This window comes from Varroa destructor, unplaced genomic scaffold (assembly GCF_002443255.2).
Source record: "Varroa destructor unplaced genomic scaffold, Vdes_3.0 BEIS01000005.1, whole genome shotgun sequence".
Lineage (NCBI taxonomy): Eukaryota > Metazoa > Arthropoda > Arachnida > Mesostigmata > Varroidae > Varroa > Varroa destructor.
In genome coordinates this window covers 8,706,709-8,778,797 of record NW_019211458.1, presented here as the reverse complement: position 1 = coordinate 8,778,797, position 72,089 = coordinate 8,706,709, and the positions used below count along the sequence as shown (strand labels likewise).

General features: G+C 40.2%; 5 protein-coding genes and 1 long non-coding RNA gene across 12 annotated transcripts in view; 3 read left to right on the top strand and 3 right to left on the bottom strand.

Annotated features, from left to right (window-relative positions):
• The window catches only part of LOC111251442 (uncharacterized), a 62,360-nt gene extending 56,593 nt beyond the window's left edge, over positions 1-5,767 (bottom strand). The window contains exon 1 of the mRNA XM_086989827.1: positions 5,750-5,767. The gene's annotated coding sequence lies outside the window, so the exon portion shown is untranslated. The remainder of the gene's footprint in view (positions 1-5,749) is intronic.
• On the top strand, positions 3,007-10,232 carry LOC147755244 (uncharacterized). Of its 2 annotated transcripts, XR_015328120.1 has the most exons (4): positions 3,007-3,193; positions 3,455-3,514; positions 8,352-8,406; positions 8,876-10,232. It is a non-coding gene; the product is annotated as an uncharacterized LOC147755244 (long non-coding RNA). The 2 variants fall into 2 exon arrangements; XR_015328121.1 differs by lacking the exons at positions 3,007-3,193; positions 3,455-3,514 and adding an exon at positions 5,760-5,899 and having other exon boundaries at positions 8,876-9,807.
• Positions 10,233-16,910: 6,678 nt separating this feature from the next.
• On the top strand, positions 16,911-20,256 carry LOC111251375 (uncharacterized). 3 transcript variants are annotated; one of them, XM_022807886.2, is made up of 4 exons: positions 16,911-17,153; positions 17,849-17,944; positions 18,296-19,470; positions 19,965-20,256. In XM_022807886.2, the coding sequence occupies exons 1-4, from the start codon at positions 17,139-17,141 to the stop codon at positions 20,059-20,061; spliced, it is 1,383 nt and encodes a 460-aa protein (XP_022663621.1). In that variant the 5' UTR covers positions 16,911-17,138; the 3' UTR covers positions 20,062-20,256. The 3 variants fall into 3 exon arrangements, with proteins under 3 accessions (XP_022663621.1, XP_022663619.1, XP_022663620.1); XM_022807884.2 differs by having other exon boundaries at positions 16,912-17,153; positions 17,762-17,944; XM_022807885.2 differs by having other exon boundaries at positions 16,916-17,153; positions 17,777-17,944.
• Positions 20,257-23,233: 2,977 nt separating this feature from the next.
• Positions 23,234-30,589, bottom strand: LOC111251676 (acetylcholinesterase-1). The gene is made up of 4 exons (XM_022808504.2): positions 28,590-30,589; positions 25,682-25,831; positions 24,732-24,931; positions 23,234-24,444 (listed from the first exon to the last, which is right to left on the bottom strand). The coding sequence occupies exons 1-4, from the start codon at positions 30,230-30,232 to the stop codon at positions 24,416-24,418; spliced, it is 2,022 nt and encodes a 673-aa protein (XP_022664239.1). The 5' UTR covers positions 30,233-30,589; the 3' UTR covers positions 23,234-24,415.
• A 27,670-nt stretch (positions 30,590-58,259) lies between these two features.
• LOC111251056 (phenoloxidase-activating factor 1-like) lies at positions 58,260-63,076 on the top strand. The gene is made up of 3 exons (XM_022807258.2): positions 58,260-58,687; positions 58,882-60,566; positions 62,575-63,076. The coding sequence occupies exons 2-3, from the start codon at positions 59,136-59,138 to the stop codon at positions 62,782-62,784; spliced, it is 1,641 nt and encodes a 546-aa protein (XP_022662993.1). The 5' UTR covers positions 58,260-58,687; positions 58,882-59,135; the 3' UTR covers positions 62,785-63,076.
• Positions 63,077-65,569: 2,493 nt separating this feature from the next.
• Positions 65,570-72,089, bottom strand: part of LOC111251054 (furin-like protease kpc-1) — a 106,516-nt gene continuing 99,996 nt past the window's right edge. For 2 of the 4 annotated variants that reach the window (XM_022807250.2, XM_086990533.1), the window contains exon 11: positions 71,508-72,089. This exon is cut by the window's right edge. Coding sequence is in view for 2 of the 4 variants with exons in the window: in XM_086990531.1 (XP_086846657.1) it covers positions 68,958-69,321; positions 69,708-69,900 (557 nt within the window). In the remaining 2 variants the exon portion in view is untranslated. Of the gene's footprint in view, positions 69,396-69,707; positions 69,901-71,507 lie in introns of those variants that run through there. The other 2 variants (XM_086990531.1, XM_022807246.2) reach the window with 2 other exon arrangements.

Genomic DNA, 72,089 nt, shown 5'->3' with positions numbered 1-72,089 from the left:
AAATACCAGGTATTCAAGGGTCGAGTATCTGGGGGTTTAGACGGCTAAACCCCTCGCTGGTTCAACGGTATACCTTACACGACAAACCCAGTGAACAAAGAAACAAACGACAATTACTGGATATCGTGGTCGTATTTTATTTTAATGGTCCATTAATCGAGCTAAATATTTTTCAAGTTATGACGACTCGTTGACGATATGTTCAATGCATTGGAGGTTCAAAAATTGAAGTAAAACTTATTCAATTAACACGTATTTGTAGCGCAGCAGACTTTACGCAAATACTTAGACCTACACGACTGTCCAAAGGCCGCACCCGCGTGTAACAATACAAATTTTTGGTGGTTGAATTATATGTGCCTAAGGTGCATACAAAGCCCGGACGAGATTTAGCTGTCTGTTACTTGCAAAAGCTTATAGTTTATTTAAAGGTTCATGCAGATACGAATGTAATCACGTAAATTATTAACAGATACGTTGAAATGGTTGAGAGAAACGCTAGTCCAACGGCCACTTCGATCGAGGTACTAGCTATAGTCATGGCAAGCGTCCTAACGCTTGACTTGCATGCATCGTTACTTCTGTTCTAATTCGAGCAAACGTTTGCTTGCTATTACTGTGGCTTTAACAATGACACTATTAAGGACCAAACAGGCTCCCAGTCACAGTAGCAAGCGACGAGCCATCAGTCCCCGTCCAATAAGCTCAATAACTAGGCCCCCACCAAAGGCAGGTGGAATAAGACGAATGAGCAGCAGCAGCAGACGGACAGATACATTCAACAGAGAGTGAAACCCATCTATGTGTAGGTGTCTGTATGTAACCAGGTCCTAGTTTGTATGGGCGACTATCTATAGATCGAGATAGTATCTCAACGCTATATTTAACAATTTCTATTCGTTCTCGGAATGGGTGATTTTAGCATTACAATGTTCCAGTCTAGTTAAAGTGATTGCGGTCTACATGTGCGTATGGAATCCCTGAACGAATCTGAAGAATCAGCTCAATCAACCTTAGCTATTTGTTTATATATCTCGTCCAGATAATCGTTGCAAATTTCTTTTTAATTGTTATTAACTAATAAATGCCGAGAGGTGCATTGCCAATTATCCCGTATGCACACGTTATTCGATTCTAAGTGTATGCCGATTTATATTGGACAATATTTAGAAAAGGGGACTATGGGTAGCATTCATTGTAACGCAGTAAGGTCGAACGTCAGTGTACCACAGCCAGCAGGGAAACGAGAAGTTTCCCTGCTGGCTGAGCTACGGGTCAGCTAGGCACTTTCTTCAGAGCGCCCTTTGGCCCTCCACATAAACTTGTGAGCAATGGAGTTTCGGCTGTTGTGTCTAACGGCGCGGCCCGTCGTGTGACATGTTGGACCCGTCATCACCCCGCTCGCGTTAGCGCGGATTACTGAACTAGCTAAGACAGAACAGCTAACATACAGGAAGCGAAAACAGTCGTAGCGACAGAATGGAGGCTGCTGGCAAAGTAAACGAGACAAGCGGACCAAACGTTTACCGCTGTTACGACTATTATCAGACCTACCTGACCGTATTTGAGCAAGCCTCTTTCTCTAAAGACTAAGGCCGCACCACCTATCGCTTGGCGACTCTAACAAAGGCACACGCACGCAGGCAGGCAGGCAGGCGCCAGCAGACAGCTACAGGTACATACGAGGCGCTCCTTCGAAGAGGACGCAGTACGCACAACAGGTATAAGTATGTATATAGTCAGTCAGTTACTTATTCCTAACTGGTTGTCATCTGTCTAGCCGCGCTGGGGAAAACCGACGACGACGATAATTTCGATTCAAAAGAAAGCGGCAGACAAAAAAAACAGTACCGTCACTATCCGTCCATCGCTCTCGGTTGCGACGCGTTTCGATCAGTGCTCTTTGTACAATATACATGCACACGTAAGGCTATCATATAGAAAAAAAACGCTTTCGCAATCCATTCTGCTTAATGACAAGTTGGAAAGTTGACTGCATCGCTGGAAGATCCCATTCTAGAACATACAATTTCAGATATTGCCGACAATTGCGAAGCAGGACACAGTCGTGCGGGTAAAACGTCGCCGCATCTTAACGCTCTGGTTTTATTGCGCTTTTACCACCATTCGGTGTCCTTGTAAGGTCAAAAATTTTGCCGAAAAACAGTGCTGCATTTTCAAACCGGTTTTTACTTTTCAGAGAAAGTCAATAAATTTTAGTCCTTTAATAAGGAAATGCTAAACACTAATTGCTGTGTTTTAATTCAAGTCGATCATGGATGCGTGTAAGTCTGCGTCGCGAGATACCGACGATCAAAATACCAGGTACATAAGGACCTGTTAAATTAAATCTGTAAGGCTGGATTGCTTCGCTTTATCGGGCTTCGTCGTATTTTGTATACGATGCTATCGTTGAATGACAATTTGATAACCACATGCAGAGGCCGTTAAGATTTTTTTTTTTTGCTTATTTCTAAGCGAGAACCTAGAGGAAAAATCTAGATAACTTAATGAAGTATGTTCTTTCTCTTCAGTGTTGTTTCATAGAGTACATGGACATAGGATCGTGTGTCATTCAGTCATGGACTCGCTTAATAACATGCTTCAGGCTGATAAGGGTCACTAAGGGCCAAACAAACTAATTAGTAGAGAAAATGCCTGTCGCAGTGTCACCCGATAGACTGGGTCACATGTGTTCCAGCTGTCGCCACTTTTCGGACAGCACATCAATGTCTTCGGCATATCATAGGTATCTACAACACCCACACTTTCGAATATCTGTAACTTACCGGAGGAAATAGCATGCTTTTGTCGAACGCCAGAGGTGGTAAAGACCTGGGCATAGCAATAACCATATGCTTTGCTTTAACTGGCGTTATTTTCTCATCTTCTCTATTTCTATGGCAACTATTCCAGCCAAGCAACTTGTGGCTAGAGATCTTAAGAGAAATCGTTCTTAACTCGTTTGTTTATCATCTTCTTCATGCGTGTCATAGTCATCAGAACCAAGCCTGCCCTTGTGCAAGGTCGATGGTAACGGCGCTCGTGTCACCTACGATACCGGGATGAGTCGATGACGCCATCGAATGAACAAGACCAGACGGCTAAGCTGGTTAGCGACCCTGGCCCCTGTGTGACCCGTCGCTTTTTCTGTATGAATGTGTATATTACTTTTGTACGCCTGATGATCCACGTAAGTGTTGTAAAGTCTCAACACAGCTTCGATCAAGGTAATAATGAATAGAGTGATACGAGAAAGCACTCAGTGAATTTCTATATTACTGAGCCACTGGCCTGTGTCAGGGTTCGGGTGAATCATGTATATATGCATTCTGTAGCCCTCTACCGCAACTCAGCTGCTGCGAGGCCATGAAGCAAGCCATTGGTTGTCATATACAAACATATGGGTATATACAGCTTATATCTACTTTTCTTCTTCTATTTTTCCTTGCAGAAGTATTACTTAGTGTCCAGTATGGCGCGGTGGGAAAGCCTACGACGCAGATACGCAGTGGTAAGAAGTTCTGATTCATTTAGTGATGTTTGTATATAGGCCGCAGTGGGTTTCTGAACAGCTTCTTACATAGACTGCTATTGAGGCATCTAAGCGTAAGGGGTCCACTCCAGAGAAGGTGTGACTGTATGTAGTGATACACATATGGAAACAACTTTGAGTGAGCAGAAAGCTCTATACTTCTTCTTCGCTATTGAACGGCTAGGAATAATGCTTAGAGAAGCGGCCCTTTGTTTCGACAACGTTGTGTCAACAACCACGAATACGCCGGTGGTACGGAAACCATAATGTTGTTGAAGATTCTATGGGCATGCCACCCTCACTTCTCTATAGTGGGTGTGATAAATATTGTTGAAACTCACAAAGAGATGCTATCGAGCGAAACATGCTAACGAATGGCAGCAGTACGACTGAATACGCGCTCGACGACGTGTAGCTTATTGCCGTCGGAAATCACGTAAATTTTGCCGTCTGGGAAGGAAAGAGTTGACGCTTTATAATGATGCTTTGTTACTCAAAAGCATCTAAAGAAAGATATCAAATAAGCTACCATATCTTGTAGGATTCCTTTCACACTGATGAAAACAATGAGATGTTACAAATCGCGTAATCCAGGTACTAAGCGATACGAGAGACATTACGTGAAGACTTGTTAATAAAGGGTAAGATGTACGGTAGCTTGCAAGAAACGATAAAGCCGCTAAAAGTAATCTCATTAACTAGAGAGTAAGTATAAAATAAATGATCGAATTATCATAAAACGTAATTCTTTTGACTTTGCCTTCCTTAGGAAAATACAAAAACGTACCTGGAGTAGGTTTTTCTTCTTCATATATCAGATAGAACATGCTCTGCTTTCAAATGAACATTTATATTATTTACGAACATTTAGATTGATAGATAAATCGTTCTCGGATACGAGAAGCCCTGCTTTTGACGTTGTCAGAAATCTTTCTTACTCGACGGATAGGCTCGATGCCTGCAAGTGATGTTCAGAACATTTCGAAAATTAGATAAAACAATCTATTATAGCATCAAGACGTTCTATCAATAGATAACATCGAGAACCAAATTATAATACTGTGTTGCAGTCAAGTGTTCCGAGGGAAAAATCAACGTGGAAATGTCTGTTGTTCAAGATAGCTTCTCGCTTTTCGATCGTGAAGTATGAAGCCTGATCAAGCTGAGGCATAAAATGTCATCTTGATCCAAGCTCAACTTTTGAAACTAACTTGCGAAAATAAGTTAGAGCCGAAGGCAAAAATTGGCACTCTAGGGATTGCCATTTTATTCCGTGCAAAAATTGAAAAGTCTGAAACCTTTATTTCAGACTGAATGTTTGACGTTGCCCTTTATGGAAAAAAGGTGAACGAATCAAACACGTCCAGGAAATAGCCGAGATTACTGCCAACCTGTTGAAACTAGGATCTTAGGAGAAGACTATTAGAAACCTGTGTCGAGCCGTTCCGTAATAGATACTGCTAGATATGAAGTCTGAATCTTAAAGTTTAACTTGTGAAAGGTGTAACATGTCGAAAAAGCAGCGCTGGAATTAGGAAGTATGATCAAGTGAAATGGGTGAATAGGTTGTTTCTATACAGCACTTCGATGTGCCTAGGTATGTGCAAAATTCATGTAGCAATTAACTTGTTCTGACGAGTTAGCATGATTACCTCCAAGTTCATAGTTACTAGGTGTTGGTACATTTCGGCATGTACCCGCATCATGGTTCGCTAATGAATAATTCCATGATTCCCACTCCGGAAGTTAGAACCGTTAGGCAGCAGAACGACAAAAAATGGGGCAGTCTCTAAGATGGCCAAATATTCTTTGCCTGCTTCTTAAGGTATTTCAGTTTAACCATAATGGCCTGCGTTTCGCCCATTTACCCAAACAATGATGGTCCGTCTCGACCAGCAAACTCCATAGTAGTCCTATGACTTTTTTTATGCAGCATCTTACTCAAGGTAATTTATTTGGTAACTCAAGGTACTTTTAAAGAATTGATGAATTTGTGTGGCAGGAAAGCACTTGAGCAGTCGAATATTGCATATCTATTGTTTTTATCATGTACGCAATTCATTTACAGAGATGGCCACGGACACACATTAATGAGTCCTTGAAACGTACGAATAGATGGTCGTACGAATTGGCGCTGGGGAGAATTTGGAAACTGTAATATACTGTTTTTATAATGAATAATCGCGCATGCAAATCCGCCGTCACTTCACTTACCTACTTCAAAGATGGGGCTAAAGTAGCACTCAAGATGGATGTTACACTGAAACTGGTCTTCAGTTAAATGCCTGAAACATTTTGGGTGACACAGAGGAAGTGTTTACTCTCTGAAGGTGACTACTAGACCGTTTATAAATCCGTGTCCATGTAAGTCTCAAGGATTTTCTTTACTTGAACAAGTTTGTTATGGCGTGATTCAAGTGAGCTATCATCCATCTATCTTACCATTGGCTAGAGTTTACTGTAGAACAGAATGATAGTGCCGATGTGGCTTCCGTCTTAGTTAGAATTACGGTGCGATACGGTATAATAGAAGATGTCTGGCAAGATCACACTGTGAGACGGACGTTTACGTACAGCTTGCCTGTTTAAACAGCAAGTGAACAGGGATATGTGTTATGTAGACCGATGTAGTGGCACCGTCATAAAAATTCAGCAGGCCATCATAGCGTTGGTTAACAGAGAGCTCGTGCTAGGTCGTTTGAAATTACCATTTTGAATTTTGTTCAACACACGGCCGCTAGTTATTGCGTATGCGGATATTTAATGGCATAGAATCTTTCATCATTTGAATGTAGACGCTGATAATGTACTTTTAATCAGGGAGCGCATGATTTGAAGAGCAATTCGCACATATTTAACCATTTCTATGCAAATTGCTCTTTTTGTAGCGGTATCGTTCGAATCATTTGGCGAAAATCTGGTCTTTCTCAGCTTCGATTAACGTATGAAGATTACAGCTTGAAGAAAATCGGGAACGATGTTAAGATCAGCCTTTAGATACAAGATTCCAAATACTCCTGTTCGTCTGTAAAGGTTAAGCAAAGGAAATATGAGTACTCGACTTTCTTGAAACTTACGACATTTACTTTTAGATGACCACTAGTGCATCCAGCGTTTCGGCTCGTAATACAACATAGGGATACCTACATACATGGTACAGTGAGCTGATATACCGATGCGCTTTTGTGTCATGTTAATGAGCGTACGAGTAAAAAAGGGGGAATTGAACGACTGCAGCGACGGCGAGGGGAGGAGAATGTCTACGAGCCGGTGAACAGACAGTTTCCAGGAAACGAGCTGCTGAAAGCACCCAGTTTGAGCGTTTCTTTTCCTCTCGTTATCGTCCCGCTTCATGCTTCCAACCGAGATCTCTGTCTGTGTCGCTTTTTAGCCCTGTGTCTTGATTCCAGGCGCTGCTGTTTACCAGCTGATCATGCTTAACGCAGTGCATAATCTACATCTTGGGATATCAGTTTGTTCCAGGCGCTGCTGTTTAGCGTTAGACAAGTACTCCCCCTCGGCTAGAGGCTTAAGTAGTCGAACGAGGTTGAATTCAATCTTAGCGCCCGTGTGCGTTCTGCGCACCCCTGGAGGTAGCTCACAGAGGGGGCTCGTTCAGATACTGTTTCTGGTCACTACGATCATCAGTGGCGACAAGGGAGAGCCAGTCGCGACAAGTCGCGTTCCCAGCGGCGACGGTCGAAGCAGCGTCAGCAACAGCTCCGGCGCGAACCATTCTGCGGCTGAGACTAGCGACTTGTCGCGGTGTAGACTTTCGGCGCCCTCGATATCACTTTCGAGCGTTTGTAAGCTCTAAAAGTGTCCCTACAGGAAACAAAACAACAGTCAAGAGTTGAATAACAGCCCGAATTAAGCGCAGATAAATATAAATGCAGATGATATTACTCTAAACGGCTATTATATTTGAAAAAAAAAAGAAGGAGAAATAATACTCGGCTTTATGTGTGATAAAAACTTGTCGTTCAGTATTAAGGCTATTATTTCCGGAACTCTCTGCTCTCACACTTGTTCATTACCGAAGTGGCTATAAGGAAATTCTCTTCGGGCAGAACATCATCTCAATACGTCCTTTCGCAGGGATGCTTGTTAGTCTGGGGGTTGGTGAACGATATGGGTCACATGTGGCTTGAATCGGGGCAGAGAACGCATTACGTTATGAGACCACAATAACCAGCGACCTAGCCGCTTATTATATATATTCGCATACATGTATATGTATATTAAATATTTAAGTAAGTGTACGTAGGCCTCTCAGTGTATGAGCAGGCGATATAATCTCGATACCGTGAAACCTATCTTGCATCAGCAATGGCGCTAGAGACCAATTGTTCTAAGCTGATTATCTAGGCCTACTAAATGTAGGAAAATTATTTCAAACAACATAGGCAAAGATGATCTTCGGAATGTTATTACTCGCGTCTCTGTTGTATGCACATGTAGCATCGCTAGAGATCTAATTACTGGATGAACATGGATATACACAAGATCCGAAATAGAGGGATGTTACGGTGCCATCATGATGTTGCAGCCAAATGAGTTTTTTTAAGCGCGTGGCACTGGCCGCCGTCCATTCAGACAATTCCTATTCGAACGAGTGTAGTACTGGTATTAAATCTATGTATCGGTATCTTTCTGAGGGTGTTTGAAGCGTGGCCTGAATGTTACACTTATTTATTTATTTATTAGTAAATATACACTTATTTCACTTTGACGGAAAACCTAGTCCATATCATTCTATGGTTCAACGTAAATTAACATTTACGTTTTTTTTTGACAATAGTTTATTTTGTTCCAGGTCTGTCAGAACTGTAATTTGGAGTAAAGGGAGGCCGGGGTGCGATTATATAAAGGTGAAGTAAATCCACAATTGATAAAATTGACATTAAAGTAGTTCTTCTTTTCAGTTCGTAAGTATTTATTAAGTATTAATTATTATTATTATTTTAGAACGTATAAATTGTGATCTCATTATAAAATCGCGGCCAGGTTTCCATTTGTCTTGTAACAGTGAGAGCATCAGAGAAGTCAGGCGCAACACCTCTATTTTGACACAACATGAGTGCATCCAAAGACGTGAAATTTCGCGACGTAATAATTCGCCGTTTATCCTTCAATCCTATTACAAACACATGTTGAACAAATTCAATATGTTGGCGCAATTTTAATTTAGATACATAAAGCGTTCGCTCTGTGGCCAAACTTCCTCAGAAAAATTGTTGGCGTAATACATTGCATTACAAAATTACAAGAAAAATACAAAATTGCAACGTAATATCTTGAATTAACTTGTAGTGTAAGCATATTTCTATTCTATTTTAGGCGTCTGTTTGTTTTCTATACATCATAGATGTTACGACAACGACGCTGTGGTCGTAGGTATGAGCTGCGAAGAGCGATCGTCCGATTTCGGCGAGGCGAAGAGCTATCTTGCAGGGGCTGATCGCGTTTTTCAGCTGTTACACGATTCCAAAGTACCGGAAGAGTGGTATTCGCTACCTCGCCAGCTTGTGCTCCGAAATCAGGTACTCAACGAAGTTCGTAGGCAAATCCGTCTTCTCGATGAGGCACTTCAGACTCGACACTCACCAGCAGACGCATTCGCTGAGTTTCGAACGACTATTGACTTCGTGGTCTTTCACAGCATGAACCATCTTTCTGACGATCTGCACGAATTGTTTGCGACTGTCGAAAAGTCACTCCGGAAACAAAATCGGAAACAAAAAAGTCTAACCAGGGTATCCACGTAATATTTGCGAAGGTATAGGGCGTTCGCGCGTCTACCGCATACTGAGTCACTGAGATATTTGCATTATATATGCTAGATTTAATAGCCCTTTAACGTGTCTTCACGTTTGGGTTAGGATTTCGCGAAGATTTTTCAGATCGCTTAACTCAGCTCGTTATTGTGAGAAAATACCATGAGTATAAAAGGATAAGTCTAGCAGACTGATGTGAAGTCATTGTTTGATTAATGCGACTTATATATCCATTACTAAAAAATTGGGGATTCGCAAATGTAAAAAAAAAAATGTAAATTTGTATGCTACTATATATCATGTAATAATCAGGGGACCTGACTAAACTCTTAGGAACATCGCATGTTGATGTATTTCATCTATTTGCTCCATTAAATGTACACTATTTTGGGCTTATCTGATAAACAGGCGTTCTTTCTATAGCTCAGATGTCTTTCGAGTTAGCGTATTTTCTAGATTATTTTAGCGAGAACTAACATTATTACACGGAAACGATTCAGTTGCGACTTCGATTGCCAAACTTTTCTATCTGTCATTTTTTTAGGGATATTAATATAAAATGAATATTACTTTGTAAGTTTTCTTGTTGTTTTATTATTTTGGCAGAAAATAATCTGTAAGTAAGGATCCTAGAACTTTCAAATTTTTGTTGCTTTCTAAATTTTTCGAATAACTGAACAGGACTACAATACACTTGTTAAAAAGCATTACAGTATATTATTACTAGTCTTGTTCGAACGGAGAAGAGGGGAAACAGCCTACCATATTTGTTGAGAAAAAACTTCGAATTAGCTGTATGCCTTCTTTTTCTCTTTTTTTGAAGTTTTACATTTGCAAAGTTATAGAAACCAGTGCGTGAGCTACCGCTTCTGGATGCATGCACGCACGGGGGCAAGCAAAGTGCTGCACCTGTACGATAATGGTACTAAAAATCTAAATAAATCATGATAACATCAAATATAAGTGATGATTAATCAATTAATATGATGATGTATTTAGTAAGTCACCATAAAAACAGCATACTTGGTTGATATAGATACAAAATTATTAGAAACGTAGAAATACTTATACTCATAGGACGTTCTCGTACTAAGTGTAAAATTCGTCCTGGTCAAAGCTGTCCTTACTTTCCCCGTCGTATAGCTTAAGGATACTTGAAAGAGAGCCGGATCGCTCATAGCACCGGTAACTGACTTCCTTGTATTTCTTAGCTGGGCTATACGCTACAGAGGGTCCCGCTGCTAAGCTGCCGTAGCATAAAGTATCAGTTAACTTTAAAACGTATTTTACCTGTTTCCTTGCCCCCTGCTGTGCGTTAGATTAGACTGCCTTGACCGACGGTATCTTCGGTCAATTTTCGTGACTAAATGAAGTCATAAATTGGTCAAAATTCTGATGTGAATAGTGATCAGTTTTGTAATAGTGCTACCTATGTATATCTGATAAATGTCTCATTGCAAATGTGGTTTACCATTGTAGGTACTACCTAATATAAGTGAATATACGCTTGACAAAGGTCTCGACACGATTTTTGTATACTGCCCATCGGGTGGGAAAATGCAAAGAAGGAAGGAGAGAGAGGAACCCAGCTGAATCATGAACTTTCGAAGAATCGAGGTGCTATAAAAGTGAACAATACATTATCCTGTGGTAGAGTAGAAAAAGATGTCACACATTCTATGTAATCGCTCAGACACGGTCCAAAGTAGACTTAGAAATATAAACTTCTTCTAACACTGTCTTGCCTTTTTTTTTTTAAGTAGGTTGTCGCGTGCAGCGGTAACGTTTATATTTTAAAATGGTTAGCAATTACTCGGCTTTACATAATGCTCGTTTCCAGTCAAAACAAACATTAGTCCTTACATTCAAGCCAGTCCAATTATTTACTTTTCATATCTTTAATGTTTTCGAGCGCCTAGATATGCACAACACATACGTAACCGTAGACGCCTTGATGTGCGAAAAAGGCCGTTTAGTGTGTGCAGCTCAACGGCACAGTCTTCTGTTACGGAAATAGCTATAGTGATCTATTTAATCATCATTTATTTACTTTAAATAGGTGGTCATGAAGGAAACGAACGCATACAGAGCAACAAAATATATAAAGAACAAATGGTCATCTAAAATCCTCTGGAAAGATTAGTGCGTCAACAAAGAGGTACAAGAGTTGGCTAGGTCGCCGGCGGTGCACCCGCATTGCTCGTTCGAAAGATGAAACGTTCACCAGATTCAACTCTTCCGAGTTCCTCACAGTTCATGCGTGATGATCACGTGTGTCTGACTCTAGTTCAACTTTGGAGTGTTATCGAGTTGTAGGTCTAAGACGAGCAATTGTTAGCTCTGTAATATTTTTTTTGTAAACTGATGTATCTAGCTGTATCTTAGCGTGTCGTGTTTGTAAGTATTGAAACTAAAAATCAACTATGGATCTATATGGGGCCGACAAAGTTTTAAGTAGCCACATGAAATATGGAAGCTTCAGCAAGCTAGGCCTCAAGAGACATTGCGAGACCCCGATGCGAACCCAGCGACTGCCATAGACATGGGTTATGATGAAGGGCAACGGAAACACCCGGCATTGACGGTCATAAGGGACTGGTTACTGGAGAAACAATTTTTTTACAACAATCTGACCAAACCCGGCAGGGAAATTAGATTTCTCCTTAAAGACAAGGAACGTAATTTACTAGCAAATTGTCCACTAGGAAATCAGGAGTAAGGATTTCGCTTAATTAGGATTAACATAGGGATTTCGGCCTGTAGAGGGTACCTATTTAATGTCGTTCCTCTGAAAAATGGCCCGATAGTATCTATAGCCGCTCTACATGGCCTGGAATCAGTATAGTTAAAAAAAAAAAAGTCCGGTCACAATCGTTACAACTGGAAAGAACGACCCATATGACGAATTTTTTTTTGAGAAGCATACCTAACACGTTCCAGGGTCCAAAGGACAAGGATACGAAGTAGCTGTTAAGTTTGTCATCGAATTAATTATCGGATCTGGAGAAGAATCGGTGAAGGCGATGCGTCTTTTTGAAACTGTCGATGCAGAACAAGCGAGCATTAAACTATACGCATCTCTAATAGAGACCATGTTTCATTCGGTTAGCCAATGTGTTACGGACTGAATAAGCGGTGAGATGATTTCAGGCTATCTTGTTTGCAGCTCTGGCCGGTAACAAAAGTTCTCGGAACCTATCGTGAAAAGTGTACCGGTGAAAGTAGCCATTATCGATAACAAGCGAGGTTCAAATTTGGAATACTACACAACACGCAAAGACTCACAGTGCAGCACAATAATCCTGAGAAAGGCGGAGATAGGAGTTAAGGGGCGCCGACGATTTCAAAAAGTTTCTGCTAGACGTCGATCCGGCTCTGCGTATTATCGCTCTTGTGGGTTAAAAGGACGCATAAAAATGCTGCGGAGAAAACGCTAGGAAAAGATAGGTTACTCATCAGCAGGGTGTCTTGCCCAGACCTCTTTTCTGCCTTAAATATGGGTCAGCGAATGGGAAGAAGGTGTGAAAAGAAAGAGGGGTTATAGGTACGGTACCCTGGACTATTTTGCCAAGGGCTGCAACGACGAACTACTTGCTATAATTGTGAGAGAGCTGGCCATACCGCAAACGTAGTGACCTGCCCAGCGTAAAAAGCAAGACAGCTGGGGGCAGTAAGGCTAAGAACTCATGTATAATGGAATAGGCTTTAGGGGATTATAAAAACGGTTTACATAATTCGATGTAGATAAGAGCCCGCCGAGGCTGAGAATACCAATAGACTTTAGCAAGGGACGACGGCGGCGGAGAAACAAAATCTGATGCGGCGCTGCTTCCCAAAGGACAATTAGCAACAAGCAAAGAGGACCTTGGTACTTTTAATGTCTAAAATAAATCAAGTAAACTGCAGTTTTACCAGGCAGCTATACATCTTCCTCAGAGATATATATGACAAAAAGATGTGACAGCTGGTTTTGCTGTGCCAACGAAAATAAAAGGATGGTCCCTGCATGCAACGGGCATAGTATATAGGGGCAATGCGTTCACCAGCAGCCCAAACGGCAAAAGCTTCTTATGAATATACATTAGGCGGATGAAGCGCTTCTACTCACGCTACAATAGTTTGAGCGAGTCCCTGCAAGAGCTGATCTCCTGGATAGCGTAGCGGAATCGCTCACATATCTAGCGGAGAAAGTCCTCGTGGTCTCGATGGATCTTAATAGCGCTTTAAAGGAATAAAGGTCTTTCCGAACCGGTTGCAAGAACAGAGCTATAGCGAAGTAGATGGCGACAAACGACAGGTCGCAATCAACCTTTGTTATCGCTGGAGAAGTCCCCTAACGTTCCATACTTGTTTCCGTCTTGTGGAATCTTCCTTACAACGACATCCTTCATATACAAAACTTGCTTTCGAGATTTGAGTTTTTGACGTATGTCGATGATCTATCGCTGTACAGGCGACATCTGAACAGCTTGGAGCGCAAGGCAAGCCCGGCTTTACTCAGGTTATTCTTATGGATAAAGGAGAGCAGATTCAGGCAAGCCCCGGCTAAGTTAGAAGCTGTGAATAGAAGTTAAGCTTCACCCGAATATTCCTCTAATGCAGAATGGCGAAATAAGCCAGGTATCTAGAAGTTTACATGTACTAAGCAATGAAACGAATCCTTCATATTAGGTAAGCAGTCGCTAAAGCAATGAAAGCATCGTTCGAAATCGGATCGATGCTAAACCTTCACCGACCCATGGCAGGAAAACGGAGGCTGCTGATGTCGGTAAACGAGGCCGTTGCCTCTTTTGCAGTGAAACTTTGGACTATCCCACCAACTTCTGCGCAGATTGCTAAAATTCGTGGTGTTTCAGACTCTACGGTTAAAGAAAGCGTTCCTGCGTGATCTGGACTGGACGAGAGATGAACCCATCTGCCACCCCACTCTGCTCCACATAAAGAAAGAGGACTTCTACTAGTCCATGCATCAAATAGCAAGTCATGCCTTGCCCCAAGGACCTGTTTCGTCTGGCGCGGTGGAAGCCTAGCTACCCTGCATCGGTGGCATCTGCAACTCATTGCTTCTAAACGGTACTTCTATTAAAAGTAGATTTGGGCTAGTGTAAAGGAAAGCATAAGGGAAGAACTAAGTATCAGTGAGTCGTAGTCTTGGCCAAATCAGGTCTAGGTTTGGCAGTCGGGGCCCTCATTCGGCTTACATAAAATTAGTTTAGTCCTAATCACATCCAGTCGTGCATGAATGACGATATATAAACCCTTCCAATAGAAGGGCTGGATTTTCTCAAAGAACACTAAGGGAGGTGGCTTTGTAGCACGTGTTGTGCACCGCATCAACTTAATGCTAGCGTGAGATTAATTCGCAGTGTAGGGGCTAACACTCTGCAGTGTCAGCCTGCTTTTCACGGGTTTTGGCGGAAGACTGAAATGCGCCTAGTTATGCCGTAGGCCTCCTCCCGGATGACCACTGCGGCCATACGTGAAGGTTCAGTGCTCAGGGGTCATCGTACTCTGTACAATGAAATTAGTAACTAAAAGTCAACTGCGAGTTACAAACTTTAAATTATGTCATGTCTTATATGCGGCCAAGGGGTGACCTTTAAGCCAAATAGACGCACAGTGATCTAAAGATAAAAGCGCTGGGGGTCCCTGATTGACGACATTGTCATCAGCTCTTGCCTGCCTGTGTTCTTCGTGTCTGTGCGATCAGAAATTGTGGCTTCTGTACGAAACAAATTATGAATAGTTCTTTTTAAACTCGTGTCATTTTTAGGGAATCGCCATACTATTTTTCAAAAACTCGCTTAAAAATAAGAAAGAAGACTATAGTAAAGGACTTTTTTTTAAATACCCTCTCAGAAGGTGGGCTGGGTTGGGTCGCCGTTGCCTGTAGCATAAATTAGAAGAGTTGCTCTACTCCACTGAGGAGAAAGAGTGCTTGATTACCAAACTTTAATGTTTTTTTTTAAGCTTTCGTCTTGTGTTTTGTTCGAGCGTAAGCCTTGAATAACCTGCAGTAGATGAAGCTACGACAAAGACCTGTTCTATAAGATCGCGCTCTCTTGTTTGTGTTTATCCTCTTTAAGCACAGTCCCTCTAGCAGTGCAGCGCAGTTTGTGGAATATAGCTTAGCAAAGTGGCCATCCAGCATTGATGAGCTGATAAGACAGCAATGCTGTATGTTCGTCGTATCGTATAGGATGATGATCAGTTATATAAATGGTTATCTCTCAGGCGAACTATTTATATTGTTGACGCTCGACATCCAATAGAAAAATAGCTTTCGTCACTTACTATATATCCCAAGATATACTGTGCCCTTCAACATATAATTTAACGCTACGAAGCTGAAAGCCTCCTGAGGAAGTTATGCGACTTCGCAATGGTCAAAGCACCTGCCTTGTGTGCCGATACGATCCATATGAATTACGTTTACTACTACTGGCCACACAGTTGCTTACTGTCTCTGAGAATTATTTATTTGTAAAAGACCTAGTGCTGATGTGGTTATAAGCTGAACTTCTTAGAAGTTCAGCGAAAGTTCTGCGCCATGATGCTCAGCGCAACCCCGAATAAGTGATTCTAGCACTGCGTATCCGCAAAATCAGTGAGCCCAAATTACAAGCTTGAGAGTTCGAATACGTAGCTAGTTCATACGTGTGTGTATTATTATATGAAATAGTCGAATTAGGACATTTTTTCAAGCAGGCGCAATTAATTAGTATACGTCTTCAACGATGGGTCAGTGACGATAACTAGCAAAGTTTTTAACTACAGTCTTATTTTCAATTTATTTACTATTATGGATGTTAGTGGTTATTACGAACGTTTGTATACAGCTGAAGTATTCCATATTAAAAGACGATTCGGTTCTGTTCCTGGCATGATCGTGGTTTTTTAGCCTCTTCCAAGCCTGACATAAATATTATTGTGTTTTTATGGCATTTAGGATATGACTTACTGTGAATACAACCGACTGGTTAATTTCTGCTTCTCATTAGTGGCGTGTCTGAGATAGGCTCGATGTAAAAATCGGCTTAAGGACTTTCGTCCTTCCAGGTCAGTGAGAAAAACAGAATAGTAGTTACTTACGCACAATGGAATTTTCCTTTTCAATGATATTGAAAAGAACCAGATACAGAAGTGACCGAACCGACCCTATCCTTTGGTCCTATCCAAACTAGTGCGTCCTTAAAAACGACTACAAAAAGAATTTATTGTATTGTTAATTAGACGCCTAGCTCGGGAGCGGGAAATAATGATCGTAACAGTACGTTATACTATTAATTAGAGATCAGTAACTATTTAACAGTAACCTACGGCATTGACGTTCGTATCTATCTGTCATTTACGAGATATCTATGGAGGCCTCCTGGATGTTTACGAAGGCATAAAAGCCATCGGGCAATGACCCTCCATATGTAGTACGTTCATATAGGGCATGTTCTATATGCATACAATCTGGCTGTTGACACTGAGTGGGTCACCGCATAAGCCGGTCTGAACGGTAACGTGATGAATGAACGTATACTTTGCAGCTTTCGTTACATCCTCGTGTTCGAAACGAGCTAATCTCTATTAGGACCTGTAGATGAACGTGTGACGGCAAGTGCACAGGGTATACAACTATTTCTGACGATGTCGTAGCAGATCAGAGTCACATCGACTGCCGAAACTGTGTACGGGCGTTATTGCGTGCAGCCCTCTAAGGGGCGCTTCAGACAGTGGTTCGACGTTAAGCTGGATGAACATTTGTGAATCGCGAAGATCTTTGGTAACTCGATTACTACATTTTCTTAGCAAAGCACGAAAGGAAGTTTAACAGGATGACAACAGTTTCAGTAAGTTCTGAGCTATTCCCATTTTTCACATGTCGAAAGAAAAAAGCATTCGAATGACTGCTCTGCGTGCTATAGGGTTTATATACGCCGTGTATTTGAAACAATTCGACCAGTCTGCTGTCATAGGTAACGTTGTAGCGCTGGTATCGTATTGAATGGACAACAAGTGTTCTGGTACAATTCCAACCCTTTTTTTTTTTTTTTTTTTTTTTTTTTTTAGAAAAACCAATGTTCGGCTCACATTATTCTAGTCTTTCGCACGCCCAGAAACATGCGACTTTAGATAAAGTTTTAGCTGACCTTCACCATGCGTCTAACTGGTGTTAGTTTTTGGTTTAAGCTTTATTAGCTAGTTTAGTTTACTGAAACTGTCATATTGAAGCACTAAAAAGACGTCCTTCCTACTTGAATGGCTCTCTGTAACATTCTTCAAGTATTATGCATTGTGGTATGCCAAACCATGGTACAGATCATCGATGTTCACCAATTGAATTTTGATAAGTAGAGAATAAAATAATCTACTAGGACATCTAGGAGTCATATGAATGCTAGATACACAGACTAAATATGTCGTCTTAGTCGCTTATCCAGTATGAGCTCTCCCATAGTCTGCATGTTGTCAGGAAATTTCCGATGAGACGTCGAAGTCAACGAACGACGCTATACAAATCGACAGCCTTCTCTCGTCTTCACAGTTTATACCACGCGTTATCAACATTAGTGTTGTTAAGCGCTTCGTGACTAGGACTTCGAGTTCGTACAGCCGCGCGAAGCAAGCCACACCACCTATGGTAAAATTATTTTTCCGCTTTTAATCAAAATCTCTCCCTAACTATTGAGAATCACCGGCCGAAGACATCTTTAGGTTTTTTGATAGGATGTTTTTTTTTATCCCCGCTACGACAGTCTAACTTTTGCTCAGAACCAATGTCACTTACATCTTCGACTCATACGCTGAATAGGAGTAGAACTAGAATAGCCAAGTTAGGTAGGTAGATAGAACTGTGTCAGATACGTCGTACAGTCAAGAATCCTTAAGTTTAAAACCGCAATTTTCGCGAACGACCTTAAGATTAGAGGCGGCTTCTATATACATATACAAGTCAAATGCAGGTGAGTTTGTGTTCCGTCTCTATATTAAGGTGCGACCGGTCGTAGATACGGCAGAAGTTACTGCACTTCATTTCGTTAGTCAGATGATGGCTATCGTGCTGTTATTGCCATTGCCCCTACAATTCGCCGACCAGTTGGCATGCGCAAGTTTAACCAAATTTGAGTGTCTGGCCGCTTATAAACAACTATTAGTTAATCGACTCTATCAGCTGCCGTCGGACAGACTTAAGACCACACCAGTTAGAGATAAAGGAAAATCGTTCTATTTCGAACTTCTTCGATTTAGCCCATCCACGAAGGATAAGGTTATCTGTTGGCTAAAGCACAATTTAAGTTTCTTCGTCGAAATCAAGCTGGCTCTACTCGAGCGCGTCGAGGGACTGCTAAAGAGTTTTCGTGTAAGGGAACTTGGATTGAGACTCGACTCAGGCTTTGAAGCAGACCTCGCGGGACGTATTCAGAAAGTCAAGCAGCTATGCGAAGACGCTATTGCACAGCAAGAAAAAATTTTGAACTGGGCATTAGCTGATGGAGTCATTTACAATCCTCTCGAGCCGGTGTTGAAGCATTTGCAGAGTGCGGCTCAAAAACTGACATCCAGTCCCGGTGGTATCGTGCTACTGCACGATAAGGTGGCGTTATTTGGGGATATTTTGAAACGAGTCATAAAACAGATCAAGCCAGCTGTAAAAGATACGGAGCGACTCTCTGCCGATGTCAAAGGAACGATTTATAAAAACGCTGCTGGTGTAGCCCAAGCGTTTCTGCCTCAGTTCGCCTTAAATAGCGTCCAGAGGCTCACGGACTTCTCGATCGATGTGCCGCCATTTACCGAAGTATCTATGGACGCGAAGAGCAGGACGAAGCTTGGCGATCGGACGAGCCCGGCGATAGCTGAAGTTCAGGGTAACCTGCTTAATGGTGTTGTCAAAAAAGGACGTTCAACTGTAAGGAAGTCTGTCACGATAGTTGAGCCAGCCGAGATAATAGGCAGCACCAGCCGAAAGACACACAGTAAGGCAAGCGATAATATTTGCCGATTACGATCGATGCGGAAGCGGTCAAATTCGTTCAACCTACGCTGCAGGCCAAAAGCGAACTTATCATCAAACCCAAAACTAAAGTTATCAAGGAGAATAAGGCGGAGGACGACGAAGAGGCAGAGGACAATAAGGATACGGAGAGAGAAGCTGATAGCACGAATGTAGGTAACAAACAATCCTTAGTACTATTAACGATTTAGCTGTGTTGAAGGTCAGTCATTATTGAAATAATATTGTTAGCAAGATTATTTCAATAATTTAGAAAATAGCACAACATGAATTAACATTGATGAGATGATCATAATTCTAATCTTAACAGGTACACTTGTTGGTCCTGACCCGAAAGCACCTATTTTATATATGAGCACTTAAAAATTGTATTACATAACTAAACAGAATTTTGTTTTTCTTGCTTCTTGATAACGATAACGATTGCATCGTCGAGCACTTGGTAACAAGTCTACATCAAAGCGTAACTTAGATATCGGATATACTGCTAGTTTAATAGGTAAATGGCTAATTTACTAAAACCAGTTGTTCCAGAATGCATTTTATTGAGCTAGTTTACTACTACTTTGAATACAATGGTTTGTCCTGCCTTGAAATAAATGCATTTATGTAATAAGAGTTAATAAATTACCTCACTCTATTTTAGGCACAGGCAACTGCAAAAAAGAAACCGGATCGTGACCACTGTGGGAGAATCGGTCAAGAACACCACCACCACCACCAGCACCAGCTATGAATCATAATTAGTCATTCTGAATGAAAATATTGTGTATTGTTCCCTTATAGTTGATTCTAGATCTAGTATAGTGGATACGTATATATTCATAACAATGTATATATAAATGTGTATATATATACGGCTTTTTTGTTAGCTCGTCTGGCTGACTGACGTGTGTCATCATAAAAAATTAAAATATAGCTTTTATATATTATAATAACCTTTGTTCATTGTCCACTATGATATAGCTACGCTGCTATCACGCTACGGATCACAGATCCGTTTATCAATGGGACAGGAGCTGTTAAAATTTACGGATTTCTCACCTATGGGTTGATGACTTAATTAAAGGAAAACGAACATGGCCAGTCATTCAGACCATATTAATCTGTGATTGTCAGCCTGTGGTGGAAGCTGCTACTTCTCGCCTGGTAAATTCATCCCCGAGACGTCAGACAGAGGCTGGTACACCGTAGGGCGGACCCAAATTCAGTCTTTGACAATGTGTGCCAAGGCCCGGTTAAAAACTACTGCAGCTAACTCGTTCTAATGTCGGTTGACGAGTCTGCGGCTACTGATGTTGAAAAGGCTGACGTCTTGACCTTTTCCCTTAGGGCTTACTCCCTTGGTACACGAGGACTGTTATAAAACCCAGCTTGAATTCTTTGAATGTCCAATTATATGATATTCTTAATTAAAGCTCCAAAGTAATACTAATATAATGGCATCTACCCGATATTTTCGAATACTCTATACCAAACCGCTGTTTATGCCGTTTCAATTTTTTTTTGCAATATCGATGCTGGCTCCTATCTATTGAAACTCTATATTATCAACCCTGTTCACAAAAGGGCCCTAAAACCAGATCTGTTTTACAGTGCTTTTAAAAAGAATTATAATGGCCTACATCCATTGCTATATATAATACAGGATAAAGTCATTTTAATGATCATGCGTTGCCAGTCAAGGTGTAACCTCGTGGACAATCAGATCCCGTCGATCATATTTACCTCGACATTTTCGTCATGCTAGAAGAGAAAATGCATTCGGTGTTTGTTCTCTGCTCTGTCTGCATTTTTTCAGGCGAGGGGTGCGCGTTCGTTTTGCTGTTTGTCGTTCCCATGATTCGACTGACATCACCTTTGTAAAGAAAATGCTGACGTCTCTAAGGTTTATTGCAGTACGACCACTCCTTAACAATTGAATGTCGTCGGTTTATACACCTAGTGCTTAATCTTGTCGTGACCACTGCTTCTTATGATCGTTTTACCATCACGTAAGGGTCGGCTGCGCCCCATCTTTTTCTAGCCTAAGACAGTATAAGAGTTAATTTAGTTGGTGTTGTTGTAATAACGCTTAGGTTCATGCAAAAAGCTCAAAATCAATACAATCTCATTCCTCAAAACAATTTCACACCATTTTATTAGAACATTAATAATGGCAGATAAACATGTGTACACCTTATTATCCAATGTACACGTTGTTTACATGCTTCAGAATCTCATTTTTTGTCTGAGCTGTATGAACGACTTCACAAGTGTGAACGGTAAGCGGCAAGCGAGACCATGCCCACTGGATCCGTTACCAACACAGGGAACTTAAAACAGGCTGCACGATGAATAGATCGGCTGGCGTCGTAGGTAAACGGGAAAGAAATGCGGAATGACACCTTTTGACATCTGGAGCACAGGCAGGATATAGACCGTCCGTTCGGGATCGAAAACGATCCACAGAGACTCCTCGCGTACTGCCAAACGTTGTCCGCAGAGTACCATTCTGGGTGATTTGAGTAATACGGAATACTCTTAAATTGCCACCTTCCTGCACGAGAAGTACATAATACTTGGAACACTCTTTTCTTTCAATGTTTTTTTTTTTTTTTTGTCATTATAATAGCACGCAAACGGATGATTGATCAAAAATACTGAGAGCGTCTGAGTGTTTGAGTGAACTTGGCGTTTGATCGGCTCGTAATGTATGGCCAAACATTTAAAAGCTTGAAACAATAGAAACGGAGTCGTCACCAAGTCTAACGTCTTGTATGTCGATCACCGTTTGCGGTAAATGAAACGGTTACAGCTCTGCTTGATTAAGACATCCTTAAAAGCAGCCCGTGTATGACCGGCAACCTTGACAGGCTGAATACGAAAAGGTATGACGGCATCGTTTTCGTACTGAGAGACTTTAAACACATTCAGTCTATACAGACGATAATCATGTATGGCCATATCTCATAGACGCACGTCGATCGACCGACACATTGACAAACCGAGCACGCAAGAAGGATCCAGCAGTTTTGAGATATCTGTCAAATCTGTTAGTGATTTCTTTTTCGGAAACCGATAATAGGTAGTCTGACAGAGATACTGGACGGTAGTTAGCAGTTAGGGGTCAACTTTTTTTTAGGCTTCAATGAAGGAACAATTGCCGTGCCTTTCAATCTAGTCCAAAAGAAGTCCGTGTCAACGAACATTGGCTAAAGAGCGAGCGAATGCTGACACGCTATCAGTTCACAGCTCGTTCAGGACATTAGCGGTTTCGCATTCAAATCCTACTTTCGTTCATTCTGTCTGGACTATTTATAGTTCAAGTGCACCAACTTAATTTAGCTTTTGGTACTTCTGCCATATCGATTTTATACTTTGGAAGTGTGGTTCTCTAGCACCGTCAATCGGCGCTGATAAAGCGTACCCTCAACAAGCGGCAAAGCCGTGCTGTGCCTCTAGGGAGTACGATGATAACAAGTTGTCTTGGATTGGAATATGTTTCTAGACAAATCCCGTAGATTTTATTTCGGATTTTGCTGCCCTATCTTGCGAATTACACTTCGGCGGACCACGTGTTCTCACCCGTCATTGGAATCAGGCTTGCTGCAAAAATGTACTTAGACTCAGCGGTTGATTAAAGGTGGCTACACAGACTGCAGTTGCCAGTATCCGATTTAGAATCAGATCATGTACAAGTTTACTGAATTTTCCCATATTTTGTCATAGGCTTTATGTGTACGGGTTTAATTCTCAGCGATATTCGTAGCTTCGTAATGATGGTCTCACAAACTGAAAAATCTGTCATGAAGTATTTCACCGAAACATTATGCCATCGGCAATTTTAAGTACCGAGACAATGCGCGTTGTGAAACTTCGATTGGTGAAGCTTTTTTGGAAGTTTCTCATTCTGCAAAACAATACTCGGAAGCGTTATTTTTTTTTTTGACATCCTTTATTTAAATGCCATATGTACATCGGTGTCGAATAACACATAGTTCGTTTCGTTTTTTTATTTAATTAAAAATTTAATAAACTACTTGTTCAATTCATTGTTTCCAACAACAAGTACCTCATTAAATTTTTAATATACAGCTCTTTTTTTTTTTTTTTTTTTTTATCTCCCTACAGAAGTTCGGTCACGCATAAGTCCGACTCAAATGCCAAACAGACAGAGATCAAAAAATTAAATATACATTAATAATCAGTTAAGACAACTTTTGCTGGGATTCGCAAAATTCACCAACAATAAAATAGATGGTTTTGTACTACTATTAGTATTCAGTGATACAGGATATTTTCCTATAAGCTTGTTATACAATTTTGTTCATACGTAACGTCTCACTAAAAATCAGACCCGTCGGGCGCGCTCTTTCGGCCATTGGGAAAGGATTGTTTTGTCTAATAAATACAACTCCATGTACTTCGTAATTTAATTTTGTCGCTTTAGTAACCGCATAAATACACAGAGTATTGCTATAGACATCATAGAAACGTCTTGATCAAGTGCCTCTGACTACTGAGCTTACACCCTAAGTAATTATAAGATAAAAAAAAAAAAAAAAAAAGTCAACCTTTATCTAGGTTGCGAGCCAACGAGGTTTCAGCTCCTTAGGAACCTGGTCGAGTGCATAAAACGTTTGCTTACTTATATTAGCAAAGAAGATAAATTCGAAAAGAGCTAATTAGAATCATCTCGTACCCCAGTCTAAACCCCGCTCCGAATTGCGAACAAAAAGGACTCGTGCCTTATTGCACACGGTAACTGTGACACCAACAATATTAGCTATCAATCTATCACTAACAGCATCAGCAGCCTAACTATTTTGTTTCTGTTTAAATTAGTCTTATTATATCTGCTCGTTTTTATAAGAATGTCCTCTGCAGGGGCCTTCTCACGATTCTCGGCCTGTCAAATCCAGCCTCACATTATCTGTGATCTGCCATTCGTAAGTATAGCTAGTAGTAGGTTTACTGCTGTTGGTCCAGTAGGTCGATAAGCTAAGGTTATCTTTGAAGCTGTTGTTCTACCCTTGATCTTAATCTACCTCTAATTGGCCTATTTAGAGATTCACGAGGAATACATACGTGGATGTTTTTACTGCTGCGCTCTCATCAAAATGCCGCGACTGTGTGAACCGGAACTGAGCAGAGAAAACAAATAATGGAACGAACAAGAAGGGCAACAATAGATTTGTTTGACATTCGATTAATAGCGGACGTTTTGAGCAGTCTTACGGATCTGCATAAATTAAGACGAATTGACATAAATTATAAAGTCTTAGGAAAAATGAATAGGAAATTTGAACGTCTGCAGTGTTTTCGATCTTTGTCCTTGAGTCGGCTATAGTTTCCACTCGCCTCATAGGCGGACACTCATAAGTGTGCGTACCAAAACTCCTGAAATATAACGAGCAAGATAATTAATAACCTCGAAGGAGCAGTGTCGTCAGGAGTAGCAGATGTAGCAAGGACGAACTAACGAGGACGGACGCGGCGGACTGGTTTCGCTTGTGCATCCGGTGGCCGACCTTGTCACGCCTGGACGCGTGCGATTCATCAGCTTCAATCGAAGGGACTTCTTCGGCAGTGGTTTTCGGTAGTGTCGTCTTGCTGTGCCCTTCCTTAGATCTGCATATGGAAACAACACTTATAGATGTATTTAGTATAATTTGATTTGGATTTCGAGTGCTGCTCGGTTAAACTTTAGCTTGGCTGTTCCAGGCTAGTCGGATCGGTATCAGCGAGCTACAGTGGAACTGTATAAGAGGTTCACAGTCTATTGTTCATCGACGCATCGGCAAGCTGGCCTACGATACAGTAAAGAAGCCATTTTTTTGATATTTCTAGTTAACACAATTAAAACACTTTTGACGATAATGCAAATTTGTTAGTGCAGATGGCCGCGCTTGTTGCAACAGCTCAGCCGACACTCTTCGGTACACGTATTGTCCAACACGAAATGCTTTTAAGGTCAGTATTGAACACGCTATAGATTAAGTATTAGGCATTATTATATAGTTGGCTCGGACAATATACCGAATCATTACTAGAAAATAACCGTAACTTCTGTCGACGGTACGAATCTTTGCCTATGATCAGAGTTTGCATCAACAGAACATAAGTACTAATAGAAATCAGCATTGCTTCGCAATCTTTAGGCTTGTTGCTAGAACAGGTATAGCCGGGCTGATTCAGTCCAAATGATACGATATTTTGCCCTACAATTGCTTTTCGTGAACAATAGTGCTAAGGCAAAAAAAAAATCTGAAATAAACACCTTCAGGTTCAGTCTCTGTAAAATGCATTCCTAAGCGGAATCACCCTAAAGAGTTCATGCGCAATAGTAACAGAAGCTGAATCCCAACTTTGAAAACATACTTAACGAGGATGTACGGTTCCCAGAGGCTGCACTTGTCAGTCTTTGGTTCGCGAACAATGGTAAAGTTGTTAGGTGCTATATAGACGATCTGTGGATCTTCAGCACTATACAATGGCCACTCCTTCTGTGAGTCGGGAATACGTGGTTTGCTGAAATGTAACAAATCGTTCCCAAAAGCTCTGATTGAAACTATGAAAATTGTTGAGAAAAATTATCCCGACCAATAATGTCATAAAATCCAATTTGGCTTTGTTGAATTCGATCATATGTTTAAGTTAACTAAGATAGGTAAAAAAATGGTTTCGAAGGAGCAGTCCTTCCTGTGACAAACATTAACTAATACCTCACTTAAAATGTTTTCCGTTGAAACCTTAATTAGGTTTCTTCTTCATTTATTTTTGAAAAGTTGTGGTAGTTTTTAACTAAGCAAAGAGAACCTCTTCGCTTCGTAGCAGAAACCTTCAATAGGTAGTGGGCAACTTTTATTGCAGTAACATACTTTATTAGAAGACATAATGAGATTTGCAATCAAAAAGCAAAGGCTGATGACACGATGAACTAGTAAGTAGTAGCTGCTGAGAAGCAGACGTTCTGCGCAAGGTTGTAAAAAATTTAATTTAGAAAAACCTGACCGTTAATTTAGAAAAACCGAAACGTTAATTAACGCACGATCATAACGTCAACAATCACTGCAGAACATAGAACTGAAACTTACGAACTAGAGGCCATCACTAACATCAACGAAATCGATAATCTTACGTATAGTAGTAGTGCGGCTAGAGAATATTTGGAAGTATACGCCAAGTATAATTATATTATTGGAAGAATTGAAACCGTTACCTGTTGTTGTGTCTGTATCTAGTAATAACGTGAGACGTTCTTTCTGTTCTATGCGTCAGTGATCAATTGGTTCTTAATATACACAAAGTACCCAATGATTAGTTGATTTCAATTTGGCCATGTTACTATTTTTGCCGCATTTTCAGTGCCGTACTTCGATCCGTTGACTATCAATAGACGGGGTCGCACGTTTCAAACCATATCGCTGATATCAATAGAGCTACGAAATACTGTTATGTGTATCTAAATCAGCTAGCTAAACTTTAGAATCACAGGTTGTGGAACTAGGTAATACAGGCAGAACTTGATTTGTACTTCTTGAAGTGCCCCTAGAAATAATTATTATTATTATACCGAGCAGGTTAATAGTAATTAAGCAAAACTAATTAGTAAACTATAACCATTTGTATAATTTCTGGAGACACATAATTACTTACAGAAGAGTTTTTTTGAATAGAGCTAATGTGACTTGCTTGGTTTGAGTGTCTGAGGTACCGTTAATCGACGGAACCCATTGAAAATAATGTTGTTCCTAAAAAAAAAGCCGAAAAATTTCACGAGCAAAAAATAACACGATACTCAGATCATTGCTGCAATCATATGACATATGAACAAATGATAGCGGACCGTTTGAGGTAATCATTCAATATAAACCGTCGCCATCATAACTTGACATACAGCGCGGAAGTAGATACCGAGAATTAAAAACCAAATTATACCAAAGTAGATGAGTTCCACATCTACGAGACAGACGTCAAAAAATGTGTGCGACATTTTTGCTCTGTGCTCTATTATTTTAGGCGACACTAGCAGATGTCTGTCATAAGCCGTAAGTCAGTCCACGATGATACCCCCAAAATGGTGTACCTCCCTTAAAGACTTTACCAGCAAAAGCTGGATCCATTTTAGCGTTACATGCTTTAGCAATTACCGAAACGACTCACCAGAAAAGAAAAACCTCTAGTATCAACACACTAAAGCATTTGGAAGTAGACGCACATTTGTTCCTGGCTGACCTTTTGAGTTTTAGGAAATTACAAATCTGCTCAAAGCTTTTAGTCAGTACCATTCTACAAGTCACTCATGAGACAACATCCTATTGCGTCACAGAGTAATACTTTGATTAATCTACTGAAATAAACTCTATCGATATTTTTATACAGGAAAGGACTAAAAAATCGTTACTATAATCCTAAGCCTATCACACGGCAACGAGCTCAGAATCTAGGCCTGTAAAATAATCCATTAACTAGATATTAGTTTGCGAACCCGGTGAGCCTAGTTCCTTTTTTCATGAGTATACCTATAAATATTTACGTCTGTCAAAGATTCGTAAGTTGTGCGATTCTATTTGGATATATCTGCGTTAGTATGTTTTGTTATATAAGCTAGTCGTGCAACAGCATCGGTGGCCAAACACGGTTTTCGTGTGGGCTGAAGTCACATATGAGGAGTTCTTAGCTCAGCAGCACTTAGTTGTTTTAAATAGTCCTAATTAAAGCGTCGACTGTTCTCTTCCTAACGAAGCATAAGTTCACAAGTGACAGATATGGGTCGCTTGGGATACTTGGGTCTACACACGTCTGAATTCAAATGTCTTACGTAGGGTTATGTTTGCCTGAACAAATCCATTGAATATCATTTTGCCGGAACCCATTTGTGGCCATTTTTCTACTATTGTCGGACGAACACATAGTTGCTGTAGGGCTTATTATAAACGTGCGAAGTGTCATTAATAACAAAAAACATTATTAACAATAATAGTAACCCTTGCTATATTCGCAAGACAAAAACAAACAGCTATTAAAAACATGAAAAAAAAGCACCTCGAGCCATTATTAATTAAACGTAATGAAAATTAACCCGGTATTCCAACATGGCTGTGATCAAACCCACAGCGAAGTAGTTTTTCGCAGAACTGCACTCGATAGATCTTCTATATCTGGTAAAACTCTCTATATCGTATATAGCCAACTAATAATAATAATATTTATAAAAATCTATTGAAAACATTTTATCAGCTGAGGTGCGGCGAAATTGGTAACGCATTTTAACAGATTATCTTACCCAGTCTTCATGAAATGACTAATTTGTTTGACGATAACTCTTGAAAAATGATGCTCTTCTGGGCTAGTTTTCTTCTGGACGTCGATAAAGAAGCTCGGTGTCTTCATGCCGTACGCCTTGATGTTTTCCTGCACAGCATTAATCGAACCGAGTAGAAATGGGATGTCATCGTTGTGGGTCGATTCTCGGCCGAGATTTAAGTTAATCCGGAATGACGGCATATGCGCGTAGACGTAATATCGCACATTAACGCCCTGCGACGCTGCATGCTCTGCGAAGAACTGGGCCGGACACTCAAATATACCGTGGCTTACAATATCGCTGCCTACTTGAAGCAACCTATCATGTGGAAGCGGGTCCTTGTCGGTGGGCAACAAATATGCTTTAAATATTCTGCCAGTGTCCTGAATACTGACACCGAATAGCATTTTAATAAGCAGACGGATCGTGCTCTCGGGCGAAGACTCTAGTCCGCCAGCCAAATTAGGAAGCCACTCTTGTAAGGCGTTAAATAGGAAGTCACCTTCACGCTGAGTTACACCTAGCATCATGTCCTTAATATGGTACTTATTGCGATGTAGTTCTTGAATCGGATAAGGCAACAGCGCATCTCCTGAATGTGGTGCAAAGTTGTACCATTTAGTTCCAAGCTCCCTCTTGAGCCCCTCGAGCTCTCTGTAGGTGATCGGCTTGTCAAGGACGCATTTTATGCTGACAGCGGGATCAGCATCAAAACAATCCAAAGCAAGCGTAATTGCTTGTATCATGTCCTCAGCCGTAGTTTGTTGAGTAAATTTAGCTGATAGTGAAGTACCGCTCATCATAAACGCCCTCTTGAATAATCCTTTGCTCAGCGGCGAGTATGAATGAAACGCTGCGGACATGGCACCTGCACTCTGCCCGCCCAATGTGACTTCGTTGGGGTCGCCTCCGAAAGCAGCGATATTATCCCTCACCCATTGCATGGCCATAAGTTGGTCCCATAAGGCCATGTTGCCGGGAATAGCTGAAGTTGTTGAATTTAGAAAACCAAATATATTTACTCGGTAGTTGACCGCCACGAAGATCGCGTCCGCTTCCGCTGCGAACTCGACCCCATCATAGACCGACAACTGGTTTTCTCCCCAAATGAACGCTCCTCCATAGAGATAAATGAACACTGGCAATCTTTCGTCCTCCACAGTGTCCTCGCTGTCTTCTTCATACTCTCTGGCACTTTCCGATTTGCCGGGCGCGAACACGTTAAGATGGAGGCAATCCTCGGTAGTGTCTGTATTGTCTATACGTGCGATTTTGCCATACTTAAACTCCAATTGTAGGCAACCAGGTCTGGCTCTCGTGGCATTTAGTTCGCCGGTGTGTTTTTTTACTGGCTGAGGCCTTTTGAAACGCAAATTGCCAACTGGGGGCTGTGCAAATGGTATTCCTATGAACGCATCGATAGTGCGTCCCATTTTAGAGAATACTCTCACTCCGCGAATCATCCCATTGCTCGGCGTAGTAACCAGCGGCGATGGGGTTTCAGTGTCAATTGCAATGTGGGATTCTGACCAAGCAATACTGGTCTGTAACGCGTCAAAACACACAACGGTCACAAATAGAACGTATTTGACGGCTGTACACATGTCAACAGATATTTTCATCGCTTTTAAGCGCACGTTTGTGGAGTAAGAAGCGTCCAAACACTTGTCACCATGCAGCACCAATATTGAGCGACTCTGAGACCATAGCTTCAAAGTAGAAAAGGCTTTTCGACGAACTAAAACCTGGAAGAAAGTAAGTGAGCCAAGACGCTTGATAAACGACTACAATAGAGCGCTGCTTTGAGACGATTTATTATAAGCGAAATCGCTTGCAATCAAATAAGTATATACGAGGGAGATAACTTTCTGGCCGACTGCGCAGCTCATTCGAACATGGGGTGAATGAGAAGGAATATCGGCTTGAAACAAGGCAGGCCAGGCCAATAGAAAGCCCTTGAACAACCCTCCTTTCTGATGCTTCTTCAATGGTCTGCTAGCATAGAGCAATGACTGGACGCGACAGCAGAATGAAAGTAACGCCATTTATTTTTCCGTCTCGGTATTTTGCTATGATTCGGGGGGAAACAATTGTCGAATGACGTACAGAATTCGGTAGTGTTACTTTGTTTTAGCGCAATCGTGAAATCAGGGTTAGGTGATCTTAGTCATTCGCAAAAGGCAATAGATCGGTATAGCTGTGAGGTAAATTGTTTACCGATTCAGAGGGAAAATCGTACTTCAATAGCAGCACGGAAAAATCTCTCTGGTAATCGATTTTCAGTTGGTGATAAACATCGCTGGATACGTGTGTATGCACTGTGATTCAACGTAGAAAAACAAATACCGTCTTCATTTTCCTACAGTCCAATAAGGAGTCAAAATGAGCTAGAGAAAATGGCAGAAAGCAAAGTAATGATCCAGACCAAAAAATCGCTAATTAGAATTCGAACAGCGAATAGTTTTGTGGCCGTAATGGGCAAGGAACTTTGGTGTAAACTAATGCTTTTATTGGGGGTAGTTTTTCGTATGAAGGTGAACAGAACTGGTAATAGCAACTTCTTGCTCTAAGCATCAGACGCCCAATAACAAATGCTCATTAGGCAGTAGAAGGACAATCTGATGAGAATCATTCTTTATGAAGATGATAGCATATATTCAGCTAGCCGTGGACTTCAATTATATGATTGATGGTGAGACAAGGCCTCAGCTTGGCTGATATGTCAGGCAACAATTTCACCATGCCACTTTCCGAAGAAAAGGTTATCATGGCCTTTGTAAACGCATGCAGTAACGGCGGCTAGATGCTGATAAATCGTTACCTAAATACGAATGTAATAAACTGGCCTTGGTTTTGTTTATCGTTCTGTCGATCATTTTTGTCAAGTAAACAGTTAAGTAGATCACATAGTCACCTCGTAGAGTGGGCGAAATTTTTCATAGGTAAAGTACATATGGTTGACTGAGTTGCTCACTGTCGTTAACAGATTCACTAACTAATGCACTAATTGTAGAAACGGAACGATTAGGGACGTTAAAGAAACGTAAATTCAAAAAAAAAAAACGGAAGGTGATGTTAACCTCGTATGTCGTATATTAGTGGCCTTGCGAAGACTTGGTCGGTTAGACCGTGGCGCCTACAGACTCTCGTTTGTTGACCTATAGCCTACTGCTGGCTAGAGTCAGCTCAGAGTGATACGATGAGACAAATGTACGAATCGGGCAATCAGTAAAATGACCCACCTACCGGCTGCCTTCTGCGCGTACAGCTACTAGTAGTGTTGCTTACCAATACCGATTCTTTCACAGATAGGCATTCAATACTTTCTCGGCTCATTTAATTTGGGCCTAATAGTAAAAGCCCAAAACCCAATCTGGTTGGGCCTCTAGTCACGTTGTGTTTGTTTCGCCATGATGCACAGAAAAAAATGAGTCACGGTGCTTCACAGTGCATGACCCCCCTCGCCCCCTCGCTAGCTAGTTCGTGTTTATTCAGCGTCTATACTATCCTGATTTAGGGAAAAATATATGATGATATGAGGCCACTTGACCGCATGCAACAGTTCCTGCGACTAACTGGCACATGCTCTCGTCGTCTCTTGTGTTCAACCCTGCTATGACATGAATCGACGAGACGGGGTCTTCGAAGCTGTTCAAGGGTGTCAGCCTTTACCTGACTCCCGATACTTTGCCTTAAACTATCATAAAACTTCACCATAATCGGTAGCCATGTTCGTCCGGATGCGACAGTTGCTTAAGGACTCGACAATAATAGTTTTCTGAGTGATACAAGCTGTTTATTGTTGAGGAATGGTCTTAGGAAAGTCAACTGCGGTCTCTAGTAGGCAGGTTGATTTGTGATTACACTCTTACCAGATATCCTGATTGATCACGGAAAACTGAAAATCATACTGTTGGTCGGGAGCGGTAGAGACGGTTTCGCTTTCTAGGCACGTATACTTTGCAGAAGTCGCCGAGGCGGCGCAACGATACGCTGCAAAGGTCGTTCAGCGATTTTCATTCATCACCATACACTCGTTCATTTGTGCACTTTTATCGCCAAAGTAATAAATAACTCATTGAATCAGGCTATAGTTGGAGTTCAATGATATATCTCGAGCAGGGGTGATTTGACTGCACTACGGATCTATAACATTAATTAGATTTGCGTCGAGTAAATTTATAAATTAATTGTTGAATCCTTGAAGTACATAGATTGTGATACACTGCTATTTCCCACGAGCAAAGACCTGCGCGCTACTTTCAATCAAAGCTCGAATATAAATTAGAACCTCCTAACTCAATGAACCATTCGAGGTTCCCTATATGATGCTATGTCATCACTATGTCATCTAACGACGGTGATGTCTAATCTACGTTCAGCAGAATGCTGATAATACATCTCCGAGATTTGTCCACGTCAGCTATTTACTTTACACGATAGTTAGTTAGTGACTGAATTTTTTTTTGTATTGTTACATGATCAGTAGCCTGCGAAGGCTCGGGCAGTGGCCATCTATGGTAATGCCTATCGTGTGGTGTTTCTCGTCTTTGTGCAATAACTCTGATCAGTGAATGTATTCTAGTCGGTCGTCTTCTGCAGCTTCACTGTGTAGTCGGGGCCATCGATGGCCTTGTATACAGGACACTCTCACATCTCCTAGATCCGCCTGCGTTTTATGTTTCCATAATTGACTATTCTAGATTTTATCGTATTCCAATCCATACTTTGTAGCTATACTCAAACGGATCACAACTACGAACCTACCTAAGGTGTCCCACAATAAATATATCAAACTGCGGACTTCGCTACGCGTAACATCAAGCTGAGAGCTTGAAGAACTAGTTTTCAACGATGTTTTAAACAAATCTCTTAACAGCTTATATTTCTTAAAATTAATCTGTCTACTGTATAAATATGATGTTTACTTCGACGATCTGATTTTACGTATTCTATATTGTTTCTTCATTCTGGAAAACAGTGTTTTTCTGTCATGGTTTTGTAACCCTTCCTGCGTGCAATGGCGTCTCATAACTATACTACACTTTGAAATTAGAAGACTTTGAATGATTAGTTGTGTGCGAATAGTGGTAAAAATTATACTTGCCTTAAGAAACTTGGTCAGCAGGACAGTCTCTGTGAAATAGATGGGCGTCCCTATAGAAAAACAAGTGTCTTATACGTAGTACTAGTCGCAAATTATATCTGTTTGTTCACCCGTTCCTAGGTAATAATAATAATAACGACAACACTGTTGTAGCCTATACTATGTCCTATGGCAAAATACGGCTTGTGCGCATTCGGAAAATGTAAAACCGGACTTCGTCCTAGATGAACGACAAGTTGACTTTTAGAGCCAGGCAACAGTTGTATCTAGCCGATTGCTTAGCAAAATCTTAATTGTACGCGGTAAGCGGATTACCCAAGGTCGCTTGACAAAGTACAGTGTAAGTAATTTTTGGGCGTCTGACCTTTGTTTACAATTAATTTTTGTTACGTGTTCCCGGAACCCACTATATGGTTTGAGACGGAATTCAAGGTTTTGAATTAGGTTCACAGGACAAAGGGGTTGGCGTCAACAGTCGCGGATTGCTCTTACAGCCAGATAACAGATAAATGTTTAATCAGTTATTTTAGAAAGTAGCAGTAGGACTGATCTTTTGACTACGAGGAAATAACAGCTTCGAATATTGACCGTTTTTATCGTAACGGATAGTCACACAAATATGGCGCAATGAACTGATCGAGTTCATGGTGCAGCTTCTTGAACGCCGAATGTTACCTAGGGTAGCACGAAACAGTAGCGTTGCCATTGCCGAGCTGAGTTTTTGAGGCGACAGCAGAACCAATGGCATCAGCCGTTGACAGCCTAAGGTTTATTGAGTCAAGCGTGAGAAGTCCTGAACCAACAATCAGGAATGACATTGTTTAGGGGCATTCGTGAACATAAACACGAACAACATAGCTCTGTCGTCCACCCTGGTACTAGATCATTTAGCGGTCTACCTGTAAGCTAATTATCAACCAAGTTCACTTCAGAAGTGCACGATGTTCCTTTAGATAACTACGTACGATACGTTTGACAAAACCACGATTTCCATAGGCGATTTTAAAATACGGCTATTTTTCCATTTTTAGGTTTGTTTTTCTATATCTGCTTTCCGTTATCCCGCCATTAATTCATTCTGTATTTGTTGCATATTTTTCGTTACGGTAACATTCGGTAACTATGAAATCTAATAGATGTCTATAGCTGTATTTATGTTTAAGTTGTTTTTCTTCCATTCAGCTACGTCTTCATTAGTGCATTTTCTGAACTGCAAAGGACAACGAGGCGAGGATTCAATTATTAAGTTATTACGTATATTCTATTAACTGTTCCCAATATAATTCAAAGGTAAGGAAAATCAGCCATTTGGAGACCTTTGGCACAGATGGCGCAGGGAAATGAACGCTAGCCGGCTATACTGTTCACCTATAAAAACAGTTCTCGTTTACTTCCCATGATTCATTCCCAGCAGTAATAGAAATGAACCAGGATAGAAGTCAGGATTATAAAGAGCAGATCATTAAAAAAAGAAAGTTTCATTAAATACCACCCAGAAAAATCAGAATCAGTACGTATATTTGTTACGTAATAACTGCCGATAGCAGTGGCCAGTAGCCAACTTTATACTATAGAATTTTACTTTATTACTTATGCGCCAGTCGACTAAGAAGATACACAATTTAAAATGGGACTGAAAAACAAATCTGTAAATATCGATTCGTATCAGAGGAGTGTTAGTCGCGATTATGCAAACTTGTGCTTACATTGCCTTTCACCTACGGCAACGTAGAAGTTATCACTCAAGTACCATTTCTGCTGCGACAGTTAGCGTCAAGGGCCAATTGTTAATTGTTGGTGGGTTTACGTTAGAATCGTCCCTCAAAAGGCGTCCTGGCAGGTCAATTTCAACTACAGTGATAGCAATAACTGGTAGAAGCTACGGTTCGAAACACAAAAACCTTTAGTATCTGCCTTCGACAAAATTTAAGTGTTTAAAATTCGAGCGTCCACAGAAATAAATTCTGACGTTTGCGTAATTCAAACGATGCCTTAAAGCTATCGGGAAAGAAACGACAAGTTCTCGTAGATAAAACGTCCGATTACGTAAGTGTGTATTCAACGCTTTAAATTTTGCGCTGATCCAACGCGTAAGACAGGAATTGTGAAAGTTTTTGATAACAGATTATTATCGACGCTTTTGTGTAGACCCGAAAGTTCAATGAGCAAAAGTTCCGTTATGCCATTAGACGATAGTAACCTTCCGAAGAGGCCATTACCATAGATGAAAGAAACGGGCTTAACTGAAAGCTAACTTTTGAAATTTTACATACATTATACTTTCGTATATATATATATATATAAAGTAGATTTTTTTGAAAGCTAATACGACTTTCCTGTGGCCATCCAACAACACAGAGCGTCACTCCATCGCGATAGACATATATATATATATCGCACCTGCAAAACTCTTTACCAGATTTCGTTGTTACAACTAGAACAGCAGAATACCAGAGACAGATATTAAAATATATTACTTTATTATTAAACGACACAAGGCCCGCTAACGTTAGAATAGGCATGCTAAATTGGTTCTGGATCAAAATATGCCACAAAATACTCGAGCTTAGCTCATTATCCTTTTATATAAGAAAAACTTTCTTTTATCATCGTCTACCTATTTCATATGGTACCGAAGTTTGAGAAACTTGTTTCAATCGGATCTCTTCTTCTCAACGGGAATTTCTTTTCGAGGTAATTCTGACCTTTTACTCTTAGTTTTCTATTTCCTTCTTCTAGTAATAAGGTTTTAGGTACTTAAAACAGAGGAAGCAAATGATGGAAAAAGTACACTTCGCGCTTTCGTGGCAGACGTTACCGCCAGACGCTTTCGTATCGGCCAGCATGCTGTCATATAAAAAAAAAAAAAAAAGAAAAAGTCATTGTTAAACTATAGTTTCGTTCATGGCATTATGCTATATGCACACTTCACCCTGAAAGTACCCTTCCACCTATCGTCTTCTTATTTGTTTTACTCGAAATATAATATTCTTGTTACATTTTGCTTTGTTTTTTACCTTTGATATCACTCGATTCAGTCTTTGGCTAATTCTGCTTTATCTGAGAACATTCAACTTTTAGGTGACTTTTTTCTAATTAAAAAATACGCCGATTTGCTACCTCGTTATTGATAAGAGCACTGCGCACGTGTAACTTCTGTTTCTTTTTGTATCTTTGTACTGTCCTCTGACGTCCAGTTTTCAGTGATGCCGGTTACAGATAACAAGCCCAGAAGCGTATCAGCACCTCAGACATCGTCATCACTAGCATGATGTCGGCACAAACACAAGAGAAAATCTTTCTGCCAGTATTTTCTCCAAGTGTCCGGCGCGTTGTTGTTACCATGAGCCAGAATTCTTCACTCTTCGTGTAGCACTGAGTAGAAGTCTGGTGATTCCCCTATGTTATCAATATTTCTGCAATTGGACGATTCGACAGGACGCCACGGTGGTAATGACCACGACGACCGATACAATAAAGATATATCAAAATAATGCAACAATCAATTCTATGCAACTGTATCATCATTATCACAGACATAAATAAGACAGTAGACGCGCGTTTAATGGCTAATTTTGTCCTCTGCCGCTGCTGCTTGTGTCTGCCGGTATCACATCCTTTTCGCTACGACGTTCAAAAATTACGTACCATAATATCAGCGAGAGAGTACGCCGTATCTGCGAAGTATATCTCACTGCCTTACGAAATACGCTGTACAGCCAATGTCGCAGTACTAAGAAGCAAAACGACACTACGCTGCTATTACTGATCATCCAATTGCCAGCCCTCTCTTGCTTGTCTCGCGCTTAAGTTCGCTCGCTACGCGACTCGAAACGGTCCATAATGCATAGATCATTACATGAGTTTTTGGCTTTCGTCGACATCCTGAACGATTAATTTCTCTGTAAGCAGAGATGTTGTAATAGCTTCAAGTTGTTCAGATCAATATATGAATTTCAGATACGGTATCCTCCTTCTGTTAGAAACAGAACGTCTTGTTTTTTTTTTCCTTTTTTTTTTTTTTTTTTTTTTTTTTTGGGAAATTTCGGAAGTATTATGAATGTTTCAAAAATACGTGTAATACTTGAACCTCTGAGTATTTACTCTACGAAGTAATTTGGCAACGTCGAATAATATAGTTTATCTTCACCATGAGAAGTTAAACAGTTCATCGTTCTGCCACCGAAAGTCTGTAGATTTCTGTAAATACAGACGGACACAGAGCGCCAAGTGGCAGGCCAAGCCGAAGTCTTTTGGTTCTTCTTAGGCAACATTCTTAGTTTCACAACGAGTTTACCAGAACGCCTGCCAAACAAATAAAGACAAACTATCCTGAAAATCGTCCAAAACGCGCCGGGTGCGACCGAGCGCTTAACAAAGTAATGTTTATTAGCATAAAAGATGTTTGTGTTTACAACACATGTTTGTGTTAAACAGAAAAGAGTTTAATATGGCTCTGTCCAATGGATCGTTACGTAGCTCTCATATACGCTATGTCAAGGCTTTAGTATCGTTCGGCCAACAGATCATGATACCTATGCGGAGAGGTATGTCACTGCAGACTATAGAACGTAAATTTGTGTGCATAACAATGCGGTGACTACCGAAGACTTGCGTGTGATTACATCTTTGTTCTTCAGCTATCATCGATGCCGTGTGTACAACGTTAGTAAATTAACGCGCGTGCTGCTGGGGTACAATTCGTAGATGGCAAGCCATTATTAAGCTATTTTACAACAGCATCACCGCACGAATGCTACGACTAAGTGCATATACGTAAGTGTATGTTTATAGCTTGCTTTCTTTCTTTCTTTCTGTAAGTTCGAAGTTAATCAACGGTAACTAATTACATACATTATTATTATTAAATTAAGTAGTAATTAATACGTAGCTACGTTAGACGCCTCTTATAATAGGATTTTTTTTTGTCTACTCTTCTTATCTTCAACTCTTTTGCGCTACGCAGCTTTTCGCATCCACACTGAAACTCCTTTTTTCTATCTTGTAGATATCATCTTGTGTTAAAAATGATACTATTGTGATGATATCGGAGATCGCGATTTATGGATTGCTTTTTTCGGCGCAGCCAATAATTTACGAGGGTAGTGCAGAGATGATGATGCCCTTTTCGTTTCTAAAACGTCATCCGATAGGCGATATAAGAAGATTCTACGTCAGTGATAACCAACAACCTGACAATGTTTGTCGTACGTAAGCGTCGCTTTCTACGGCCCAGTAGCCGCTACAGTTTCTACACAATACAATATTAAGCGCATTACGTAGTTAAATTTCGTGTATAAACAAAATGGCAGTTATTCCACCGTGTTATTTTTATTGACAACATTCCCATTGAGGAATAAAAAACATTCGACAATGCAAATGATAAGCATAAGACCAATGAAAAACGCTCCCCACCCAATAAGCATCTTTTTAAGCCCGAATCCATACTTAATTAATATAAAATGCTTCATGGTACTGCGTAGACAACATTGCCACCCGATATTGCCCGTTCATCTATAGAACAAATCAAGCATAATATATATATATATATAGTTATATCCATTCTTTACTGCACATATAGATACAGTACAAAACGTATAAAGAATAAACATTTTGTCCCAATAACTCTCAATACTACACTGTCAGCATATTGTGAGATATCATAAGAGTGGCATGTCCGAAACGCAATTGATGGTCAGCATTTAGCTATCTGAACTCTTGAATATATCACCTATGCGTTTGTTTATCGTTGCTTCTTCCGGACCCAGTCTTAATAGCTCTGTCGACCAGACCACAGCTCTTATACCCGACGTATCTCTCTCTCTCTCTCTCTCTCTCTCTATAAACAGCTTGTCGCCGGAGTTCTCAGCTGCGATATAGAAACCTGTTTGAGCCGTATTTCAACCTACCTGGCCTTAATATAGATAAATTAAACGATTCCAACGACCACGGTAATCATCGTCGCAGTTAAGTGGACCAAAAGTTAGCGTTTTTTTTTAAATACTATGATAGAAAACTGAAGTGAACATAAACCTAGCCGAAGGGATCAAATCTGCAAGACACATGGAGACCAATGTCATGAGAGAAATGCCCTCCCAGAGCCCGTTTGCGTAACTAATGTGGTTTACGTTATTCTGAATCATCGGACCGCATCCTTTTTTCTAATCAAAATTTCACCGATCATGAATAGGTCATGGAATACTTTCAATCCTGTCCTTCACACAGCCCCACAACTTCACGACGGGTTGCAGAATATGCCCCAGTGGACTGAGTCATTCAGTATAATGCCGTTGGACTGGTACGCACGCTGTTACTTACAGCCAGCGTAAGTAATAAATTATGAACCTTTTTCAAATTCAAAGAGTCAAGTTTCGTTCGTATTCTGTGCAACACTTGCGCAGTATATATGTATATATATACATACATAATGCGGAAAGTTGCCCTTGTGATTATCGCAAATAGCGTTCGAAGATCGCAGAGTTTACTACGGGAACTTTATTCTGGGCTTTCATCATCTCCATAAACAGGGTATCTTCAGATGTTGTAGTTATGAAAAGCTCTTATGGAATGAAGAAGTTGAAAATTGGTTGCAAAAGAATGCGCGAGAATCAATCTGTCCCGATTATTGTCTGCCATGCAATGAGACCGGTAGCAAAGCGTTCGGATTTAAAGATCGATTAACTTAATGCATTGGAGAAGGTTTTTTCCCCATCGTCGCAAGTTTCGTTCATGCAACTGCACTTTTGAATTTCTGGGTCATTTCTGCTCTGTTTTGCTTAAACGGGACAGATCCTGTAATTGTTGTTCCAGAGTTTAATATGGCCATATAAAATAGATTCTTCGCCACCGGACACATCATAAGAATGCCCGCCGACCATGACAATTCCAGCGTTTGGATTTCCTCTTGTATCCCTTGGCGTTCTTTTTCATTCAACGAATTTTTTCGAGAGCATCATAAAAATCCTCTCTTCCACGTCTGTCCTTATGTTCAAAAAGCCGAACACCCTAACGACCACGTAGGTTATATTTGTTCCCGCATTGAACACTTCTCTATCGTACGTAAATGAGTTGGCATTGACTGGTACATGGGTTCCTTCAAATACGTAAAAACAATTCGAAGATCTGTAAGATTGGCCATAGGCATCTGGATGTTAAAGGGAGAGTCCTCCGATAATTAACTGAAATTCAGATAGACTATTTTCTCGCCGACATAAAGTTAAAACCTTTCACTTCGTATAAGCAAGATCAGGCCATCGGAAGTACAGCACGAGACAACCCATAGTAAGAACATCCTTCGAGAATACACAGTTCGCAGGATTTAATATTTCAATAATTTACTATAAAATTAATAGTAGTGTTTGTTTTAGACACATTGAAATGACGCCATTCCTAGCAATATGCGTAAACTGCCTATCTTTGAAAAATTTCAGCACTTTTTCATTAATCAAATTATGTTTTATTATTACAATCCGAAATCGCGCCACCAATTTAGTTTTTTTTTTTTTTTTTTTTTTTAGATAAAAACACTGATATTGCGTGAGGAATACGCTAAAGAAAGTACTTTTTACATTACTGACTCGGCCTGAAAAGTTCATAAAGCTCTTTCCTTAACTATACTGAGCCAAATATTTAAATATCTTTTGTTTCAGATAGGTCAAGAATTTTACTAATAATTTGATTTGTATCGGTAGCATCAAAATCAGCATACCGTAGTGATATCTCATCAGCTTTGAGTTTTTTAAACGTACCTTCGAAGAAGTTATTGCTACTAACTAAAGGGGTCATTCTCATAAGCGGAAAGTATTAAGGTATCTTATACGAGTCGTCTAGAATATGTGCGTAACAGGGGTAAAATCGAACTAGTGATTTCTAGAATAAGTGTCATCGATGCCGTAAAATGTGTGCGCGTGTGTCTAAACACGACTGTAACACATGGTTAGCCCTGCACCCCCCAAATAACCTAGACCCACCGCTAAAATGTGTAACCTAAATATCTCGAATGCTCACTCTAGCATCGAGTGATGCTAATTACGCGACCCGCTGAAAATAGATGATTTTTGTTTATACACAATAACATCGATTCCTAGTCTAGATCACAGGAATAATGATGTAACAAAGTGTAAACCTGCTCGTGTTAAAATACGAAGAATCTAGCCAGAAAAATATTTTCATTATTTTTTTGTTAACAGTTTCAACACACGACGGCTGGCAATGCTTTTTCACACTGTAGGGTTACCGATAATCGTGATTACATCTCAATTCGCAAAACCTTGTTCGGCGGTACAGTGTACCGCTGAGCCACTAGGTTCTAGCTAAATTCCTTCAGCGCCACGCCACCCCCGAAGTGAACCTTAAAATAAGCTCCTCGCAATGGCGAGGGCTAACTATCACCTTTCTCGCCTGAAGGAAACCTTGACTACTATACTATGTAATAAATTTGCTTCCTTCAACATTCTGCCTACTTTTAATTTAACGTCTAAACGAACGTTACTATGTAAGTAGTTGCCGAGATAAGGAGCTTTGATCAGAAGCGCCAAACCAACTATGTTGTCTCTATGTGATCCAAAATGTCGGTTATTCTAGGAAAATATCGCTATCGAGCATTTCTTCCATCAAATCACTTCTCGTAGCCAGAAAGTCCCTCTGTAACTGTAACCGCTAGCTAGCTAGCTAGCTAGTATCCTGCTGTATAAAAACTCGGGCGCGGATCGAGGAAGCACCCCAAGAAACGCACATAAATGTCAAGTCTATAAATTTCACTGGTAGATATTTAATGGATTAAGAACGTTTCAAAGTCCAATAAACATGCTCTGTTCGTGTCAATCCACAAAACACAACTTTATTATAATAATAAATACAACTACTTCCGTCAGCTACCTTCTACAACATTTATGTTTGGGGTACATATGCCACAACCATATTGTCTACTCTGTGAATTTAATAAATTTCCACGAAGCTTGTAAAGTAGGATCCTTTCGTAAATTTCTGTTTACACGTCCCTATCACAGAAAACGATCATCTTCGCAACGAAGTCGAGCTCCCTTCTTTCATACACAGCTTCGACATATGACGATAACGCTGTCCCGTGAGGTAACGGAAGCGGTAGCAAAGTTTAATAGAGCGCTTCACTGTTTTGCATAAAAATCCTACACATGGATCCAGTATATCGTGAAAGTCAACTATCACTAACCAGAGGGAGTACTAATCGTACATCTTCAAACTTTCTAGCTAAACGAAGAAAACCGAATATTGAAAAACAAATAACTTGTTAATTATAGATATTTTATTTATTATTATTATTATTATTATTAATAATAAATTGTTGTTGTTAGAAACTCAGCAACGAAAACTTTTTCATTGCTTTAAGAAACTTTTCAAAACCGCATTAATATTAACTCATTACATTTGTTACTTCTGAAAGCTATTATCGTCGGTCAAATCGAAGCTATATCTCTGGTATTAAATGGATCGGCATTTGTATGTACGTGCCAAAAAATGCTTCCATAGACATGACCTGACAAATCATGAAATTGAAAACGGCACACCTGGGAAGAATTACCTTGATCCAAAAAAATTATGTTTGCAGATAAATATTAACCTGAAGAAATGACTGTCCTTTTGTTTCAGCATTCGAACCTGTAAGCACTCATTGCATCCCTATAGCACGTAAGTGTGAAGTCTATTGCCATCCGTAGTATACACACGATAGGGTTTGCATCTAAGTGGTTGGACTTGTTTTTAACATTTCACAACCAGTAAACGAAGCTCTGCGGAGCAATTGGTAGTCATCCTTGCGACCTTTTTCAAATGACCCGTATTTCCTCTTTCCCGTTTCTCTCGAACTGCTTTGTCCTAGAAAGTAGACGACTATCGAAAATCGCTTCCAACACGTCTGTGGAAAAGGCGGTAAAAAAAATTCTGACTTGCTTATCGATAGACCAAGCAAAATAAAAAGAAAAGGAAAAAAAATCGCATTAAGGATAGTTGGGTCTATATGATACATTATTACGGTCAAGTACGTAAATATTGAACAACTGCTTACCCGGATGCGGATATGGTCCAGAAGTCCTGACGTATCGCCAGCTGCGGACTAACAGGCCAATTGTTCACAACTGAATAGTAACAACGAAGCCTGCGTCGACCAGTCTTGCGGAGTCAGTCAAGCCAACAAACCTTGAGAATGTCGAGGTCTTCAAAACCCAAGTCGAGATCAAATCAACCGTTCGAAAAATTGGATGAGGAAGACCAGTTTGCGGGTAGATCACCAAAGGAGACAACTACTAACACCGTGAAATCGTGGTTTACGTCTCGCCGAAGTAAGGGACGGAAGGAAGATCCCGATCGTGAAGAACTAATATCTTCAGAAGAAGGCGTGGCCAACAACAGAAAGTAAAATGTGGCGTACGCAGAGCAAGCAGCATTAAACCGTACATGAGTTGCAAGGAATACATGGTACCATTGGTACACTGCGAAGAGTACGGCCGCACGGAGCACATGTTTATGGTGCACTAACGCGGTATGGTTGTTTACGACCAGGAAGTGTTACGGAATAGCTAGCTTGAACATAAAACTGTAGCCGGTAAAAAAATGCTGTAATAAAAGCTACATTGTATGTTGTATGTATAGTATTGTGTATATATATACGTTTTTACCATACTGCATGTATGGTATCTAATCTGTAACCGCGCAGCTTCTACACTCTTCCCGAGCGACTTCTTATGGGAATGCCAGTATTCACGCCTTCCTGACGCCACTTGTTAGGACACGTTACATACGGACATACTACAAATGTAAGCGTTGCGATAACAGCCTAACAGTACGTTTTTACCGTAACTTCAATCTTTTATATTCCAAGGAACAGTGGTTAACGTTGCGGTTCGTGTTCAGAATACAAACGTTGTGAGAAAAAGCGACGCGTACGCGAGAAATGCGTTACCTGCAAGCACCGAAGGTCTTATCCATGCAAAACACTATTAGTACCGGCCAAGAAAACGTTCCCTCATCACTAAAGACAGATAATGATTGAGCTCTCCCAGTAAACGCTGTAAGAACGTTCGCTCTTTCTCCGAAATCTAAATCCGAAGCAGCTACTTGCGATGAATACGTTGTTTATAGCGTATACGAAACGAAAAGGATCCGAAGACTGTCCACTTCGATTCTTATCTCCTGCTCCAAGATGGACCGTACTGTTTGTTCCTAACCTTCGTAATTGCATAGACACGGGATTATCTCGTTTACACTTCATCAGTGTGATATAAAACTATAATCTTAAGGCTGTAGCAAAGCTTCAAACGACTGGTTACGCCGCATAGGGAGCAGGTCGGCTGGGATGTGCAGTACCGACAACTGTTTGCTATTAGGCAAACGTTCTGTTAATCGCTTTTCCCTAAATTTTCCTGCCTCTTTTTTGTTTCTGTTATAAACAATATCATTTAGATCGTTGCCGATAATGTTCCCCTTACATCATACAGATTTTGCTTAAGTTGTTGAACGAATCCTAACCAGGGGAGTCTAGCTATTTTGAATCTGTCAACGGGTGCTTAGGGAGTAGTTCTTCGCTGCTTGCAATAGAAAATGGTACGTATCGGTTCTGTCACTACGTTAGTAAACCGGGTTGATGGTGGTAGTTTACAACAGCTTGCGCCGTTTCAGGCAAGTGTGAACGAGCCAGAGACAGGAGCTCGACGATTGTACCGTTTTTTCCGCCAACCGCCACACAAATGAAGGGTGAAGTTGTTAACCATATTGAAGCCACGAAAATTTTATTTGTCACTTAATTTTCAGGCAATAGATGTAAGGTGACAAAACGTTAACGAAGAATGTACGTCTTTGCCAGTATCGATCGCTGCTGTTCCATCCTGTTTTCTTCTTAGTATTGTGTTCAAGAAAGCATTTAATATGAGCGTCGACGTTCTTATGAGTGTTATTGAAATTAAGAGACCTAAACGAAAGATGCGTACGTTGTGTTCACTATCTTATTCGCCGCCCTTTAGATTGAGCAAAAGCTTTTAGGTCAGCAGTGTCGCCTTACGCTTTGTTGGGATGAAGCAGAAACGAATTATTCTGATGCGGCCTTTGTTCAGTGTGAGGTTTACCATTATCGCCTCTTAGGACTTGGTAAAATTCAACACATGTAATCCTCGTTGGGCAAAATCAGTTTGCGTAATACTATACCTACCTAAACCTATTTTATAGACACAGAGGCTTATATATAGTTATGATCAATCAGAGTCGTATTTCATTAGTAGCAGTATAAAAGAAGCTTTTACACAGAACTAGTTTAAGATTTATTTCGACAAATAACTTTTCGCTTAGCAATGTATGGTCTGCTAAAAATGTAGGAGTAGCGTGTTTATGATACCGCCGCCTGTGCATCTTCTACGCATAGCTATTGTTGTTGAATCGCTACCGAAGCGATATTTGCATTGATTTGTACTTGACAAAATGTAGTTCCCATACCGAGAAGCAGTATGGAAGTTCAGACACGGCCATTGCTTTATATATGTATAATTATTTTTTAGCACGAAACGATATAAAACACACAGGAACTGTGTATCATCGTCTGACTAGCTGATAGACCAGAGCCGGGGTTGCTGACGCTTGTATACCAACATGATAGGCAACAGTATTCTAGTATTAATCAATACACTGTTCTGAAGAACTCTATTTTTCAATGCCACACATACATAATTTGAAAGCATCATGCCATTTTCTATATATATAATGTATATACGACCAATCATTTGCTTATTTTAGATGCCTAACTTCAGGTGAAGCACACTTACTTGTGGAACCCAAAGCGGCTAGGTAGAACCTATGAAATACACATTATGCAGCAGATGATTGTTCTCCCTGGTTGGTTTTGTAAGTATGTGTTGAGCTCAGACGGGCAAATTCGATAAATAATAATGAATTTGCATAGAAAACGGTAGACAAAGCTTTAGCTTAAATGTTAACAAATCTATAGTATAATAAAACGTAAATACGAAATCCTAAGGCATAGGTGAAATTTTTATCGTCAAATAAAAAAGTATCTTAGGTTGAAACCTATAGTCGACGCACCAACCGACCTATTTGTAGCGGGCCAAATCGACGGCCCCTTCAAGGGCATTTGACGTGACAATGTTTTCTTATTGCCGCTGCTCTATGTCCCGCTTACTCGGAACTTGCACAGCTTTGGAGTTCGTCTGAGATAATTGAACGTTTTGCTATTACGTTTAGTTTATCTAGTTCTAATATATACTCTTCCATAATCATTAGTATTAAATCAATAATCATGTTTGAAGGCGATCCAAACTTTGCGCGGGTTGGCGGTTATTTCGTAACAAATGATGTTTATTAACACAATTATAATATGATTACTTTTGTCGTTATGCAGAAGACAATTGTCTATCAGAGAAACTAGCTACTAGAAATGAAGATGCGCTTGTATCGCGGTTGTAGACGTTCTGAAAACGACAACTCTACCGCTCTGTATATTAAGTATTTATTAGTAAATCGAGCATAATCCTATGACAGCCAGACACGAGCATATGTAGACGAGGTACGACGGATCTAGATCTTGGCTTTTACGAGAAGACAGGCAACGCTGCGCTAGTACAACTTTTACGGCTAGCACCAGCCGCGTCGGGGCAGTATATCGAAACAACATATATTTTCGAAACACTGCATTGTAAATACTTTAACGAAAAAAAGAGCATTATGTCTATTGAATGTTGTTCGCGTTACGGGACTATCTGGCTGTCATACATAATCATAAATTAGGCCTACACAAGATATGTACTTTCAAATGTTACTTTGAAATCGTTCAAAGTGATTTCGAAAGATTGCATCCGTTCATTCGCAGTTCGGAACAAAAGTGATCGCATTTTCTAGAGGGAAGCTTCTACCGAAAATCTGTAGTTCCCTAGAGTTGAATTTATAAACAATAGATCACGATAACGGCATGGCAAATTAATATATATTTTGTTAATCAGATACACACCCATCTGCTACATCGAGCTGCGGTTGAACAAAGCAGAGTAACGTTTTTACAGAACTATTAGCGGTTCTTTATTATACAAACTTAAAGTGAGTTAGTGCTTTCCACGTTAGTGGAACAGTTTTGTTTGTAAGAAAATGTGTGGTACTGCTTCCATAGAGACTCCTCTATTGAAGAACAACATAGGATACCCAATATACTTCGAAATCAGATTTAGAATATATCGCCGGAAACCTCGAGCTATTTAGAGAACTATTAACGCATTCAACAGGATAAGTTGCCATACTATGTTTTGAAACGTGCAAAGTAATATAAAACAGTTTCGTATCAATAGAGATGCTAAAATATGGTAAATATTTTAGAATTCATAATTGACAGTTTCGGCAGTAGCGACCACATATGCATCAGAAAATCTCACGCAATCTGACAACTAGTGACTATAGGGAGTACTAAAACATCTTTTACTAAAATTCAGATATCTAACGAAAAATTGATCTAGAAAAACTGTTCTGTAGACAAAGTTATAATCGACATTAAGGTTCAAGGCTTTATCCAATGAAACAAATCCGCCGGAAGATATGCTGCAATCCTGCTGCTGTCTTGCATGTTTACTTTCCACAAAGTTCGCGCTCTTCGAAACAAACGTAGGAGACCAAATGAGTAATAGAGCTCATGTTTTCGCGACGGGAACTCTTCATCGGTTGTATCAATACAAACCTATTTCTATAGAAAGTTTCTGTTCCATAGGTCTTAAACGCGGATATACGCAACGTTTCAATAAGTCAAGATAAAAAAAAGTAAGTTATTTTCTTTAGTGTAGTGTTTAAATATCATATAAAGCAGTCCTTGCTGATTGACGTAACACATGATCAACATAAACAGACAACGGATTAATATCTTAATACTTTTAAACATTATGGCTACAACTGCAATAAGAGCGTACGGAATCGCAACTGGAATGACGGAACTAGAATACCATACTTTATGTTGTTCGAAGTACCAGGTCTTCCAAAAAAGCAAGAATCTTTTTCCTTAGGCCGTTTTCCAAATCAGTTCATTCAACTCTTTGAAGTAATCGCACAGGAAGGCCGCTAATTGTCTCTAACACACCTATTACTTATATAACAATTGCGTTTTACCGTTATTACCAAGTATTTTGATATTTAGTATTTTAAAGAAGTAAAAAATGTATGTATGTACAATCATCGTATAGATATATAGTAACGCACTACAAATAAAAATGAAAATCAATTCATTTTAATTACTGGTGCGGTATGACTCCGATATTATATATTTAGCTGACGTTATAAACAATCTGCAGTTGTTTCGATATTTTCTTATTCATTCATGTTAAACAGGCATAAATTGCGCTCTTCTAACACGACGCATTGTAAATAAGTGTCCGACTGATGATCTGGGTTGTTCTGGATATTCTAACGGTGGCGTATTAATACGCCAGGACAGAATACGCCTACTCAAACGAAGGTAAAAGGTTAGGATCCACCGGCTGATTGCCTGATTGCTAAATAGGCGATCATCAAGCGACGTGTGTTCGAACCCAGCAAGGATCGTTTGGGAAACATCTTTCCGACGCAGCTCAAAGTGGTCAGTATTACCCTGCAGGTATAGCGTTTCATGAGCATGCGACATTGCGGCCCAACTTGACAAATACGAGAAACTGGGTCGAAAATAAAATTATTCAATATACACCCGAACATCATACCTACCGGCAGAGGCTGCTTTGGTATTATTCGAACATCGAAACATTACGTTGGCAAACATTTGCGCTATGGCGCACTGCAGTTGTACGATGACGTATTTGTTCGTGGCGTGGTCAATAGGAAGATGTTGAGGAGGCCATAGCTGACGCGATATGGGATATGAATTTAAGCATAACCAATCATCACTAGAGATCAATTTAGTACAGTTTTTGAAAGATTAGCCTCATAAATGCAAATCTTCATTTTGCACAAGAATTTTCTTTGTCCAAGGATCGATCCGGGTCGATGAAATAATATCACTAGGAATAAGAGTACCGTTTATGATAGCGTGTACAAGCCAAAATCTCTATATAAGGTTGCCAGTAGACATTGTTTCAATCGGTTGTCTTTAGGAGACCTTCCTTAAACAACCGACAACTTGAAGTTTGTCTTCGTCTAGCCATGAGCGCCCCAACGAATAGCCAGCTGAATATATTAACCTTTTACTTGCAGTTACAGCGTCAGCTGCTAAAAATTAGCTTAGTGTTCCAACGTTGCCACTTGCAAGAAACGCTCGGCATATGGGTCCGTTAATGGCCAGCGAAGGAGATTTGATCAGAATATCTAAAGCGATTGCCCCGAGACTGACCCACCCCAGGCCGATAGTTCGTCAGGATTATCCCCGAGCACCTTTGCGTTTTACTTAATCAATGTATCGCTTCCAAGATTAGCTGTGATTGCGTTATCCAACTTAAGCTATCCAAAAAGGTTCAAGTCTCATGTTTATTGTTACGTAAACGTCTTGGATCGGTGACGTTAAGAGGGTTGCATCAAGTATGAATCGAGCGTCTGGGATGCCCAAGGAAGCACTGACCGCTCCGTAGACGATTCCCGTTTCGAGACCGCGTACCAGTCGTGGGGTCGTGTTCACTGCAATGCCACACCCAGGTGTGATTTCTATTGCGCCGACCGCAGTAATGGACACGCGTGCCAAATGATTTTTCATGTATACGTGTGTGAACGTCACGGATCATTGTCGTTTCTTTATTTTTACCAGGGTCGCGGGACTTAACGCTGAACGCAACCAATTTAAACATTAAGTACATAGGCTGATTATGTATACATGCAAAACTTACTCGTCTCGCTCTATCTGCTCAATTCCAACGAATAAACTAATCAACATCACTTTCTAAGACAGCGTTGTTTAATTGGTTGACACTCGGCATTCGGCGCACCGTTCATAGATTATAAACAATAAACGATTCACATTTTAGTAACTTGTTCCCATTTAATGATCATATGAACATTATTTACTGTGAGAATTAGTTTCCCTGTTACACTTTTTAAAGAATATTTATAAAAGTCAAACACATCACTGCATTCATCTACGATACAACTTTAAATTGGCCGCCTTCCATATATATATATATATATCTGTACTATGTTTCGGTCTGATTTGGTGCTGTAGTTGCTACTATTGGACATGTGGTTTTTTATACTTTCGTTTAATCTCATCGTGCAATCATTTTTTAATCAGGAATATTATCATTGCGCTTCCTATTAGTGATGTAGTCTAGATCGTGCTACAGGAATGATTTTCTTTTACGGGAGTATCAAAGGTTACCATGCAAAAAAATTATCTACTGCAAAGCACCGTTCCTCTCGGTGCGGATAGTGGACACTGAATGCTTTCCTTCTAATTATCTATACGCTTCTGTAGCGTTATACAATTATTGGGCTCCCGGCGAGATCTCATGAGGAACGATCCTTCACAATGTCATCTGTTAGGTCTGCTATAGGGACTCAGCTACAAGGAAAATAACATATCATTGTTAGATTGCACGTCGCCATTTGCTACAAAACTATTTGTAAGCGGCCTCATACATCTCACTACCTGAAGTGTCAATTTGCGTTTCACTTGACAAAAATGTCGTGTGAAATTTTGACGAGAAAGGTACCACCCTAGAAAGCCTTGAAATTTGTGATTGTTGTTACCAATTTTAAAAGGATAATTAAAGGAAAAGGAATATTCGGTCGCTACATCTAGTCCACTGCCTTACCACTCAGTATATTCCGTAACGAGCGTTGCGTTACACACCCATAATTCTGGTCAGTGTTAATCAAATTGACATCCAGAATAGCAAACGTCTCAGAAAACGTCGAAGATATCGGTATATACGTCCGTAAAATCAAGTCTCCTTTACAGGCCGGTTTAGAAAACACTGTTGCTAAAGGATGTGGGAACACAAGTATATCTTTCACTGCTCAGAAGCATTGCAAATGTCGAGGTGTACACAAGTGCTTCAGGCATCCAAAAATTATTTTCACAGCGAAGCCATTTGACGTTAGAAAAAATCAAAGGGTACACAGCGCGGGCTTATCCGAGTACTATTAGCTTAATGATGTACCTATCGAGTTCGTTTCCGACGGATACGGACCCTTGATACCGTTTCCAAATATAGCTTATTTTCGTATAATGGCCAAGAAGGTATACGATTGTTTCGACTAATCAGCAAAAGTTCCACTACAATACGAGTAGATTCGTTTTTATCATCTAATATTACTTAGCCTATTTTAGTTGTTATTGTACAAAATTGACCTCAGAATACTGGGCTGGATCATCACCTAAAAATTTTATTTATACCTCGTTTTGGCATCTGTCTCAAATAAGAACATACCTTATCCATGACGTTGATACTTCGGGTGAATCAAGTCATAGTTGAATACTCTTGATATCTAGCGGCATTGATACATTGTGGCAGAGCACAGGGTATAAATCGATTACCACGTGAACGCTTTGGACTGTAACTATTCCTTTGATTATTAAACGAGTTTTTAACACTGCGAGGTAATCCCATTTACGTAAGTACCAGGTTGCTGTTATGCAAAGGTGATGCAAAGCGGAGCCTCTCAACGCTGGTCAAAAATTGGGCATTAGCCTAATTTCTAATATTCTACCCTTTTTTTTTTGTTTATTACCACTTTTCTAAAGGCACCAACACCTAAATCTCCTAAGCACTCGAAATAATAATGACAGTCTATCTAAAACGTTTTTGGGAATTCTGCAAGGAATCTGAACAGGTCGGTTTTTTTTTACGATATTTCTGTGCGAAGAAACCATCTTTTCTCTGAAAAAGAAGGATCAAAAGATCAAATCGCTTCAAAGAAGCAATTGACATCTCGAAAATACTCGAAATCTATTTCTGACAAATGCTATCGTTATTTAAGCAGTCCAGATCAACACAATATTCTAAACATGTGTTCTGCGGCAGCAACTTACTAAGAGCGGTGCTTTCGTTAGAGATCCTTTTCACGGTAACACGAAGGTGATACTTGGGTAAGTGAAAGCGTATAATGTATTGCCTAAAGAATATTTCTTTTGAAAATTACCTGTAGACAAGGCTGTCTGTAAACAGAATACAATACAAGCTGCGTTAATAAGCATAAACGTCAACAAGTTTTTGAATAGCCCGCCATCGCTATTCTCTAGGGAGCTTTGTCCGATCAGACGCCTACAGAAGGGTTACACACACGCTATTTCATCTGCAAATAGTCATGTTCTATCAATTTTAGTGGAAATATTTGTTTGACGGAGTTTTTTTTTTATTTCAATATGATTTGCTTTGGCCAGCACTAGAACGCTGCGCGTGAATACCCAGAGACATGTGATCAATAATAGATATTTCCGATAACTATCATTTATTTGCTATCCTTTTTCTCAAATGGCCTAGCGATACTTTCGACAAAGCTCCAGACGCTTTAGTTCATGGTTATTTTACTTTGTTTTTTTTTACACGAGACTTATTTATAAACTTGTATAGGTCAGGCTTGCTAAATATTGATCGTTGAACCTTAACGTCTTCCAGTAAATCCAAAATATCGATGGTGCAAACTAGGATTGTATCCATAACTTAAAGGGGCTCAAAAGATCCAAGTTACTCTATTATTGTTTGGCTTGATTTTATTCAATATTGTATTTCATCCTGTATTTACGCCGTGTAATACTGCATTCATTTTTAGTATTAATTTGTTTTCAAAAAATGGTATAACACTCTACCGCGTTGTAAAACATTAGATTTTACGAACTTCAAATTTGCAGTATCTTTGTTAGTCAATACGTTTGCATGTACGATTTTTACGTGTATATATACATATATACGTGTGTGTGTGCTTGTTCGTATGGATGTGCTTTGCAGCTGTGCAGCTGTTACTAAACCTGACATGTCATGGTACATTATCAAACTCTTCAATAGCTACACCTGGCGCGTCCTAACGAGATATTAATTGTAGAAATAATATTGCATAGCGAGTCAGATTACATTTTCCCTGGTAGGTGCCATATTCTGAAAGGAATATTACTGTTTTAAAATCATGCCTACTTGTAAATTTGCCTCTAGCAAAACTAGGCAAATTTAATACATCTTTGTTGGTATTTATATGGAATAAGAGGGGACACAACACCAGTAGCAATAAAACCCTATGCATCGCCAGTTTAATTTATTTGCTAAATAAATAGATCAATTTCAGTATTCTTCCACGTTTTGAAAACCTTTCATCTTTTTCTACGCTATAGCTTACTTGGAAATAGTTTGTGTATGTTTGAGATTATGTCGTGCCGATTCAGTAGTAAAACTCAATTTTTAGTAAGTCTTCTTATGACGAGCCAATTATGAGCCAATGAACGCACCATTTCTCGCTGAATACTGCGTTTGCTACTGACAATTTCATGGCCCTAATGAGGCCTTATTGTGATGCATCCCCGCATATATGTGGCCAAACACGGCGCTGCTGATTTCAGGGCGATCATCATATCACGCAAACATGTCGTCCATGTAGCTTAGAAAAAAACACTTTGTACTGAAATCTAAAGATTGTTTGCTAAAGCGTTAGAAAAAAAGACTAGGCGGAAAATGATGTAGGATAAATAGCAACTTGGTTGGTTTGGCATATATTTTACATAACGATATTATATACAACGAGGACAATACAAACCCTGCAATGGCTTGGTGGGTAACGTTTAGTGGTCTAGGTTAGAACATATAGGGCACAGACAGACACACAGACTTCGTTTCGTACTGGGAGCCAGCCAACCGTCTATCTGATAGAAAACTCAAAACCAAGAAGACAGTTAAAAAAAAAAAACTGAAAAGATCAATTGGCCACCCACGACACTAATACATATATATATATATATATATATACAAGTATAACCTTGTAAACGAAGCGAGAAAAAAACATTTGGTCACAATAATTTAGTAATGATACGCCTGAACTAAAAATATATATAGCTCTCTTTAATGTCTTTTATCATCCTTAACGTCAAGCGTAAATTGTTGACTACTTTCAGTTGAAGTACCGAAGATACGAACACCTAACAATAAGAGGATGGAAGCTTTAGAGTATAGAAACAAAGACAAATAATCCTATTTCAGACAGAACTGATTCACTGTTTTGTGGTGCCTGGATGTCTGTGTGTGGGTGTATGTATGCGATGGACTGGTCTGGACCGTGAAGATCCATGAAGAAGAAAAAACTTAAGAAAAATAAGAGAATTTATTTTAAGAAAAATAGGAGACAATTTTTTAGCCAGCCTGGTTTAAATCAAATTTCTCGAAGGTCTTTGCGCCCCCATGTGTGTCCTTAAAGTGCGTAATTATCCTATATATTATATTTGCTAATATTTCGGATTACATATGGATTAACGTGAAATCACTGTCGGAACACTTGAATACGGAAATGTCGAATTTGTGACATTTCCAGCTTACAAAGAAAGCTCGAAATCTAGAGAAGATGTTATATGTGACTTTATATGGGGTACTCGTGGATTTTTACTATCAATGGTGCTTGGCACTTGGTATCCTTGGAACTGCCATAACTTTTTGTCTTGATTTCGGGACGTTGGCCTGCATCGGCAATACGGAGCGCTACTTTTAAGGAAAAAGAAAAAATGCTTTCTAGAAATGAAGCATGAAAGGTAGCGATCAGAATACGAGACGCGGGGAAAAAGAATAGAGAAAAATATCCCTTCCCATCGAAAAAATCGTACGTAACGGATTCAGGCCTTAAAAGGAGCAACATGGAAGGCAGCAGCTTAGCGTGGCTATAATCGAGCTGCGTTATCAGAGTACGATCTTATCTGTGTGCGGACAGAGTTCTTAATTTGCATCTTATCAAATACTAGAAATCCTGCTCGTACATGAATGTATTAGCGCATACCTGTAAAGAAATAAATCTCAACGGCTTCGTACTTACCGAACTGACCCACGCATAGACAAAGCCTACTCTGGCCGTACAAAACATCTTTCGTCATTGTCATATCAACGATCATACACAAACATCTCTTAAAAACTCCTCCTTAAAAGTCTTCGTAGTAATATCCGAAATGCTGCGGACCCATAAAGCTATGATGTGTCGGTCGAACGAATCAAAGAAGATTTTTGCTAAGGAATTGTCCGTTTGAATAGACAATAAAAAGTAATGTTATAGATGATAAGACACCGCGATTTTGGTTTTCCCCTCGTAATATGCATGTAAAAAAAAACCTAAGTTACTATGAATGTAAAACGATAATTGGCAAATTTTCAAGTTCACACGTAAGCCCTCTCTTATATGTGGTTAAAGGCTAGTAATGACGTTCATAATAATACAAATTAACAATATTTTAGAGTAAAACTAATATTTAGAGTGGACGGTAGAAAATCGTGAATAGAGCGCAAAAAACAAATGCCTTTAGCAAATACAGTAACTATTAATTTCATACAATGAATTAAATCAGATATAACATATTTTTAGAGCCCTAAAAACGATGGCCAACACAATAAAGAAATCAACAATGATTAGAAAAGTTATTAATATATTTGACTCAACTTGATAAACGGAATTTCGGTAGGTCTAGAACTAGTCCATTCCTAGCTAGCTCGTGATGACTCTTGGAATCCTTTATATATCGAAAAATCTGAATAAAAGTCACATCAATTTTTGTGTTACAATGGTTGCTTCCTCTCTGTGTTATCCTTGTTTTCTCTCTCTCTCTCTCTATATATATATATATATATATATATATACATGGTTAATATTAAGAAATATATATTGGAATGACTTTTTTTTCAATCACAGGATAATATAATAAGGAAAAAATATGATAAACATTTTTACAGTGCTCAAAAACACTCCAGGCTCGAGCAATGACACACACCAATTGATTCATTACATTGTGATGAATCCGGTTGAGTTACGAATTCGAATAGCTCGGCTCGTTGCGATTGTTCGAGATATGAATTGTAAGTTCGATAATATATAAATATACATAAAACGCCTCCTCTAGAGAATTTTCGTTATCTATTATTAAGACTTTGTTTGAAAGAGTTTTAACAACACCAAACAGCAGAACAGAATTTAAATGCTCACTCTTAATCGAAACACCATTCCGCACAAAATCTCATATTGTTGAAAATATCCGCCACAAAATAGAAAAAGCTTTAGTTTAACACAAATACAAATAATACGGTGGCGCCTCTCGGTTGAATTCGTATGCTAAAAAAGTTGCGCCCTATACATAGCTTATTTATCGCTTAGAGACATATTGAGGAGACATTCTCAAACACTATTTACACTAGCAGGCGAACGAAATGATAACACTCGCATATCAATTTAATTAATTTATCAAAATAATTTAACTTCCTAAATAGAACCAGTGGCTTCCGTTAGCATTTAAACCTGTCGTTGGGCGCGCATTTTTGTACCATATCTATAATGTTATCGAGATATATCTATTATCATACGCTATAAGTACTTCATCATACGAAACCGTCTCCGATGAATAGAATCGTTTATAGTAAATCTCCTATTTATCACTATCAATATACACCGCGAAAGATCTGTTTCATGCTTCGAAGATATTGAAGAATTCACTAATGGTGCCCCTGCCACTCTCGGCTGACCATCGCAGCGTCGCCAGTCCATCACTCAAATATCCTTGATTCAATTCTGATACATCTGATTGTTCTGTTTCTCTCTTTCAGTTGCCACAGTGTCGGTATGTGACGGTGAAAAGTAAAACTTGAGTATTATATATACCAGCAAGTCAGACGTATGTCTATTCGAAGGCTTTTAGAAATGATCGAATAATGACTACTACTACTTTTTTTTAAAAATCTCATGTTGACCTCCTGCGGTGCTGGTCTTGCCTTATTCGTCCGGCTCCTTGAATCCTTGTTTTACCGTTGGTGAAAAACGTCGTCATTACCACCACGCGCGGATGTTGTGTAGTCTAGCTGGCGTTATTCATTCGTCATGCGTGTATGCAGCGAGTATGTATGTGTGTATGTTTGAGTATCAATGTCGAAACATCACTGTGCAAAAAACCGGTCACGAGCGTCTCGGAACGCGAGACAGTCCACGGAATCTTTCATGTCACCTGATGTCACTAGGCAAGCTAGGCCAAATTGACGGCGTTGTCGAGCGAAATCTGCCAGCTGACGCCCGTTTTCCCTTGCCGTCCCTTCTCGCAATACTGGCCACTTACAAAACAAGAGCATAGAAAAGCGACAAGAGCCTGCAAGACCGCGACGGTCTGTCCTGCGAGTGATAGAACGGAGTTTAAATAAAAGTAATCTTTTTTTTTTATCCTCGAAGTAAATGCTGACGAAGATGAAAAGGTTCAAATCGGTTGACGACTTGGTTTATCAACGGGCTCGAATAATTTAAGAATTTGTATGGGATGCTATGCAGTTGGCTGTTCCATCTCACTACTCAAAAAATAGTACTAAACAGATAGACGACAAATACTTCTGCAAGGCTGTAGGTGAGGGGTGGCAGCAGCGTCACCAATAACGAAACGTGCGCGTACTACGAAATCCTTCCATTTGCAGTACTTAGAACGTCACAAGCGCATGGAAACATACATCTAGATAAACGCAATGCGGCCACAAACTCATGTAGAAGCATCAGCGGATATAGACGCACATGTAAATGATTAACAAGAAGACTAGGGGCGGCCCAGGTCAGAGCCTCTTCTGTAGTTTTGGATTGTCGTTGCTGCTCTTGAGGAGGCACAAAGTAACAGGCGCCGAGGTTGACCGATCCCGGACGGTCCCATCGCAACAAACGACTAAAACATTTACGGCTTCCTAGATGGACTTTGCTCATAATGATGATGATGATGTTACCTTGCGATTCATCCGGAATCAACAAACTGACGATCCGGAGCATCACAACAACTGAAGCTCACGAGTTATCTAGGCTTCAATAGAACAAATACGCCTAAACCTAGATTAGCTTTCGATCAACAGTAAGTAAAGTAAAACTATTATATAAACGTAAGATATTACTGAGTTACCTCGTGGTATTTTAAAAATATTATTTGAGATATCCTTAAGCAAATGCGAAACCTAATTTGTTAACTTGTGAAGCTTGTTCAACCAGTTTTATCATGCATTCAAAACAAGCCAGACATCCTGTAAACTGACAACGTTTCTTCCGCAGCCTCCTCCCTCCCTCTGGAATACATCCTCGTATTCTCAAGTGTGGTTCTCCTCACCCGATTGTGAAAAGATCCCTCGCAAAAATAAGAGAGCTAGTGACGTCGACACACACGATACCAACAGTGCAACCCGCAGATACTCTCCAGGCATCATTCGTCGTGAAGTGGCTCACTGTTTAGCGTCTGTGTGCCTTTGTGACAAGTGAGAAATAAACAGTGGGCGGCACGAAACTTTTTGTTGCTTCGTACAGCAGGGATGTTATCCCAAAATCTATACCCGTTCGCCGTTCTGCTAGGAGCTTCGGCAGCCTTCAGTGGCGTTCTCGGGCAAGACGTCACCTCCTTTGAAGGGACAGCTACAACATCTGCTCCGACGACGACGACGACGAAATTACTGCCAGCTGAAGTAAGCACTATACCGATACCGGCTGAAGTGTTGACGGTAGCGGATAACTCCACAGATGCAGATTCTCATGTTAACGCCGTGCAAGACCTGCTTTCTCAGCCAGTGACAGTGTCTGAAGATGATGACAAGGTTGATTTGTCGCCCTCAGCTATAGGGAGTCGCTCGGTATTGCCCCGTCAAAATTCGGCAGGATGCCGGGCGCCAATTGGTGAAATAGGTATTTGCGACACCGTACGTCAATGTCCGGGTATCTATCGAATCCGGGATTCGTCTTATCTGCGTAGTTTCCTTTGCGGATATCAGGGCCGGACGCCCCTCGTGTGCTGCCCCGTACGATGGACAGTGAACTACTATTATGGCTACCAAACGACGACAACAACAACAACAACAACCCGAGCACCATTCTACGGGTATGGCTATGACTGGTATGGGAATAACCACCAGCAACACCCTCAATACCAAAGTTATTATGGACGACAACAACAACAACAACAATACCCCGAGTATGGCCATAACACACCTTATTCCCAGTCCTTGTATCCCCAATACCCACACTACCCGAGACCGGTACCCCAGAAAATTTTTCATTTTAGCACGACGTACCGACCCGCGTATGTACCGATTTCGGCCACCGTCACTGCCAAACCAACAACGGCACCAATACGTTCGAGTACGATTTCGTCTCAGGAAGAACGGCCACGCAAGCCGAGCTTCCTTCCCGCCCGGTGTGGTGTCGGCCACGGCATATCTCGCATCGTCGGCGGATCCGAAGCCATTCCTGGAAGTTTCCCATGGATGGCTGCTATTTACATACAGTCTGGAAGCAGCTGGCTACAGGCCTGCGGAGGTGCACTCGTCTCGAACAAGCACGTCATAACAGCTGCCCACTGCGTCGTGTCTGGTAGCCGATCACAAAATCTACCTACGAGGCTATTTCTTATTCGGCTGGGTGATCACAATCTTGTAACCACTGACGATGTTCCAGCAGGTGTTACACAGGACTTGAAGGTGGACAAAATCAGCCGGCATTCCGACTTCGATTCAAAGACATACAAGAACGACATTGCAATTATGGAGCTCGAGACTCCAGTCGAATTCAACGACTATATAAAACCCGTTTGCTTGCCCTATGACGATGTCTATGGCAATTTGGATGAAGAGATCGCTATCGTCACTGGTTGGGGCTACACCAAATACGATGGCCAGGGTAGCAACGTGCTCAAACAGGCTACCATTCGAATATGGCCACAGGAAGAATGTAAGGAGGCATTCAAACGGGAGGTAAGTTACATGGCCACACTTCCTTTTAGAAGTCGGGATGCCTTTATTTTCATATATTTAACTTCAGTTAAGTCGTCATTGAGAGGTATTTGTGATACTGATAATAACACGGTAGACATTTTTGCTAAGTGAACTTAGTTGTTTGAGTGTATTAGTTTACGTCTTCTGGCGAAATTCGGGCCCAACTATTCAAGTTCGTCCTTCGCAGCGATGAGCACGTCCATCTTTTAATACGACAGGCTGGACTGGTTCCTCCGTGTATTTCTGGACCCTATACTAAATCGCCATCTAGAGAGTCGCAATGTTCGCAGGTACTTAGAGGACGAACTAAGGGTCGGCTTTCTCTATTTTTGTAGCTTACTTGAGATGAGCATGGCACCGCTACCGCTTACGATAGGCTCAAATTACGTACCACTGTTACCGGCCAGTACTCGTGCTGCAATTGGCGCGATTTCTATAGTCCGCTCAGTGACTGCTCCCAATTTAAATCAAACCTTCACTTATTACTTTATGTTATGTACAACTTTGAAATGAAAACTTCAAACACTCTAGGTACACGAAATCTGTAACCGCAAAGTCCCATTTGTTTACTACAACGATGGAAATATTCGTCAGTATGTACATCTTGTTATGAATGCAACGCCAATTGATAAAACTTAATTTCCTATTCTCGTGCATAGTCATAGACAACATGAAGCGTAGTAGCGAAAGATAATGTTTTTTTTTGTTTGCTTTTTTTATACAAAGACAAATAGATTTTATGCTCCATTTAGAACGAAAGTTTCGATTGACGTCGGACATTTTGAGCAGGCTGCACTCTTTCAAAGCTTGCTTTATGGCAACTATCGTTGTTTCCGCATTGACATTATAGATATAACTTCAGAAAATGCTGTTTCCGAGTCCAACTTTAAACAAAAAGTCAGCTTGCAAACGTTTTGTGGGTAACTATTTAAGTACTAGAAATTAAACGTGGAAAGCATGTGTAGCATCAGCCGAGCTCGTTCTGAAGAAACTTCAGCCTTGTATTAGAAATACAATTTCAAAGATTAATGATTTTTAGCAATACTACTATTAACAATAGTGAACACATAGATTAGATTGATTTTCAGCAAGAAAAGGTTCTCATTCGGAAGCATAACAGTGATAGCTGTTATGCTCCATTTTCGAAGGCTAATGGAGCATTTTAGACTCTAGTTTTCATTTGTGCTACAGAAACGGCTATCTGGTAGAGAGTAACTGCCAACAGAAGAGGGACAACTCAACGTATATGCGTAAATCTTTCCCTATTACAAACGTTATGCCTTTAGGATTTTACTCAAATCCAACATCAATAAGGTAGGCTGCGTTGGCTTTCTTCATAACAGTTATTCGTTTTAACTAATTTTTTACTTTTTTTTTTTTACATAAATCCGGCGGTATCTGTGTTTGTCGTCCGTTTGTGGGTTGTCATATACCAAGAACAAGAGTTACCATGTAACCTATAACGTTATCACGTCATCAGTGTCGTGTCATTTCAGTAAACGGTTGATCTCCCAGGACGCAGGGCGATGTCCAATACCCCCCTCCAGATCATATTACATAACTTCGCTCGACTTCCTTTTTGAAATAACTTAAAAGGCAAGGTGCACTACGACAATCCACGAGCAACGAACAAATTGAAAGAGAATACCCGTACTGCTATCTGCGCAACATTACCGATGCGTATACGAAAAAATAACCGAAAACTGAGTAACGCTTCTCATGAAGAAAGCTAATAGAGCCCACTTTGTTAATATTGTATATGAGCAAAATCTCGAACGTATATAGTTTGTATAAAGAAAAATTCGTCTACAAGCTTCCGATTATGTCTCGCTGGCTTGATTCTGAAACTGCTCCCGTCCAACGGGCCGTCCGGGTACATCTGATTGGTGATAGACTCGAGCTATGGGACGACGTGCATAGATCTTTTGTCATACCAGTTCATGGTTTAACGTATTCTGTTTCTCATCTTATATCCGCGTGTTTTCAGGTGTCAATCACTGAAGAGTACCTCTGTGCTGGTGACGGCAGAAAAGATTCCTGCCAAGGAGATTCTGGTGGTCCCCTCGTCTATAATGAAGGTACAAAGTTCTACCTCATCGGTGTAGTGTCCTTTGGAAAGAAATGCGCCACGCCTGGCTACCCCGGCGCATATACACGAGTTACAAAATATCTTGACTGGCTCAACAATCATTTTTAGAATAAAACTGAAAAAAAATGATGGTGTTCGCATCCACTAACAAATCATTGGTTCGTTATATCGACGACCCCTGTCTCCTGTATCTAGCAGAGTGAGTAGGTTGCGCGGAAAAGTTAGCTCGCTCGTAGCAGTTGTCAGCCTCTCGTTGTAGTTCAAGTATGTAAACTGGGCCTCTTAACACCTCTGAGGCCCAGCTGAAAAGCATCTGTCTCGGAATGGCTTCCGGACAATTGTAAAGGTTTACTATTAATATATGAATAAATATATTACATACATACTATCTACAACGTAACTGGTGGCTTGTTTAAATAAAATTAAAACGTGGTCAAAGGCTTGCTTTAACACAAGTAAAAGATGGAGACGTGACGATAATTGCATTCGTACAGATATCAATGGCCTCTGATTTTTGTCAGTCACCATGGCGTAATATCGAAAGCTTATGTATATCACTACACAACGTAATTTAAATCCCCCCTGAGGCGAATTTCAGTCACGAAGAACCTTTTAGTAGGTAGTGAGGTTTTCATGAAGAACGCGGTGGTACAATATCGTATTGTGAATTTTTTTGACAATTCGTATTAGAATAGCAGCTAATATCCTGCATAGGTAAAGGATATATTGATTATACTTGAAGCCAAATAATTAGTCATGAGATAATTATTTCGATAATCTGCCACCAATACTTAAGCCATACTACAGATTGGAACCGATTAATTTTCGAACGTGCACCTTTATAGTCAGTGAGCGGCAGGATAGGATGATATGATAGTATTAGGTGAATGCATAAAAACTTGCTATGTTATGATTTTCTTTTCTTCAAAGTAGCGTGAGGCATTGTCTCCACTTATCTCCGCATCCTGCCTCAGTATCGTTTGGTGGTAATATTTAATCATTATTGGTAAGCGAAGCATCTTCCTGGACGGTCACAAGCGAAATACTGCTACCGGTCAACTCGACACCAGACTCATTTCATAGTAAGCAATGCTGGCACACGTTGAAGTGGAATGATAGAAGTCGCCTGTTGGCTGTGCTGGTCTCTATCGTTTCTCCTAATGTTTCAAGATCGAGTTTTCTATGAAGTACCAACGATCCAACAATAGAGAAGTGCAATAAGTTAACGGTTATGTTGCCTTTTGGTGACCCGCTGCGCGCCGGTCTTCCAAGATAGACATTATTTATATCTGACATGTTCCATAATCCTAGCAGAGCTTTTCATTTTTATCCTGCAAGATAAACCAATTTCGAGTAGGGCATTTCTATCCTTCAAGTAATTTTTCTACCAATCTATTGCGATTAGGTTATCTCGGCGAAGTTGTTATGTATTGACCGACTTTAACTTCCTTAAGCTACTAAGATAACTTAGTCGAACTGGACTCCGATTGGCGTTGTCGCTGCAAATTAAAAATCGTATCCCGGAAATAACTACGAGCCTCTTACAGTTACGATTTCTGGAAGTTGATTAGTTTCTGTAGCTGATTTTCTAACTTGAAGTTGCTCTTATCTATAGTTAGTTCTCTTTCAATAGCCTTCAATACTCTTCAACCTTTCAATAACCAACAAAACACCTAATAGGCCTTGCCCATCACGATTATCGTATCTCTCACAAAAACAGACCAGCACAAACGACAATCTACACTGCTTTGACTATCCTCCTAAATCTAGACTGAGCCTTGCTTGCTCCGTCTTGTTGTTAGAAGCCTGTAGCGATATTGTGTGTAGCATTTCGAAAACTCTCAACTTATTCATTGAATACGTTGACCAGAAGCAATAGACGGGGCCTTCTAAAGGATCTTTTGAGAAGATTATTATAGAATTTCGTAAATTTTCGTAATTTGGCTATGAGTTACGCAACTCGCACATTATTTAAAGTCTAGTCCTAATTTTCTTCGCGTCACCACCTCACATAATAGTCCATTTCTGACAATACGTTATCACGAATAAGCATGCAAATAACGGAAGTTAGATCATTTATTAAGCTTATATCGCACTTCGTGGCTTAAGCTCGAAACGATCCTAGCTGTTGTGAACTTAGGTCCAGTACTACCATAAACGATTGTTTTTGAGAGCAGGCTTCCAGCAAGGAACAAAATGTATGTTTGCCCAATCGCGATCCCAGACCACCTCGAGCATTTACGTTTATTGTGCAAACACGTTACCACCTGCCCTATCATGAGGACCTCTAAACGATCTGAACTGTTCCTAACAGTTCTAAGCACTATAGACAGACTGGCAAGGTTCGACCCATATGACCTGTCAATAAACACATATAGAAACCAGCATTGACAGGAGCTTCCTTGATATGAACAAAGACAACCATTAAGGGAACGCTAGCATAGAACCCTCCTACGGGACGTTTCGAATACATTTATGTGGGAGAACATGCACTTAGAAGACTACTTTCCTCAATGCTACAGTCTATTACAAAAAGCTACAGTTTTGTAGTTTTTAAAAAACCGCGCCAAACATGTAGATAAGTCCTACGGTTTCGAGCAGCACTGCTTCAGTTAATCATTTGAGTTTTTCTTTAATGTTAGAAAATCTTTTTTATTTTTCTTGTGTTACAATGCAAGAAATTCATTGGTTCAGCTCAATTAGAAATGTGTGTTTGAAAAACCCCTCGTTTTCTATGCTCACGTGCTCTTACCACTGCGAACAAAAGGACACAATATTAAGAACTTCGTTTCGCTGGCCTTCCATGCTGAGTTGACATTTTCTAGTTTTTATTTGCAACAAACATATATAAAAATATGCGTACATAAACTGTACATTTAAATGAGAACACCAATTATTTTAAATAAATATTTCGTCAATTTATTTCTGTACTATTTTCTTCCCTTAAAAATCTTCGTTGCCAACCGTTAATCTATCTCAATATCGATTGAGGACATTTGTCAAGCCGATTTTACTTCGCCTCCGCTTTTCATACAATACCTTATTTTCCTTTTCATTCAACTATTTCTGTACAATAAGACGACCCATTCTACAACATACAGCAAGCCTCAGCCAGGGCGCCCCAGACGCGACTAAGCCTTGCTTACTAAGCATTGTACGAGTTAAAATCATCAGTCATACATTGATCACGACCACATATGTCTATCTCTTCGGCCCTTTTCGCCTCTTACTTAATCACCACTATCGTTCAACTCATACATCATCAATCTATCACCATTCGCTACTAAAATAAATAATAGCTCCTCAAACACCTTCCTATAATACATACACAATTACAAACGTATGATCACCGTGTATTTATACGATATATTTACCGTGCACAGTTTTCCCCCTTTTATTTTGCTTTATCTTTCTAGGATTTCGTTAAGTAACGTCTACATGCATTTGAGATGAGCTGTATAACTGCTGCATGAATAATTATCCAGCTTACCTCGGCACCTAAAGATCAATTAGTTCGTCTGTTGAACTTTCTCTTTTTTGTTAGATTTCAACATAAGTTAAATGTAACATATTAACTCGCGACTTTGGCCATCTTTGATGTACCTATACTGTTGCCGGTTGCTCTCAGATGCGTTTGAACAGCCAAAAAGTTCAAGATCAGAGATGAATATAGTATAATAACAAACGTCTCAATATCTCTGCATATACTAATTTTTAAATCATGATATTACTACACTATATTCACTGTATATATATTCTCCACTACCACTAGTGCCATTGCATCATATTATCCGTTCGGCATACTGTATCAAAATGATCTATCTAACACACAGTTAGCGCTACGTGATAGTTGTCATAATACAAACTAAGGCATCGCTCAAGGTATTCCCCAACAGAGTGGAATGTGTCTCCGCGCAACAGATTTCTTTTAGTTAACGAAGCAGATGGCATATTCCCGATACAATGCACGTAACCAGATATAACTTGAAAGTTTAAGTAGGAGAAATAAAAACATGCATGTATGTGCTGGTTCTGTCGAGGTATGTGCAGTATATATATAGATATCGAAATAATGGGACAAATTTTTTGGTGGTGCCTTAGCTGCTATTTATAAATGGTCGCGATCTGAAGATAATACATGAGAGGTATCGTTGCCTCAGGCTTCATAACCCCCGTCCCCCACTGCTGGTTAATAATCACCATTGGAAAAATGTATAGCTGACTAAATTTTGCCCTTTGTTATCAGCAAGAACTGGCTAAATACGAGTCTTACCACCTGGAAATATATTCTGTTATTATATTGTCCTCGGGTGTTCGAATACGCAGCATGATCGAGTAGTGTAGGATTACGTGCTTCGACTAGATGTTGAATTCAATACCTTCATAAGTAGGTCTTTATACATAGGTCGCTTTGTGCAAGGAAATTCTAAGAGACTAAAACCTAGTCATCCTGTAACCCTTGTTGTAGTACTACAAATTGTAGTATTTGCTTTAGGTCACGGGAATTCACCTTTTATCTTTAGAAAAAGGACGATAAATGTTTAGCGCTGTTTTATCTAGCATCTAGTTCATTCCTTGCATGAAGTTAATAGCGTTTAAGTATGCTCACAATAGAATTTGAAAACGCCCGCCAGCTCGTTTACTTCTGGAAGATACCGCCTTCCCCTTGATTAAGCATTTTCATATGCTGACCGGTTACGGGCAGGGGGAGTTAGGTTGGGGGGTCGAGCGTTCAATATCTAATTCTGTTTTATATTTGATTGATTTCTATACATGTAATATTATACGCTGCTTCATTATCAGTATAAACAAAATATTACACATGACATAGTATATGACACAGTACAGGCAACACAAACGTTATCCACAAGTTACCGTTTTTCCGCTGACTTTTTATAATAGTAACTACGATCCGAGTGTAAACATCAAAAAATGTTGTTTTTTTATCTATGGTCAATATCCACGAGATAAAAATAAAAACAATCTTCGCCACGTCCTGTTTATTCGTCGGCGTACACCAGCAGTCGCACCCAGAAAGTCATTGCTTGTTACATTGCTTATTTTCTTCGGCTTAATAAAAGCCATTGCAAAACATCGATCCCTACTATACACATTCTGCTCGGCCTCGCCACTGATCATACCCTTAATTGAATTGCAACCTTTGATTCTCTATCGACACGCTAATGTCTACCGTAAGCTGCTCTGCTTGGCCTGTTTGGCCATCCAAAAATGATGTGAACTATTAACTACTGCTTCATAATAATAATAATAGCTATTATTATTATTATTATATTTCGCATTCTCTTGATCAACATTGCAAGGACATTCGAGCTTCTTCGAAGCTTCTCCCTCGCGGAGATGCCCTAAGGTATCCGTGGTCGTCGTGCAGGCCGCATGACTTCAAGAGATTTTATGGTATATAAAAGTTACCGATACGTCTATGGCTTCTTGTTGAAGTACCACAATACATCATTGTCGCTTCTCAAGACCGCCTTAAGCGGTCAGAACAAAACAATATCGCCCAAACGGAAAAATCTGCCATGGTCTGTCACGACGTATCAAATGCTAGCGAGCCCACTGCGATGTAACGATGTAATTTTATTTATAAGTCGATCGTAGAAGTTAACACGTCAATCAACCAGGCCGTCTATATTCAAAATAGAAAGGCTCAAAGCAACGAAGTAACTCATTCGTGTGCCTTAAAAAGTTTTGTTACCGCTATGTTTGCACCGCCATTAAGTCCGAAACGGCTGAGCCTAATCTCAGTGAGATTATAGCCACAAAATGGAATGGTCGACATTTGGTCCCTTGAATAGATAACAAAATATCATGAGCGGAACTTATTTTACACAAAAATGCTTACCGTAGAAGGGTCTATTGTTTTCTAGATCGTCCACCCTTTCGTTGGGATGTTAACATAACAACGTTAAAGCTGTCAATTGGTTAAAAGATCCATCAACTCAATTTTTAATTTGCCCCTCGGCTATGCTAATGAAGTATTCGGTCGATATTCGCAATCTCCGAAACACAATCAATTAAAGGTTTTAAAAATTTTAATATTATCCCTTCAATAATAAAATTACGATACTTTTGGTGGTGGTCATCAATGGCTTAAGGGGTATTTTGTTATCTGAAGTGTCTAGGCCTTAAAAGTGAGTTCACGTCAATGTCGCTCGCTATGATACACGTGAAAGCCTTCATCCTGTCCAATAATAATAATGATACATTGCGCTTTCTTGCGTTGATCCGTAGTGTTCTTGTCAATAGTGGCGGGAATAGTACTATTCGCTGTATGCAATTATAAATTTTGGCAGTTGCGTGTGAAAAATACCGGACACATAGTAGTAACGGGTAGATAACCGCTCTATGCGTGCTTCACAGGCCAGGGCCCAGGAGAAGATAACGGCCCAATTTGCGGCAGGAATGACTCTGTGTTTCTGACGTAAGGTTTTGATGGTGTTCTGTGATCGTAATAGTTCTCTTTCGGGACGGGACGTTGTGGGTTCGCAGTAAACTAGCTGATGAGCGGCTGCAAGGTGCCCTCCTCGGTCTCGGGCCCGCCTGCCGGTTCCTCGTATGGCCTTGGCCGTCTGTGTGACGGGCGGTGTTGTTGACCTGGGCGTCCTCCGCTGCACGCCAGATAGACTAGAGCGCACGCCAACATAATGCACAGCATCGAAGAAATCGTAAGGCCCGTCAGCAATGCGTTTAGCCAATACCTGACATTATAAAGACAAAGAGACAAGTACGAACATAGTCCATAAGCCGATTGCAAAAGCTACGCAGTACAGATAAAATAGCGTTGACAATAACTATATGTTTGTCGGCAAAATAAGCTTGACCGAGCTAAAGGTACATCGCCTAAAACTGCTCCGTCATAAACGTAAGCCATTACTAACTGCTTGTAGCATGTTTGAATGCAGAACACCAAGGAATAGCAATCTTTTACCATAAACAAATGCTCGCGTATCACGTACAATTTTCGCACGAGTCTTTTCGTCGAGATATATTTATCAGAATGAGAAACTCACCAATGAGCTGCCAATTTCTCAAGGAGGTTTTTGTTGTAGCAGTATCCGTCCGAATGAAGAATGGCGTCGGGGTAACACGCACCGCATTCATAGTCGTTAGGGCCCTTACACGCTTGGCACGAATAATGGCATCGCGCGCACAACGTTTCACCTGAGTGCGTGATATGTTTATAGCTGCCAGCTGTGCAGTTCTCTACAAAATATGACAAATTTTGATAGTATATTTTAGTACGAAGCGCATCATCATTAGGCTTTGACGGGTTATCTCCTGAAGCGGGTTGTTGTAGCAACAAAGAAGCTAGCAAAAGTTGTATAAATATTTCCACCGGTCGTCAAGAGATTCATTAACGTCATCATACTAAAACAGTGCTTGTGTCAGATGCAAGGTTATATTAAGATAGATATCCAGTCCTGTCTATGCCGTCGAAGTGGTAGCTTTAGCAGCAGCAAATCGGCATGACAGAACGGTTAAAGATCGTCTCAATACCAACTCAAGTTGGAATCTGATCAGACTCAATCCCGATCAAATAGCCGATAGCCGATTTGTAGTAAGCTAATATGACTATTCGCGTATCATGTGTTCTAGACTCGACATGGCTTCCTTTTCGCTTATTTGGTCGTTTTTTCTCGCCCATTTCCTGTAGTTCTATCTTTTCCTTCTCCTCTTGTTGGCGTTCATTCAAAATAGTCTCTCTCATTGCCATTAAGGTAGTTCAGGTAATGGCGGTATCCTGCTGCTAAGCGTAAATCATCCGATACAGATACTACTCAAGTTCCAACGTGAACAACCGATAATCTACCGGCGTCAGCGCCTATATCTCTATAGAGTAGCAGAGGGGGTCGAGTGGCAAGAGAAAAGAGGGCGGTCGGGGGGAAACGCACCTGTTGATTGCCACCGACCAGCACCACCCATATTCATGCTCATCATCATTGCCTATGTCATGCCCTTGCGTATTCATTCGCCTGTGTTCCAGCCCATCGAAAGGAAAGAGTGGGGCGCTACCCATAAACAAACGCACTAGGTTGGTCCTTCGGTCATCACCTATAATTAAGCGTACAATTGTAGCAGCCGTAACAGCGGCTGCCGCTCTAGAACCTTCGTCCTTGGTTCTATTTTTTATCGTTTGACCCCACTTGAAGAACTATCTAAGCGCGCGCACTGGATGACGGACTGACAAATGCGCTATATACAGATGCAACCACAACAATGAGATGGACTCATGCTTACAACAGAGACAGGTAGAAACAAGCTGCTACTGCTGATGCGAGCTCGCATCTAACCGTTGTAGCCGTAGCAACGCCCATGTCAGTCGGCCAAGATACAGAACGATCATCTGCCATTAGTCAGTATTAGCTGTATGTGATGTTGCAGTGATTATGGAAAGGCGCTTGAAGATGAATCACGGACGAGCTGGTGATGGGAGAGGGTTTGCTTTCAAGGTCACTCGGAAGATTGTGGACTCGGCCTCGTTTACCATGACAATCGTTCTGGCGTGCGGGAAACAGCGCCGTGACCGGAGGAGCAGTCAGAGAGTAGGCTCAGTGCCTACGTCGTCTGAGAAGCTGACACCGGAAATCTTCAAATGATTCCCTCCAACTCACGCCACAGTTCAACTTCTATACAGCAAACTTTTTCTGCCCATCGCGTTTTTTTTACTAGTATACTACAGCAATTAATGAGAATTTCCCGCAATCAGAAACCCAGTCTTTGGTTTTTGCCTGCCCATAGTCACGAGAGCCTTTCCATTGCCAATTCCAGTCTAGACCTTGTACAGACCATCACAAAAAAGACGCCGCAAATTTCAAACTGCACAGACGCCTCCGTCCGAAATTTATTGCTTTCCTTTTGTCTCTATCTCTCTTTTCGATTCAGTGTATATTTATTATAGTAATTGCATTGGTACTTATAAAATGTGTTAAACTATACGGATAGGCATAATAAGGATGTGTAAATAAGAACGTTCTCCAATAATATGTGCATCTCATACCATTGAATCACATTTCTTACTCAGGTTTTTTGTCTGTTTGCTTATTCAAGGTAAAACATGATTTGTTTGGTAGGTTTTGTGAATCATATTGATTGCCGCATAAACACAGGTATAACTGAAAATTGCCGTCTATAATAATAATAATACATTACTTCTACTTTGTTGTCAAATACTTCTATAATTATTTTTTAAAAATAAATCGTTTATATTACATGAGTGACTTCCTCATTGTCTCTTTGCTTCTTTCATAGAAAAGTTACCTGTGTTTATATTCTATATGAAGTTTCTTTCATAGAATCAAAGTTAGGCTTTAATAATGCTTTAGATATCCATCTAATGCGAGACTGGGCTGTTTGGTCCACAGGTTGATTCGTTCCTAGCTAACTTACTCTCG

What these genes read in the sequence shown, in the direction of transcription:
- LOC111251056 (XM_022807258.2), top strand. Translation starts at nt 59,136, where the DNA reads ATGTTATCCCAAAATCTATACCCGTTCGCCGTTCTGCTAGGAGCTTCG. An exon ending in AGGAGGCATTCAAACGGGAG is followed by an intron (nt 60,567 to 62,574) that starts GTAAGTTACATG and finishes GCGTGTTTTCAG; the next exon opens with GTGTCAATCACTGAAGAGTA.
- LOC111251375 (XM_022807884.2), top strand. An exon ending in AGCAAGCCACACCACCTATG is followed by an intron (nt 17,945 to 18,295) that starts GTAAAATTATTT and finishes CTCTATATTAAG; the next exon opens with GTGCGACCGGTCGTAGATAC. An exon ending in GAGAAGCTGATAGCACGAAT is followed by an intron (nt 19,471 to 19,964) that starts GTAGGTAACAAA and finishes ACTCTATTTTAG; the next exon opens with GCACAGGCAACTGCAAAAAA.
- LOC111251676 (XM_022808504.2), bottom strand. Translation starts at nt 30,232, where the DNA reads ATGAAAATATCTGTTGACATGTGTACAGCCGTCAAATACGTTCTATTT. An exon ending in AGTCATTTCATGAAGACTGG is followed by an intron (nt 25,832 to 28,589) that starts GTAAGATAATCT and finishes GTTACATTTCAG; the next exon opens with CAAACCACGTATTCCCGACT. An exon ending in GAACCGTACATCCTCGTTAA is followed by an intron (nt 24,932 to 25,681) that starts GTATGTTTTCAA and finishes TTCCATATGCAG; the next exon opens with ATCTAAGGAAGGGCACAGCA.